This window comes from Nerophis ophidion, linkage group LG08 (genome assembly GCF_033978795.1).
Source record: "Nerophis ophidion isolate RoL-2023_Sa linkage group LG08, RoL_Noph_v1.0, whole genome shotgun sequence".
NCBI lineage: Eukaryota > Metazoa > Chordata > Actinopteri > Syngnathiformes > Syngnathidae > Nerophis > Nerophis ophidion.
Genome location: NC_084618.1, coordinates 16,844,435 through 16,915,828, shown reverse-complemented (window position 1 = coordinate 16,915,828; position 71,394 = coordinate 16,844,435). Strand labels below are relative to the sequence as shown.

Sequence of the window (71,394 nt, the reverse complement as noted above, 5' to 3'; positions counted from 1 at the left end):
GCAGTTGTGGACAAAGGGGTGTACCTCGCCCCATCCTTTCTTGTGAAAGACTGAGCATTTTTTGGGAAGCTGTTTTTATACCCAATCATGGCACCCACCTGTTCCCAATTAGCCTGCACACCTGTGGGATGTTCCAAATAAGTGTTTGATGAGCATTCCTCAACTTTATCAGTATTTATTGCCACCTTTCCCAACTTCTTTGTCACGTGTTGCTGGCATCAAATTCTAAAGTTAATGACTATTTGCAAAATAAAAAATGTTTATCAGTTTGAACATCAAATATGTTGTCTTTGTAGCATATTCAACTGAATATGGGTTGAAAAGGATTAGCAAATCATTGTATTCTGTTTATATTTACCTCTAACACAATTTCCCAACTCATATGGAAACGGGGTTTGTAAAATATGTCAAACGAAAGGGGGTGTGACATTCATATTTTGTCAATATTCACTCTTTTATCGTTCATATAAAACATGTAAAATTCCATCACCTTTTTAAGGCGGTTTGTCATAACGTTTTTAGCATTCAATCAGACATTATTGTGAGGTTTTGTATTAGTGTTCCTAAAAATAGATATACCGACCCCCAGACACACTTTTTTTACTCTAAATCTGGCCCCCCAAGTAAAATAATTGCCCAGACCTGTTGTAAACACCTTAAAGGCCTACTAAAACCCACAACTACCGACCACGCAGTCTGATAGTTTATATATCAATGATGAAATATTAACATTGCAACACATGCCAATACGGCCTTTTTAGTTTACTAAATTGCAATTTTAAATTTCCCCGGACTTTTTTCTTGAAAACGTTGCGTAATGATGACGTGTACGCGTGACGTCACGGGCTGTTATGAATACGAGCGCTGCGCACACACACAGCTAAAAGTCGTCTGCTTTAACGGCATATTTACACAGTATTTTGGACATCTTTGTTGCTGAATCTTTTGCAATGTGTTCAATTAATAATGGAGAAGTCAAAGTAGAAAGACCGAGTTGGGAAGCTTTAGCCTTTAGCCACACAAACACACGGTGATTCCTTGTTTAAAATTCACAGAGGTGAAACTTTACTATGGATCAAAGCGGACATGGATCCCGACTACATGTCAACCAGCAGGTTTCCGTGAGAAAATTGTGGTAATAAGTCGCCATTTACCGGATATCAGCTGAGCTTGTGCCGTCCATACAGCTGCTGTCGACTTCCCCGAGACGTGGACGTACACTTCCGACTATCAGGTACTGTTAAACTCACTAAAACACTAGCAACACAATAGAAAGATAAGGGATTTCCCAGAATTATCCTAGTAAATGTCTCTAAAAACATATGAATGTCTCAATGCAACGCGATTGCAATCAAGTTTTTTTTTTTCCCAGTTCGTCGCTATGAATATCCTCAAACACGAATCTTTCATCCTCGCTCAAATTAATGGGGAAATTGTCGTTTTCTCGGTCGGAATAGCTGTTTTTGTTGGAGCAGGGTATCTGCAGGTTTCAGCAAGTCAAATTTAAGACTTTTTAAGACCTTTTTAATGCCACCCTGAATGAAATTTAAGACCGAAAAAAATAATAAAAAATGATAAATGGGTTGTACTTGTATAGCGCTTTTCTACCTTCAAGGTACTCAAAGCGCTTTGACACTACTTCCACATTTACCCATTCACACACTGATGGAGGGAGCTGCCATGCAAGGCGCCCAACCAGCACCCATCAGGAGCAAGGGTGAAGTGTCTTGCTCAGGACACAACGGACGTAACGAGGTTGGTGCTAGGTGGGATTTGAACCAGGGACACTCGGGTTGCGCACGGCCACTCTCCCACCGCGCCACGCCGTCCCCATCTATAAATATAAGCGATGGTTGGGGATCCCACTGTACTATAACCTCAATGCCAATCAGTCAAGTTTTCTTTTTGTATGTTTATTAATAAACAAACTGATAAGCACCACTCTGCCAAAAAGCTTATCAAAAATCTTGAGAGATCCAAAAACTTTGACATCCAAAACAGACAAACCAACACCAATGCCAGTAAAAACATAATAACCGAGGTGAGGGTAAAAAATTGTTTACATACGGTCAATAATAGTGCAAAACAGTATTATAACATCAACAACAAAACACTGAACACACACTCAAATGAGCCTGAGTTGAGCTTCAGCTGGCTGTTCTCATTCACGAGTTCTGCCTCTATTTTTTTCAGCTCACTCATTTTTTCTTTGTATCTCTTGAAGAAATACAAAGAAAAAATGAATGAGCTGAAATTACTCACAAACAAAAAAAAAACGGCCCGACAATTTAAGACCATTGAGTACTGAATTTAAGACCATTTTAGGAATTTCTAATAAATGTAATACTTTTTAAGGCCTTAATTTTAGATACATGAATTTAAGACTTTTTAAGGATCTGCGGATACCCTGTGGAGGCTCCCATTAAAATCAATGTGAATATATGAGGAGCCATCAACATGTGACGTCATCGTCTGCGACTTCCGGTAGAGGCAGGGCTTTTCTCCAGTTTCAAACTTCATCGTGGATACCCTCCTCCATTCACATCCCATCTCCCCGGATTATAAACAACCTAATGTAAATAATCAAATGTACTTCTAATGTATATACTTGTTCTTATGCTATGTGAACTCACTATGTTCTCTGCTGGCTGTACATATTCTACTAAATAAGACCTACACTGTTTCAATGTCCACATTTCTCTGTTGATGCAATTGTTGATGACTGAAGTTCTGATATCAACCAAAGCGCCTCATCCCAACCCCCGGATTGTACATAATGTAAATAATTCAATGTATATACTATGATGATTAACTTGTGTGATGACTGTATTATGTTGATAGTATATATTTCTACCATGAATTGATTAACGTGGAGCCCGACTTAAACAAGTTGAAAAACTTATTGGGGTGTTACCATTCAGTGGTCAATTGTACGGAATATGTACTGAACTGTGCAATCTACTAATAAAAGTATCAATCAATCAATCAAAAAATTGTAATTGATATTACTTTTTTATTTGAATTTCTCAGTTCTTTTGTTTTGTGTTCATGTTTACAACTTTCTTCAATAACTACAGTTTTGTTATGTACCTTAAGTGTTTGTGTGTTTTGAGGCGACAAGCCAGGTTCAGTAGTTGTTTGCACCTTATTTGCATGACTTTTTTACTATTGATATTACTTCTGTAATAAATATTTTTTTTTTTTACTTAAATCGTTGTCCTGTGTTTTATTATTATCATAATCAATTAATAAAGGCAAAAGTACAACTGTGTTTTTCAAAAGTATCGATACCCCGAAGCCCCCCTCCCCCCATCAGATGACGACACTTCCGGTATCGGATCGGTATCGATGCCCAAATTTGCGATATCGCCCACCCCTAATAATTGCCTATCCGCGCATCTCTACTGTACATAAAACAAGAATGGTAAAGAATTCCACTTTCAAATCTTTAACAATTAGTTTCTTCAGTTCCCAAACGTTTATTGAGTGTTGTTAAAAGAAAATGTGATGTAACACAGTGGTGAACATGCCCTTTCCCAACTACTTTGGCACGTGTTGCAGCCATGAAATTCTAAGTCAGGGGTAGGGAACCTATGGCTCTCAAGCCAGATGTGGCTCTTTGGATGACTGCATCTGGCTCTCGGATAAATGTGAGCTGACACTGCTTAACAAGATAAGTAATGACTAATTCCACTTGAGGTGTTGGGACGGCATGGCGCAGTGGAGAGTGGCCGTGCGCAACCCGAGGGTCCCTGGTTCAAATCCCACCTAGTACCAACCTTGTCACATCCGTTGTGTCCTGAGCAAGACACTTCACCCTTGCTCCTGATGGGTGCTGGTTAGCGCCTTGCATGGCAGCTCCCTCCATCAGTGTGTGAATGTGTGTGTGAATGGGTAAATGTGGAAGTAGTGTCAAAGCGCTTTGAGTACCTTGAAGGTAGAAAAGCGCTATACAAGTACAACCCATTTATCATTTTATCATTTATAATCAAAATGTTAAAAATAACGTTAAAAATATTAAACATGCTCATGCATTTGAATTCATCCATCCTTTTTTCTACCGCACTTGTTCAAGAAATTGCATGATTTATTTATTATTGGGTTTTTTTAGGGTTTGCAACTCCTGGGGGTTCTTCAGACCACCAAGCACCGACGTGAAAGCCTTTTTCAGGGTTACGATATTTTATTCATTTTTCAATAAGTCTCTCAGTTGCTTTCCAGCAATTGTCTTTTTCTCTTTTGTTCTCGCTCGCACTCTGGCTCCAGCTCTAACCCTGTCTATCCTCCCGGCTGCTGCTTATAACAGAGCGACAGGTGATAAGATAACAAGGCCCAAGTGGGCCATGTACGCACCTGTCGCTGATTTCGAGACCGGTCCTAGCACACCCGCTTTGCTGCAGGCCCGCAGGCCACGCCCCCTCCACAGTTAGCTTCAGAATATCAACGTTATAACAAAGAATACGAGACCTATTATACTCTGGTAATGTTGGTCTTACTTAAAAATGCACGCGTTTAGTTGTGTTCAGTGTTGAAAAAAAAAATGATATGGCTCTTACGGGGCTTCACGGTGGCAGAGGGGTTAGTGCGTCTGCCTCACAATACGAAGTTCCTGCAGTCCTGGGTTCAAATCCAGGCTCAGGATCTTTCTGTGTGGAGTTTGCATGTTCTCCCCGTGAATGCGTGGGTTCCCTCCGGGTACTCCGGCTTCCTCCCACTTCCAAAGACATCCACCTGGGGATAGGTTGATTGGCAACACTAAAAATTGGCCCTAGTGTGTGAATGTGAGTGTGAATGTTGTCTGTCTATCTATCTGTGTTGGCCCTGCGATGAGGTGGCGACTTGTCCAGGGTGTACCCTGCCTTCCGCCCGATTGTAGCTGAGATAGGCGCCAGCGCCCCCCGCGACCCCGAAAGGGAATAAGCGATAGAAAATGGATGGAAAATGGATGGTGTTTAGTGGTGCAAGGTCAAATTTTGAAGCAAAATTAAAATTAAATCAAGTGGAAATTGATTGAGTATATGAAAGTAAATTCTTGGGAATCATAATTGATCATGAACTATGTTGGAAACCGCATATTTAATATATAAAGGGAAAAAATCCAAATCCATTGCTATTCTTTATAAAGTAAGACATGTCTGCATATGTTACATTATTTTTTTTTTCCATATTTAACATACTGTGTCAATAAGGGAATAAGCGGTAGAAAATGGATGGATGGCTCTAACGGAAATACATTTTAAAATATTTGGATTCTTGACTCTCAGCCAAAAAGGTTCCCAACCCCTGTTCTAAGTTAATTATTATTTGCAACAAAAAAAAAAAGTTTATGAGTTTGAGCATCAAATATGTTGTTTTTGTAGTGCATTCAATTGAATATGGGATGAAAATGATTTGCAAATTATTGTTATCCGTTTATTTTTTCACAGCTAACACATTTTCCCAACTCATATGGAAACGGGGTTTGATTATTATCGGGTAGCAGGTTATAGTTTGCTTTGTGTATGATTTGAGCAGTTTGCAAATTCGCTATTCACAAGGTTTATTTAAATAAAAATATAAAAGGAATAAATAAAGAAAAACTCCAGCTAGCTTAGCATTAGCATTAGCAGCGAATAAACCAACATACCCCATTGTTGTCGCTGGTGGCTGCCAGTCGTCTCTCCTCCGCGGCCGCCCTCTCTCGCTGTTCCTCCGGCAAAGGTTTCACTCCGACATGGTCCGACGTGCCGGCGGTGACGTGCGAGCTTCACCGGGGCGAGGGCGCCTGGCCCCGCATGTTGATGGCGACGACGAGGGTCGAGGGCACCGAGGCGGGGTTAGCTCCGCGGCTAATGAGGGAGCAACTCCGGGCGTACGCGAACTGACTGGACTGGTTTGGCCAGGAGTTCCACAAACTGAAGCAACTCTTCAGACTAAAGAAGACAAACAGGTTTTTGTTTTTTTGTGTTTTTTTTTTGTTTGTTTTTTGTGTGTGTGTGTGTGTGTGTGTGTGTGTATGAACTCGCTGCTAGCTAGCTTCATGAAAAGTAGCACCACATATTAATACGGGGGTGGCTTGGAAAAACACAACATTACAACCTTTTTTTTTGGTTTTAAAGCCACACCAAAAAATGTCAATTAATCCTTCAATTAAATCACGTCCGGGCTTGGAATGTCTAAATTCTGATTCGTTGATGTCGTCAATCTTTTTGAGCGGTCCTACTTTTTTTTTTTTTTTTTCCCCACCGCGGAGGCGTACACGCGTTACCGGAAGTCACGTGGTCACGGAAAGTGGCGTCAAACTCAAATAAAGAGTGGGTCAAAATTTCAAACATTAGGTTGAACAAATTAACCTTTTAAAAGGGATCCAAACAAGAATATTGAACAAGCAAGGCTTATATAACTTTATAGTGACATGGAAAGTCCATCCATCCATCCATTTCCTACCGCTTATTCCCTTTCGGGGTCGCGGGGGGCGCTGGCGCCTATCTCAGCTACAAATCGGGCGGAAGGCAGGGTACACCCTGGACAAGTCGCCACCTCATCACAGGGCCAACACAGATAGACAGACAACATTCACACTCACATTCACACACTAGGGACCATTTAGTGTTCAAGTTTCAAATTATCCATCCATCCATTTCCTACCGCTTGTCCCTTCTGGGGTCGCTGGAGCCAACCTCAGCTGCATTCGGGTGGAATGCAGTGTACACCCTGGACAAGTCACCACCTCATCACAGGGCCAACACAGATAGACAACATTCACACTCACATTCACACACTAGGGACCATTTAGTGTTGCCAATCAACCTTCCATCCATCCATTTTCTACCGCTTGTCCCTTTTGGGGTCGCGGGGGACGCGGGCGCCTATCTCAGCTACAATCGGGTAGAAGGCGGGGTACACCCTGGACAAGTCGCCACCTCATCGCAGGGCCAACACAGATAGACAGACAACATTCACACTCACATTCACACACTAGGGCCAATTTAGTGTTGCCAATCAACCTATCCCCAGGTGCATGTCTTTGGAAGTGGGAGGAAGCCGGAGTACCCGGAGGGAACCCACGCATTCACGGGGAGAACATGCAAACTCCACACAGAAAGATCCCGAGCCTCAATCAACCTATCAATAATAATTGAAAATTAAAGCTGCAAGAGGTGTTGGTCGGGTCCGCCTTTGGCCGCTGCCAAGCCCTGGTCTAAGTCAGACCTACATAGAGGTCTTTGTTTCATGTCTCTACGACATTCCTAACAGAAGTTACAAACAGTTTTGTCTGGGTTTTTTCCTAGTGGGCGCTGGAGCGCAATTTTGACTTTTGGGGTTTGGTTTTTCATTAGATGGCAATTTTCGCCAGTCCTGATGTGTGTGTAAAATTTGGTGAGTTTTGAAGCATGTTAAGGGGGTCAAATTACAGATCAGCGTTTCTGGATGTTGTTGATAAATGGCTTTCGCTTTGCATAGTAGAGCTTTAACTTGCACTTTGAAGCATTTTAAGGGGGGCAAATTACAGCTCAAAGAGGCAAAAATGACATTTTTTAGGAAACTTTGCGCAGGGGTTCTTTGAAGGCGTGTAAAATCAAAACCGGAGCAGTAATCAAAACTTTGTTGGATAGTTTTAATCAAAAAGGTTCAATTTGGCCGCTGCCAAGCCCTGGTCTAAGTCAGACCTACATAGAGGTATTTTTTTCATGTCTCTACGACATTCCTAACAGAAGTTACAAGAAGTTTTGTTTGTTTTTTTTCCTAGTGGGCGCCGGAGCGCAATTTTGACTTTTTGGGGTTTGGTTTTTTATTAGATGGCAATTTTCGCCAGTCCTGATGTGTGTGTAAAATTTGGTGAGTTTTGAAGCATGTTAAGGGGGTCAAATTACAGATGAGCGTTTCTGGATGTTGTTGATAAATGGCTTTCGCTTTGCATAGTAGAGCTTTGACTTGCACTTTGAAGCATTTTAAGGGGGTCGAATTACAGCTCAAAGAGGCAAAAATGACATTTTTTTGGAAACTTTGCGCAGGGGTTCTTTGAAGGCGCGTAAAATCCAAACCGGAGCAGTAATCAAAACTTTGTTGGATAGTTTTAATCAAAAAGGGTTCAATCTCTCTCCTGTGCGAGTTTGAAGCCGAAACGACAAACGCACTCCGAGGAGTTTACATTTGAAAAAGGTGACGGGTTTTTACAAAACTTTTATTTTGAAGGGGTAATTTTTAACTTCCTGTTGATTTTTGCCGAAGGATGTCGATTATCTAAATGTAGGTCTAAGTGAGACCTACATAGAAGTTTTTGTTTCATGTTTTTCCGGCATTCCCACTGGAAGTTACAAGGAGTTTTGTCTGTGTTCTCTTCCTCGAAGCAGTTTTTGCTGTGTTTTGATAAAAAATTGCGCAAGAGCGCAATTTGGAGGTTTTTTTTGTTTGTTTTTTTTCATTAGATCGCAATTTCTGCCAGTCCTGATGTGTGTGCCAAGTTTGGTGAGTTTTAAAGCATTTTAAGGGGGTCAAATTTCAGCTGAAATAGGCAAAAATAGCATTTTTTTGCGAAAATTTAGCTTTGAAGGGGTTTTTTCAAAATTTTTGTTGATTTTTGCCCTAGAAGGTAAAATTATGAAATCTAGGTCTAGGTTAGACCTTTGTGAAGTTACAAGCAGTCTGTTTGTCTTTCCTTCCTAGGGGGCTCTAGCGTGCAATTTTGATTTTTCTGGTTTGGCTGCCTAATAAGTTGGGAAGGCATGCCTTCATCAAGTACCACCATAACGACAGCATTATAATACAGTAGTGTAGTAGACCTAATCATCAACAAGTACCACTATAATGACAATATTTATAAAACAGTAGTGTAGTAGACCTAAGTATTCATCAAGTACCACCATAACGACAGCATTAAAATACAGTAGTGTAGTACACATAGGTGTTCATTAAGTACCACCATAATGACAATGTTATAATAAAGTAACGTAGTAGACCTAGGTATTCATTAAGTACCACCATAATGACAACATTAAAATACAGTAGTGTAGTAGACCTAAGTATTCATCAAGTACCACCATAATGACAACATTAAAATACAGTAGTGTAGTAGACCTAAGTATTCATCAAGTACCACCCTAACGACAACATTATATTACAGTAGCGTAGTAGGCCTAAGTATTCATTAAGTACCACCATAATGACAACATTAAAATACAGTAATGTAGTAGACATAAGTATTCATTAACTACCTCCATAATGACAACATTAAAATACAGTAGTGTAGTAGACCTAAGTATTCATTAAGTACCACCACAATGACAACATTAAAATACAGTAGTGTAGTAGACCTAAGTATTCATCAAGTACCACCCTAACGACAACATTAAAATACAGTAGTGTAGTAGACCTAAGTACTCAACAAGTACCACTATTATGACAATATTTGTAAAACAGTAGTGTAGTAGACCTAAGTATTCATTAAGTACCACCATAATGACAACATTAAAATACAGTATAGTGTAGCAGACCTAAGTACTCAACAAGTACCACTATAATGACAATATTTATAAAACAGTAGTGTAGTAGACCTAAGTATTCATCAAATACCACTATAATGACAACATTAAAATACAGTAGTGTAGTAGACCTAAGCATACATTAAGTACCACCGCAATAACAACATTAAAGTACAGCAGTGTACTTTAATTAACTACCTCCATACTAACATTAAAATACAGTAGTGTCGTAGACCTAAGTATTCATTAAGTACCACCATAATGACAACATTAAAATACAGTAGTGTAGTAGGCCTAGGTATTTATTAAATACCATTATAATGACAACATTAAAATACGGTAGTGTAGTAGACCTAAGTATTCATCAAGTACCATAATGACAACGTTAAAATACAGTAGTGTAGTAGACCTAAGTACTCAACAAGTACCACCATAATGAGAATATTTATAAAACAGTAGTGTAGTATACCTAAGTATTCATTAAAAACAAGGCAGAGGTTTTATTTAACAAGCATATTTTGATTTTCTAGCCACGGTAGCATTACACACAGTTTGAACAGTAACATTGTGTTTCAATATTTAATTATGTGATTTTGAAACTATTCATAGTCACACTGTTTTGGTCTTTCTAGAAGAGGAGCAGTTTTCACTGCCAGGCTCCGCCCACTATGAAGAGTTACAAATAATCACCGGCCAATGCAGCACTTCTGGGTGGATTCGTTTGTACCGATCATGATTCACATCGGAACTTGTGGAGTCGACTTATCGTCTCGTCTTTTTGTGTGGCGCTAGGCCACGCCCACATCGTATGACGTAGGCAAAGTTTGTTTGCAATTTATCATCGTAGTAGCTTTCACTTTAACTTTCGATTAAATATGTCCCCGAAAATGGCTAAAAAGATAGTAGTAATTATACGATAAAACGAAATGAAATTGTGAGATAAAAAGTCATAATTCTGAGAGACAATGTCAAAATTACGAGTTAGTCACATTAATGATGTTAATATAGTCAAAATTAAGAGAAAAAAAAGTCAAAATTGTGAGATAAAAAGTCATAATTATGAGAGACAAAGTCAGTAGTGTAGTACACTATGGGGCGGCATAGCTCGGTTGGTAGAGTGGCCGTGTCAGCAACTTGAGGGTTGCAGGTTCGATTCCCGCTTGTGCCATCCTAGTTACTGCCGTTGTGTCCTTGGGCAAGACACTTTACCCACCTGCTCCCAGTGCCACCCACACTGGTTTAAATGTAACTTAGATATTGGGTGTCACTATGTAAAGCGCTTTGAGTCACTTGAGAAAAGCGCTATATAAATATAATTCACTTCACTTATAATAATTCACATTAGTCACATTAATGATGTTAATATAGTCAAAATTAAGAGAAAAAAAGTCAAAATTGTGAGACAAAAAGTCATAATTATGAGACAAAGTCAAAATTATGAATTAGTCACATTAATGTTGATATAGTCAAAATTAAGAGAAAAAAAGTCAAAATCGTGAGATAAAAAGTCATAATTATGAGAGACAAAGTCAAAATTACGAATTAGTCCCATTAATGATGTTAATAGTCAAAATTAAGAGAAAAAAAGTCAAAATTGTGAGATGAAAAAGTCATAATTATGAGAGACAATGTCAAAATTACGAATTAGTCACATTAATAATGTAAATAGTCAAAATTAAGAGAGAAAAAAATCAAAATTGTGACATGAAAAAGTCATAATTATGAGAGACAATGTCAAAATTACGAGTTAGTCACATTAATGATGTTAATATAGTCAAAATGAAGAGAAAAAAAAAGTCAAACTTGTTCGTCCAAATTACGAGATTATATTCATACTCACAGTCAGCACAATGAGCAAAAAAGCAGCTCATAAACAAACCCAAAAAAAAGTAATAATTACGAGGTAAAAGAAAGGTTTAATTGTTGAGATAAAAAGTGATAATCCTTCAGTCATGTTTCAGTTACCCAGGTCACAGGACAATACCGGAACCTTTGTAAGGGGAACTTAAGGGCGGGGGACACAGGATATGATGACATCTGTTGTGTTTACAACCGGAAGTGGAAAAAGTAAGAGCGGGAACAAAAGATAATAAGTTTTTCCACTTGTATATTTAGAACTGGATTTCATTATTTCTACTTCTTATGGCATAGTTTCGATTTCACCTCATGAATACAACTTTATTTTTTTTTAATCATCCTGTAATGACTTTAACTCAAACAGTAATAACTTATTTTTTTAGTGGTGCAAACATGCTTCCGGAAGAAAAAACAGTGACTGGTCCAAAACACATTTTGCATATCAAATTTAATCGTTTTTTTTGTTTGTTTGTTTTTCCAAATTGAGACTTAACAGCCAAATGTCATTGAAAATGAAAAAAAAAAAGTGGAAGAGAATGTGTTTTTCCATCAACACTTTAATGGGGCAAATCCAAAATAAACTATCAGGTCAGCGTAAAACAAAAAAAATCTTGGGGGGCCAAACCCCAGCAGGGTGTAAACATTCTGACCTGCTGATTTTTGGTGCGATAAAAAAAAAAAGAATAAAAGAAAGCTAAATCACTGATAAGGCAACACTCCTCGTGTCAATAAAAACAGACGCTCTTTAGGGTTAAAATCCAGCAACAAAAGGAAGCTTGATGCCTTGCCAAAGAAGAAGAGAAAGATGATGTCATCCAAAAGGCAAACACACATGTCTTTATACAGATACAATTGAACAGACCGCTTGGTTATTTACAATAAGACTTCCAAATGATATTACAAAAAAAAAGGTGGAATGCCAAACAAAGAAAAAAAATTGCCCAAAAAAAAAAAAGTACTTCAAATTGAGTTAACTTTTTTTTTTTAAAGTAGTTGTGCAATATTTGTCTGCCGGTGAGTAAGACGAGCGTGGCAGTTTTCCCTGCGCTTTAGTCCAGATGTTGAAAATAGTTGTTTTGTTTTTTTAAATAAAGATGAGTTGACTGCCACTCGACGCTTCATAAACAAACATAAAAGGTCACTGCAACATTTCTTGGACGCTGCCCCCACCCCCCCTTGCCCCAAATGAAGCGGCAGAGGGGGGGAAAAAAAGAAGAAAAAAAAGCTCTTTGTACAAGTCAGCACTGTGACAAAAGAAAAGAGAAGAAAAGGACAATTTGTCTATTTTAATTGTGATGAAAGGGGAGGTGAGTGTAAAAGCATCACACACACACACACACATAAAGTGTGGACCGGTGACGGAGGAGGAGGGCTTTTTGTTTTGTTTTTCTCCGCTAACTCAGTGATAGCCTACATTTCACAGAATGACTCCACACCCTGAGAACTTCCTTGGACTAAAAGATGGCTCGGGAGAGGAAAACTGAAGATCACGTCTGGCGCGTGAACTCTTTGGCTCCTGCAAACAAAACCCGGCCATTTTGACGCTTTTCAGTCACCGTCTTGTTTTTTTTTTTTTTTTTAGACCAAACTATGATGTAGAGAAGATGCTAGGTCTCCTCAAAATGTGTTGGCGGAGAGAGAGAGGGGGGGGTAAGCTAACGATGACATTCCCGACCAGCGTCCTTAACGAGAGAATAACGTGTTGACGAGAAAGAGCGCGAGACGTAATGTGGCGTCCGCTCCAGGGTGTCGTCCACGTGATCAGTGGGTGTGGTAGCCCGCCGGCTGGTTGGCCAGCACGGTGCCGTTGACCCCCTGCCCGGGCTCCACCATGCCCCCGTTGCTCACGGCGCCGACGCCGGTCCATCCGGCGCCAGAAGGAAGAGGGCTGTGTGGGGGAGAGTCAAACAAAAACAAATAAATGTGAAAATTGTGCAAAACATACATACACATACATATTAAGATACATACACATATATATACAAACATAAATAAATATATATATATATATATATATATATATATATATATATATATATATACATACATACATACATACATACATTACATACATACATATATATATATACATACATAAATATATACACACACATACATATATATATATATACACGCACACACACACACAAATATATATACACACACACACACATATATACATACATACATACATACATATACTATGTATATATACACATACATATATAATTACATACTATGTATATATACACATACATATATAAATATATATATATATATATACACACACATATATAAATATATATACAAAATATATATATACATACATGTATAAATATATATACATACATACATATATAAATATATATACATACTATGTATATATACATATATATACACACATACATATATAAATATACATACATACATATACAGTATACATATATATGTATATATAAAAGTGTGTGTGTGTGTATATATATATATGTGTACATATGTCTATATATATATACACATATATACACACATATAAATATACATCGACATATATATATATATATATATATATAGACATATATATAGACATATATATATATATATATATAGACATATATATATATATATATATATATATAGACATATATATATATATACATATATATAGACATATATATATATATACATACACACATATATATACATAGACATATATATATACATACACACATATATATACATAGACATATATATATATACATAGACATATATATATATACATAGACATATATATATATATATATACATAGACATATATATATATACATAGACATATATATATATATATATATATACATAGACATATATATATATACATAGACATATATATATATATATATATACATAGACATACATATATATATATATATATATATATATGTATATATATATATATATATATATATATACATACACACACACACACACACACATATATATATATATATACTGTGAATCTTTGGGTGTCCCACGATTCGATTCAATATCGATTCTTGGGGTCACGTTTCGATCCAAAATCGATTTTTTTTTTTTAATTCAACACGATTCTCGATTCAAAAACGTTTTTTCACCGATTTAAAATGATTCTGTATTCATTCACTACATAGATTTCAGCAGGATCTACCCCAGTCTGCTGACATGCAAGCAGAGTAGTAGATTTTTGTAAAAAGCTTTTATAATTGTAAAGGACAATGTTTTATCAACTGATTGCAATAATGTAAATTTGTTTTAAATATTAAACGAACCAAAAATATGACATATTTTTTCTTTGTGAAAACATTGGACACAGTGTGTTGTCAAGCTTATGAGATGTGATGCAAGTGTAATCCACTGTGACAATATTGTCCTTTTTTTTTTATAAATGTCTAATTATAATGTCAATGAGGGATTTTTAATCACTGCTATGCTGAAATTATAGCTAATATTGATACTGTTGTTGATAATCATTTTTGTTTCACTACTTTTGGTTTGTTCTGTGTCATGTTTGTGTCTCCTCTCAATTGCTCTGTTTATTGCAGTTCTGAGTGTTGCTGGATCAGGTGTGGTTTTGGAAGTGGATTGCATTCTTATGGTATTGCTGTGTAGTGGTTTGTTGGATCGGCAAAAAAAATAAATAAATAAATAAAAATTCTTTTTTTTTTTAAACATGAGAATCGATTCTGAATCGCACGTGAGAATCGCGATTCGTATTCGAATCGATTTTTTCCCACACCCCTAATACACACACCAACAAATCGCTAATGCTAATTAGTGAGATTGTTATTAGTGAGAATATACCTATTTTAAGGTATTTTTGGGTTCATTGAGGTTAGCTAATTTGACTTGTTTTGGAAAGTCTTGACAAGCCGAATTTTCTTGTTCTATTAGCAGATCATTTTGCTTAGTTCCAATAAAATACCAGTAACTTCTGTATTTTTTTTCCCCGTCACCTTTTTCAAATCGAAACTCCTCCCAGTGCGTTTGTCGTTTCGGCTTCAAACTCGCACAGGAGAGAGATTAAACCCTTTTCATTAAAACTGTCCAACAAAGTTTTGATTACTGCTCCGGTTTGGATTTTACTAGCCTTCAAAAAAACCCTGTGCAAAGTTTCCAAAAAAATGTCTTTTTTGCCTCTTTAAACTGTAATTTGACCCCCTTAAAATGCTTCAAAGTGCAAGTTAAAGCTCTACTATGCAAAGCAAAAGCCATTTATCAACAACATCCAGAATCGCCGATCTGTAATTTCACCCCCTTAACATGCTTCAAAACTCACCAAATTTTACACACATATCAGGACTGGCAAAAACTGCCATCTAATAAAAAACCAAACCCCAAAAATCTAAATTGCGCTTAGCGCCCCCTTGGAAAAAACCCAGACAAAACTGCATGTAACTTCTGTTAGAAATGTCGTAGAGACATGAAATAAAAACCTCTATGTTGGTCTGACTTAGACCAGGGCTTGAGTAGCGGCGGCAGCGGCCAAAGGCGGACCCGACCAACGCTGCTTGCAGCTTTAATTTTTCCTTGTTTTTGAACACTGACTTTTTGCAGTACAACATCTACCAGTCGCCACCAGGTGGCAGTCTGGCACTCACTTGTAGCACTGATGATCCCAGGTCTGCCCGTAGACGCCGTAGCTGGGCACCTGCCAGCCGTTGGGCATGTACTGACCGATCTGCTGCGTGTTGCCGTACCACTGCCCCCACTGGCTGTAGGGCTGCGCTGCGAAGCTCACCGTGCTCTGCGGACACAAGCGGGACGGTTTCACGGCGGCGTGCGGCGGGCAAAAGACGCGGCGGCCCTGGTACGTACCTGCGGCATCTGTACCTGCTGTATGGAGCTGACCATGTCTGTGGTTTCTTTGCCCCAGTAGCACTTCACCACGTACTCTTCCACGGACGTGCCGTTTACAGACACGATAGCATGGGCGGCCGCCTCGTGGGAGTTGAACCTGCGCCCAAGGAACGGTCACCGGGTGGCAAATGACGTCCGATACCTCGCCGCTGCAGCTTACCTCACGAAGGAGTAGCCTTTGTCGGGGAAAACACGTATTTCCATGATTTGGCCGAAGGGTGAAAAAGTTTGTCTCATAATTTGCTCTGTGAAGGAGAAAACGGCAGCGTTACGTTTGAGTCCGAGTGAGTCTCACGGTGGCGGTCCGGGAGGGACTTACCTGTGAGACCTGCTGTCACTCCTCCGCAGTACACGGTGCAGTTGCTGGGACTGGACTGGTTCACCACCTCGTCGAAAGACAGCTGCTTCGTGTTGCTCGCTGCGAGGAGACACACAGCAAGGAATGAACACAAGACCATCCATCCATTTTCTACCGCTTGTCCCTATTTCAGCTGCATTCGGGCGGAATGCGGGGTACACCCTGGACCAGTGTTTTTCAACCACTAGGGCGAAGGACCCTATTGAAACTAAGGTTTTATTCTTTCTTTATTAGGGTCCGCAGGCCCATTGTCAAAGGACTCCACGAGTCCTTTGGCAATGGGCCAAGGACCCTATTGAAACTGGTGCGTTTTATTATTCTTTCTTTCTTTCCTTCTTTATTCCGCACCTATACGCTGTAATTTGACCCCCTTAACATGCTTCAAAACTCACCAAATTTGACACACACGTCGGTCTGGCATGCCTTCCCAACTTATTAGGCAGCCAAACCAGAAAAATCAAAATTGCGCGCTAGCGCCCCCAAGGAAAAAAAAAAAAAGACTGCTTGTAACTTCCGTTAGGAATGTCGTAGAGACATGAAACAAAAACCTCTATATAGGGCTGACTTGGACCTAGATTTCATAATTGTACCTTCCAGGGCAAAAATCAACAAAAATTTAGCAAAAACCCATTCAAAGCAAAATTTTCGCAAAAAATGCTATTTTTGCCTCTTCGAGCTGTAATTTGACCCCCTTAAAATGCTTCAAAACTCACCAAACTTGGCACACACATCAGGCCTGGCAAAAATTGCGATCTAATGAAAAAACCAAACCCCAAAATCAAGAGCAATTTTTTAATAAAACACAGAAAAAAATGCTCCTAGGAAGAAAACACAAACAAAATTGCTTGTAACTTCCAGTAGGAATGCCGAAAAGACATGAAAAAAAAAACTTCTGTGTAAGTCTCACTAAGACCTACATTTTAATAAATGACAGCCTGCAGAAAAAAATCAACATGAAGTTGGCAATTACCCCTTCAAAATAAAAGTTTTGTAAAAACCTGTCACCTTTTTTCAAACGTAAACTCCTCCGAGTGCGTTTGTCGTTTCGGCTTCAAACTAGCACAAGAGAGAGTTTGAACCCCTCTGATTAAAAGAGTTTTGATTACTGCTCCGGTTTTGATTTTATGACACTTCAAAGAACCCCTGCGCAAAGTTAAATAAAAAATGTCATTTTTGCCTCTTTGAGCTGTAATTTGAGCCATTTAAAATGCTTCTAAGTGCAAGTTAAAGCTCTACTATGCCAAGCGAAAGCCATTTATCAACAACATCTTGAAACGCCGATCTGTAATTTGACCCCCTTAACATGCTTCAAAACTCACCAAATTTTACACACACATCAGGGCTGGCGAAAATTGCCATCTAATAAAAAACCAAACCCTATAAATCAAAATTGTACTCTAGCGCCACCTAGGAAAAAACCCAGACAAAACTGCTTGTAACTTCTGTTAGGAATGTCGTAGAGACATAAAACAAAAACCTCTACGTAGGTCTGACACACATTTGAGGTCCTCTCCAAGGTTTCTCATAGTCAGCATTGTCACTGGCGTCCCACTGGGTGTGAGTTTCTCATAGTCAGCATTGTCACTGGCGTCCCACTGGGTGTGAGTTTTCCTTGCCCTTATGTGGGTTCTTCAGAGGATGTCGTAGTCGTAATGGTTTATACAGTCCTTTGAGACATTTGTGATTTAGGGCTATATAAATAAACATTGATTGATTGATTGAACAATGTCCCCACAAAGAAGGATAGCAACCTTTTGAATATTTTCTATTGCTATAACCAAGTAGATGCTGGGAATAGCGCTCAAGGAAGACATGAAACTGCTACAGGAAAATACCAAAGAAACAGGAGAAGTCAACAAAATAGGAGCGCAAGACAAGAAGTAAAACACTACACACAGGAAAACAGCAAAAAAAAAAGTCCAAATAAGTCAGGGTGTGATGTGACAGGTGACAAGAGCTATAGTGATGCATGCTTGGTTATGCTTTAAAGTCATATCCAACAATTGCGACAACGACTTTTTACTGTCAACTGAGTTTCATTTTTTAATGATTTCTGCTTGTGGTGTGCCTCCGGAATATTTCAAAGAAAAGAATGTGCCTTGGTTCAAAAAAGGTCAAAAAACTCTGCCCTGGACAAGGCGCCACCTCATCGTAGGGCCAACACAGATACCGTATTTCCTTGAATTATATGTTATCCGCATGCCTCGTTTTACCGCTGGATCAAACTGGTTTTGCAAAATTATTAGCGCATGCCTCAGTTTACCGCCGGGTCAAACTCGTCACGTCACGAGTGTGTAACACGGGTGGGAAATAAGCCATATTTCCTGTCATGGCATCCCCTCATATTGCCTGCGCCGTTTCCACGTTTAATCTCGCGAGTTTAACACAGGCGCTCACGTGACCCGCTGCAGCCAATGGCGCTCTATATAATCCAGCGGTCCAGATGGCTGCCAGGTCCGATGGCTAAGCCTGGGGACATTTGAAGCCGGTATGTTTTAAAGTTGTCGTTTGTCTGCATATCGTAAAAACAACAACTAATTGTAAACTTATAGGTGCAGACCATCAGGGCCGAGTTGCGATGAGAGAGTGTGGCGATGCTAAGATATTAAGCAGAGTTGGTAAGTGAATTTGTTTGCCAATAGTAGCTACTAGCCGTACCCATGTATTTTCTATGGGCGGTTAGCATCGGGTTTTAATCCCGTTTCCTCCAATGTTTCTGATCCGATTGAATTTATTTTTATGTAGAGTTTTTATTTCGGGTACTTACATACGGTGACTGAGTGTTGTGGCGTTTTAAGGCCATCTGCATTTTTTTATGCTACATATTAACTGTTCTGAAGGTTTGCATACTTATGTAATTGTTCCTTTAGTTCTACAAATAAAAGATCGTTTCTGTTAAGGGTTTAATTATTATTATTTATTTCTATTTCATGTGTGTTGTTTGGAAAGGTAAAATGTGTTTAAGTTGTTTAACCGTTGCTATGGCTTCGGTTGCTATGGTTTCCGGTGGCTATGGTTACGGGCAGTTCCGTTTCCGCCGGCACGCTTAAGTGTTGAAAGAGCTCCGGCATTAACAAGCAACGTAGTGTCGGTAATACCACACGGGAGATAGTTCACCACGATTGCAGTTCAGAGAAATAACCACAGTAAGCTTCCTATTTCAGTGTGTTATAAGTGACAGTTTTAAAGTTTAGGACGTTTGGGCACTCACGTTGCCAGTAGATGGGACGGGTGTGCTAACCGCAGCTCGCACGTGTGTTTGTTTGCTGCACAGTGACTTCACGAACGGCAGGTTTAGTCACGTGTTAGTTAAGTTTGTTAAAGAGACCCTCTCCCCTGGGACTGTTTACTATTTGGAGAGCGAGTGTGGAACATTATAAAGAGTTTAGTTGTGTGCTATCGTGACTAGATTGCTACGAGGGAAGTGGACAGCGCAAGTAGGGGAGGTAGCGTGTGAGTGGGGACAAGTGTATGAGTGTAATTAATGTGTTTATTATTGTCTGGTTATTGTATGTTTATGTAATGTATATAGTAAATTGTTCAACTATATGAGCCGTCCCCTCTCACTCTCTCTTAGACTTGATTTATTGGGTAAATAGTGAATAATTGGAGCATCCCCCCAAGGTAAAATACAGTCCTTTACAGGCTCCCGTACATTAACGTTTTATTTATTAAATGTGCTTTTCATGGTGGTATCCTTACATCACACTCAAATTTATAAGTGCAGGCCTAAATTTACCGCATGCCTTTGGTAAGCGCCGGAGTGAGAAGAGGTTTTAAAATTATTAGCGCATGCTTACTTTTACCGCATGCCTTTGGTAAGCGCCGGAGTGAGAAAAGGTTTCAAATTATTAGCACCCTGACGGCAATTCAAGGAAAATACGGTAGACAACATTCACACTCAGACCATAAAATACAAATATATTCTGAAAACAGCATGCTAACTTTTTTTTTAAAGCTCATTTTACAGTCGTACACAACAGTCAAAACTTGCTTACTGTTAGCAGCTCATGTTAACACAAATCGCTTATGTTAGCATGCTTACTTTTTCAAAAGGTAATTATGCAACCGTACACCTCAGTTATTAGTTGGTATATAAGTCATGCTAAGTTCTTTTTTCAGCCGAACATTTTAGTCATACGATAAATAAACTTTTAGCATGCTATCATGCTGATATTAACATGCTTTTTATTTTTTTTTATGTAGATAATATTTTGCAGCAATAGACTTCAGAGTCATATTACTTAGTAGACAAACTTTTTTAGCAATTTTTCAGTGGAACACCTTAGAAATAGATAACTTATTACTTGACATATGCTAACTGTGCGCATGCTTTAGTTAGCACGTTGACTTTTTTGGCAAATTATGCAGCCCGTACACCTCAGTCATAACTTGGTACTGACACATGCTAACTTTTTAAAATAGTTTTAGTCGTGCATCTCAGTCAAAACTTGGTATTTGACCAATGCTCATGTTAACACCAATTGCTTACATTTGGAAACTAACATGAACATGCTAACTTTTTTTTAACTAATTATGCAGCTGTAAACCTGAGTCATGACTTGGGTATTTAACTCATGCTAACTGTTAACATAAAAACACTTTTTTCAGCCAAACAACTTGGTATTTGACATATGCAAACTGTTAGCATACTGTCATGATAATATTAACGAGCTAACTTTTTTTTAGCTAATATTTTACAGCAGTACACTGCAGTCATATTGCTTAGTAGTTGACACATGCTAACTGTAAGACAAACTTTTTTTTTTTAAAGTATTTTTCAGTCAAACAATTTAAAATCATACACAACTTTGTATTCAACATATGCTAACTGTAAGCATGCAAATGTTAGCACATTTACTTTTTTGGCGAATTTTGCAGCTGTATACCTCAATCATAGCTTGGTACTTGACACACGCTAATGATTTTAACTAATTTTAAGGCCGTACGCCTCAGTCAAAACTTGGTATTTGACACAAGCTTACAGTTAGCATGCTCATGTTAACACAAATCGCTTATGTTAGCATGCTAACTATTTTTAAAGCTAATTATGCAGCTGTACACCTCAAAGTCTTGACTTGGTATTTAACTCATGCGAACTGTTAACATACAATTTTTTCAGCCAGACATTTTAGCCACAGAACTTGGTACTTGACATATGCAAACTGTTAACATGCTAACTTTTTTTTTTTTTTTGTGCAAATTTTGCAACAGTACACCTCAGAGTCATATTACTTAGTAGATTACACAAGCTTACGCTACGGCAATTCTATTTTTATCCAATTACCTTAGAACAGGGGTCACCAACGCGGCGCCCGCGGGCACCAGGTAGCCCGTAAGGACCAGATGAGTAGCCTGCTTGCCTGTTCTAAAAATAGCTCAAATAGCAGCACTTACCAGTGAACTGCCTCTATTTTTTTAAATTTGATTTATTTACTAGCAAGCTGGTCTCGCTCTGCTCGACATTTTTAATTCTAAGAGAAACAAAACTCAGAATTTGAAAATCCAAGAAAATATTTTAAAGACTTGGTCTTCACTTGTTTGAATAAATTCATTCATTTTTTTTTACTTTGCTTCTTATAACTTTCAGAAAGACAATTTTAGAGTAAAAATACAACCTTAAATTTTTGGGGGAGATTTTTAAACACATATACCTTTTTACCTTTTAAATTCTTTTCTCTTCTTTCCTGACAATTTAAATCAATGTTCAAGTAAATTTATTTTTTTATTGTAAAGAATAATAAATACATTTTAATTTAATTCTTCATTTTAGCTTCTGTTTTTTCGACCAAGAATATTTGTGAAATATTTCTTCAAACTTATTATGATTAAAATTCAAAAAAATTATTCTGGCAAATCTAGAAAATCTTTAGAATCAAATTTAAATCTTATTTCAAAGTCTTTTGAATTTCTTTTAAAAATGTTGTTCTGGAAAATCTAGAAGAAATAATGATTTGTTTTTGTTAGAAATATAGCTTGGTCCAATTTGTTATATATTCTAACAAAGTGCAGATTGGATTTTAACCTTTTTAAAACATGTCATCAAAATTGTAAAATTAATCTTAATCAGGAAAAATTACTAGTGATGTTCCAAAAATTATTTTTTAATTTTTTTTTTCAAAAAGATTCAAATTAGCTAGTTTTTCTCTTCATTTTTTTCGGTTGAATTTTGAATTTTAAAGAGTCGAAATTGAGGAAAAATTATGTTTCAAAATTTCATTATTTTTTTCGTGTTTTCTCCTCTTTTAAACTGTTGAATTTAGTGTTTTTTTCCATCTTTTATTCTCTAAAGAAAACCTTCCGTAAAAGGAAAACAAACGTACGACGGACAGAAATACTCATGTTTTTATATATATAGATTTATTTATTAAAGGTAAATTGAGCAAATTGGCTATTTCTGGCAATCTTTTTAAGTGTGTATCAAACTGGTAGCCCTTCGCATTAATCAGTACCCAAGAAGTAGCTCTTGCTTTCAAAAAGGTTGCTGACCCCTGCCTTGGAATCATATAACTTAGTACTTGACATAAGCTAACCATAAGCATGCCAACATTAACACGTTTACTTTTTTGGCAAATTTTGTAGCCGTACACCTCACAGTCCTGACTTGGTACTTGACACATAACGTTTTAGCTACTTTTACAGCCAAACACCTCAAAATCCAAAAACTTGATACATGCTAACATAAGCATGCTAACTTTTTTTGGGGTCAATTTTACAGCCCTACAACTCAGTCATACAACTTGCTACTTGATACATGCTGTTAGCATGGTAACTTTGTGTCAGGCATGCCTGCCGACTCGCCTAGGGGGTGCGAGGGCCCGTATTTATCTTCTTACTTTCATTGGTAGATTTGGGCGTGGGCTTCCGTGTGGCCCAGTTGGTCCTGATATGTCTTCCTCCCAGCCACTGGCCCCCCATCTGCTGGATGGCATTCCAGGCGTCCTGAACAACAGCGACATAGCATGTCAAGTCGGCAACTTTCCTGTCAGTTTTAAAACCTGGGACGCGCCGGCCGCACGCTCACCCATTTGTTGAAGAAGGACACGAAGCCGTAGCCTTTGGACTTGCCGGTGGCCACGTCTTTCACCACCCGACAATCCCTGTGGATGGACACAAAAACACCGTTACACAGCTGCGACTGTCGCCGAGAACATGACGTGTGGAAGCGCAATGTTTGCGGTCTTCCTCTGCGACAGTGACAAAGTCTTACACTATGGACGCCACGTTTGTTTACAATGAGCACCAAGGGAGTTTACATTATACTACAACTTTTTTATTGTATTATCGGTTATTGGAGATATTTTTAAACGTACTTGGATATATCATGATCGGCTAGAGGTCAAGAATATTTTAGTTGTCTTAATCCTTCTTCGTTGGGACATTGTCGATTGTCACGTCATGTTCGGATGTACATTGTGGACGCCGTCTTTGCTCCACAGTAAGTCTTTGCTGTCGTCCAGCATTCTGTTTGTGTTTACTTTCGTTCTGCATAGCCTTCCCTAAGCTTCTATGCCTTTTCTTAGGGACACTCACCTTTTGTTTATTTTTTATTTAAGCATTAGACACCTTTTTACCTGCACACTGCCTCCCGCTGTTTCCGACACCTACAAAGCAATTAGCTACCGGCTGCCACCTACTGACATGGAAGATTATTACGCAGTTACTCTGCCGAGCTCTAGACCAGTGTTTTTCAACCTTATTTCAGCCAAGGCACATTTTTTGCATTGAAAAAATGCGGAGGCACACCATCAGTAGAAATCACTAAAAACGAAACTCAACTTGACAGTAAAAAGTTGTGATCACAATTGTTGGATATGACTTTAAACCACAACCAAGCATGCATCGATATAGTTCTTGTCTCAAAGTAGGTGTACTGTCACCACCTGTCACGTCACACCCTGACTTATTTTCCCTTTTTTTGCAGTTTTCCTGTGTGTAGTGGCCTTTTCTCTCTTTTTTTGGTATTTTCCTGTAGCAGTTTGTCTTCTTTTGTGCAATATTTCCTGCATCTACTTTGTTTCAGCAACCAAGAATATTTCAGTTGTTTTTATCCTTCTTTGTGGGGACATTGTTGATTGTCACGTCATGTTTGGATATACATTGTGGACGCCCTCTTTGCTCCACAGTAAGTCTTTGCTGTCGTCCAGCATTCTGTTTTTGCTTGCTTTGTAGCCAGTTCAGTTTTACTTTTGTTCTGCATAGCCCTACCTAAGCTTCAATTACTTTTCTTAGGGACACTCACCTTTTGTTTATTTTTGATTTAAGCAATAGACACCTTTTTACCTGCACACTGCCTCCCGCTGTTTCCGACACCTACAAAGTAATTAGCTACCGGCTGCCACCTACTGATATGGAAGAGTATTACAAGGTTACTCTGCCGAGCTCAACAACAACACATCATTTGCAGACTATAATTAGTGGTTTGCAAAAAATATTTTTACCCCAAATAAGTGAAATTAGATCATCTCCCATGGCACACCAGACTGTATCTCACGGCACACAGTGGTTGAAAAACACTGGTGTAGACCACAAGTCTTTTACATTTAAAAAAATATATATATTATGACCCATTTAATGCGGCTTTACCCTGAAAATAGACCTGAATAGACCCGCTCATCTGCAGTGCGCCTTTTAGTCCGGTGCGAAAATATTGTAATACTAACTAATAATAAAATGTATTTTTAAATGTACGTACCGTATTTTTCGGATTATAAATCGCTCCGGAGTATACGTCGCACCGGCCGAAAATGCATAATAAAGAAGGAAAAAAACACGTATACGTCGCACTGGAGTATAAGTCGCATTTTTGGGGGAAATGTATTTGATAAAACCCAACACCAAGAATAGACATTTGAAAGGCAATTTAAAATAAATAAAGAATAGTGAACAACAGGCTGAGTAAGTATACGTTATATGAGGCATAAATAACCAACTGAGAAGGTGCCTGGTATGTTAACCTAACATATTATGGTAAGACTCATTCAAATAACTATAACATATTAAGTTAAAGTACCAATGGTTGTCACACACATATAGAACATGCTATACGTTTACCAAACAATCTGTCACTCCTAATCGATAAATCCTATGAAATCTTCTTCCTCGATGTCGCTTCTAAACAACTCTGCCAACTCCAAAGGTATGCCCCGCTTCCTCTTGTCGTTTTCTGCTGCATATTTCACTACATCCAGCTTGTAATCTGCAGTACATGATTTCCTTTTCGGTACCATTTTTGTTCGGCCATTCTCAGTTTTTATAAATTACCGCCAACGATGAAATTATCCATTTTAATAGCTACGGCAGTAACATATTGCAGTTAGCATCCCATGACCCACAATGCACTTCTGCCATGACCCTCCCCCACTGAATACTTATTGGTTGACGTGTGTGTGACGATTGCTAACATTTTCTTCGTCTCTTCCGCAAATGAGATAAATAATATTACCGTATTTCCTTGAATTTCCGCCGGGCATATAGTACGCGCCTGCCTAGAATTACTGCCGGGTCAAACTCGTTTCGCAAAATAATTACCGCATGCTTAGCATTACCGCCGGCTCAGGATTAATGCCGGGTCAAACTTGTTTCGCAAAATATTATTTTTATTAGTGCATGTCTAGACTTTCCGCCGGGTCAAACACGTCACGTCACGAGTGACACTTCACCTGTCATTTACAAAATGGAGGAGGCTGATTTCAATCATTTGAAATCGCATAAAGGTAACAAGATTAAGAGCTATTTAGTAGGATTTAAGGTCCAAGCTATTGAATATGCTAAAAAGAACAGTAAGCAGCTATGTTTTATTAATATAAAGTTAAAGTACCAATGATTGTCACACACACACACACTAGGTGTGGCGAAATGATTCTCTGCATTTGACCCATCACCCTTGATCACCCCCTGGGAGGTGAGGAGTACCATAGCTACGTGTGTCAAATATGAGTCATTAAATGACTCCCGCCTCCTGGTGGTAGAGGGCGCTAGTGATCCTTCTTGCGACTACTCGGCTGCAGAAGAAGTGACAACAAGCAGCAAGAGTGAGCAGCGATCGTTTATTTTTTCCTCTCACTTGCACTTTTAACATGGAGGATTACATATCTAAAATAAAACAGTTTTCTAAACTGGAATTTCAATCGAAACAGGAAGTAATAAAGCAAGATCTCCATCGAGACGGAGAGACTTTTAAAACTGAAGAAAAATAAGGAAGACTTCTATAAACAAGTTATCGATGCTTTTGAACAGACCGAGTTGCACATGGACTTCATTCATAAGTAAAGGTATGACCATAATGGTTTTTTAATTAAATGTGCTTTTCATGATGGTATCCTTACATCAACCTCAAATGTATAATAAGCGCAGGCCTAGATTTACCACATGCCTTTGGTAAGCGCCGGAGTGAGAAGAGGTTTTAAAATAATTATCGCATGCCTTTGGTAAGCGCCGGAGTGAGAAGAGGTTTTAAAATAATTAGCGCATGCCTTTGGTAAACCCCGGAGTGAGAAGAGGTTTTAAATTAATTAGCGCCCCGGCGGCAATTCAAGGAAATAAGGTATTTGATTTTTTTACGGTAATGTGTTAATAATTCCATACATAAGTCGCTCCGGAGTATATGTCGCACCCCCGGCCAAACTATGAAAAAAACTGCGACTTATAGTTCGAAAATACGGTATACATTTTTTAGCCTTTTTAAAGAAAATCAAACAGCAAATTATTGGATGACATCATGGTGACCACGCTCATAACCACAGGTAACTTGGCAGTTCCGTATTAATTAATCAGCAGGACACACTTACGATATCTTCCCAAAAGGACCGAATGCAGCTTTTATGTCGTCTGTGGTGATTTCAGGACTCAGGTCTCCGACAAAGACATGGAAGTGACCTACAAGACATTGTTGGTGAACAATCCGGGGGAAAAAAAAAAAACACACTGATGACGTGTTGTGTGTTTAATGACACGTACTGCTGGTGTCCTTTTTTTGGCTGGTCGGCGTCGTTGCCCAGTTGACTTTGACTTCCTGTGGAGAAACAACGTGCAGACAGCGCAGATGAGAGGTGGGCGAGGGGTTTGTGGCGTTGATTAGACCACTTGACACACACACACCAATTTTACTTTCTATTTGGTGATTTAAAAGATTTCTTTCAATGGTGGTGCCTTCTGTTCAGCCACTAATTTATCTGACTTTTTTTTTTTTTTACACTAAACACAGTAAATAAAATACAGAGGAGAATATATATTTTAATAAAAAGGGATAAAGGTTTCTCCTTCATGATTAAATCAGGAAAAATGTCAGTGAAAATTTGGATTAAAACTGAAGGAAGTAAGGTCCAAATAACAAGGGACTTACAAACAAGTGATTTTTACGAACTTGTTATACTCCTCAAATGGTCCTTCAATACCTGTTGAGGATAGAATATTTTCAACTGAATGGATCGTTCTAGAATTGGAACTCTTAATGTGGAAATAAAGTTATTAAAAGAAAGTAATAGAAGTAAAAAAAAACACACCAATAAAAGGGACAGAAAAGCATCATCACATGACATTTAACAGACGCCTTCGCCCGATGTAAATCCACAACACAACCCTTGAACTGACAATGATTCCATTTTGTTTGCTTCCGGAGACTCTTTCCGGGAAACCCCGCCCACCCAGCGTCGGTCACACTGGCCTCGCCCGGGAGATAGGACAGCTTACCTTACCCAGAATTTTCCGACCGTTCATAGCCGCAATGGTGGCCATGGCGTGTCTATGCTCATAGAATTCCACAAAGCAGTACGGGTCGTGACCTGCTGTCTGGGGTGGACGAGAAACAAACAAACAAACACATAAAAACATGTTAGCATGGTCGCCTGGAGGGCTGGGCGATTTAGCCTTTTTTTAATATCTTGATATTTTTAGGCCATATCTTGATGCACTATATATATATATATATACACACACACATATATATATATATATATATATATATATATATATATATGTCTGGATATTTTGCCTTAGCCTTAAATGAACACTTGATGCATATAATCCCAGCAGTATGATGATTCTATGTGCCTACATTAAAACATTCTTCTTCATACTGCATTAATACATGCTACTTTTAAACTTTCATGCAGAGAGGGAAATCACAACCAAAAGTGTATTTATTAAACAGTTATCAAGCAGGGGCACAAACATTCATGTCATTTCAAAAACAGAAAGTGCAAGATTGTCAGAGACATTTTAAAACAAGCCTTGAGTGCACTTTTGTGCATGATGTCACTAAGATGCAGAGGTGGGTAGAGTAGCCAGAAATTGTACTCAAGTAAGAGTACTGTTACTTTAGAGATTTATTACTCAAGTAAGGAGTAGTCACCCAAATATTTACTTAAGTAAAAAGTATGTTGTGAAAAAACTATTCAAGTACTGAGTAACTAATGAGTAACCGGTTTGTTTAATGATGACAGCAACAAGTAATGCACAAAAACATAAAAATAGCAATTAACAAATTCAGAGCCAGGAATATCTCTTAAGCAATAATATATATTAAATAATATATATTTGGTTGTACACTGTATTGAAAAAAAATTTCAAAATGAATTTTACCTTTGCAAGCTCAATATACTATTGGCTAAGTTTTATATTCATAAATGTAAGTTTCTCTTTACCCGACCTGTTTTTTGTGCCTTTAAAAAAGATTTAGAACTCTACATTGAAACACTCTACCTCTAACAACCAAAAAGCTGTGAAAACTATGATGCTGTGTTACAAATTTAAGTTATTTACTGAGATTGAGTGAGCCTATGGCTTTGCATTTTGTTGATTTTATATATATATATATATATATATATATATATATACACATACATATATATATATATATATTTTTTTTTGGCATTCTATTTTAGTTACTTTGAAATTACAACCCCCTGGCGCTGTTTTGTACGGTTTTTATACTGTTTTTGTATTTACTTTGATTATTATTTTCAACTGTTTGTAAATGTTGAAATTTACAAATAAAGGTTTAAAAAAAAAGTGCAGTTAATCATTTAACCACCTGGTTCTGTTCGATTGGTGAGTCAAACGTCACCAGTGACTGCATTTGATTGGTGAAACGGAGTCAAATGTCATCAGTGACTGCATTTGATTGGTGAAACGCAGGCATGTGATAGATCATACTTTGAAGGTCTGTCTGACAAACCAAACAAACAAAGCGTGCATTAACTGATCGATAAAAATCAGTAGCGAGTAGCGAGCTGAAAGCTAGATTAATGGAGCGGAGTAAAAGAAGCGTTTTTTCTCTATAAATATACTCAAGTAAAAGTAAAAGTATGTTGCATTAAAACTACCCTTAGAAGTAGAATTTATCCCAAAAGTTACTAAAGTAGATGTAACGGAGTAAATGTAGCGCGTTACTACCCACCTCTGGCGGGGCATCACAACGAAATTAGGCGTAATAATGGGTTAATTCCACGTATCGGTTGATATCGGTATCGGTAATTAAGAGTTGGACAATATCGGCAAAAATGCTATTATCGGACATCTCTAATTTAAACAGATTCTCACAATGTATTATGTGGTACAATATTTATAATGAACATTTTTTGTAGCAGGTTACAGGTCAGAAAAGCCTATTCTGGTTGCATGGAGATGGCCTAAAAACACATTTTAAAATATGTTTGTATAAAAAAGAAACTATATACATTTTTTCAAATTGATTTTGGAAAATTATGAATCGATTTAGAATTGGGATATATAAGTATGGTGATTCGGATGTGAATCTATTATTTTGTGAACTCCTGATAAATATAAAATACATCAATAATAAATAAAATCTATCCAACTTTTTTAAAACTTCCGATACCAATATTGGCGCATTGACCGATACCAATGTTTAAACCATATCAGCATGACCCATATTTAGTATTTTGTAGTGTGGAAATAACCGATAGTGTTTATAATATATAATAATAATGCAAGTAACCATTTAAAAGGATATACACTATTATTTCTCATTACTGTAGAATCGCTGACCCTTGTACTGTAATTGGAAGGTAAAAAACTTGGTAAAACTAAATAAAACAAAAAAATAAACGGACTAATTTCTTTAAGCTAAAATTGTACTTAAATATGGGACACATTAAAGTACATTTCTCCCAACTGGAAAAAATCTTTTGAGACTTCTTCCACTCGCGTCCTTGCACGCTACATCGCCACAACAAAGATGACGGAGAGAAGACGCTGACGAAGGTGAGCCACGTAAGTAAGACCGCCCACAAAACGGCGCACCCTGAAGGGACTGTCAGAAAGCGGCTTGAAGATTATCTGTAAAACATCATCTATGCCACATTTTGACCAAAGAACCACTATTACATGTTATGTAGACCACAAAGAAGTATTTTATTTTTCTAAAAAAATAATACTAATATGACCCCTTTAATGCGCCCTATAATCTGGTGCGCCTTTTGGAAGAAAATAGACCTAATTAGACCCGCTCAATGGCAGTGCGCCCTGTTGGGGACGGCGTGGCGCAGTGGGAGAGTGGCCGTGCACAACCCGAGGGTCACTGGTTCAAATCCCACCTAGAACCAACCTCGTCACGTCCGTTGTGTCCTGAGCAAGACACTTCACCCTTGCTCCTGATGGGTGCTGGTTGGCGCCTTGCATGGCAGCTCCCTCCATCAGTGTGTGAATGTTTGTGTGAATGGGTAAATGTGGAAGTAGTGTCAAAGCGCTTTGAGTACCTTGAAGGTAGAAAAGCGCTATACAAGTACAACCCATTTACCATTTATCTGGTGCACCTTTAGATGAAAATAGACCTGAATAGACGCGCTCATCAGCAGTGCGCTTTATAATCCGGTACATCGGGGCATGGTATTTGTTAGAATGACTGGATCTAAGTTATGTGTTTCAATGAGTTCCCGGCGAGCAGACAAAAGCTGTCTTTGATCCTACCAAGTTTCCACTGTGTAGGGTGGAAGCAACACGAAGGTGTTCTGATTCTTTGATGTATTGTAAACCCCAGGAAGATTTTGTCTTGACCCGAGATCTACAAAGCAGAGAGAAAGCAGAACGGCACCTCTTCTTCGAACTGTTTCACGACCTCTTCTTTGAACTGTTTTATGACCCTTTCTTGAAACTGTTTTGCAACCAAAGGCGGCGACTGTTTACGTCCCCCGTCCCTTTAGAAACAGCTGTTGCCATGTAAAAAGGGAAAGTCCACATTAAAGATGAGGCGGACGATCTTTCGTCAGGAGCGTAGGACGACACTGTACAAGCGTACAGTGTCTACACGTTTCTCCTCATTGAGCCAAATTTAATTCTGTCTCTTTTTAATTCCTTGCTTCTTGTCTTGTTTAATACATGTCATCAGTGTTTGAACCTGACAGTATTCATTGGAGGGGAGACCATTATTTGAAGAAATACAGTATTTACCGCCGCTCAAAAATCAAAATCTTGTCATTATAGCTCAATATCTGCCAGTAAGATTACTTTACGAGAAACATTTTTAATTTCAGAGGCTAATTAGAGTAAAAAATGCACAAATTGACTCACTGAACTCACATCCACAATCATTTTACAGCTCTTGCAGGGTCCGATCTGGCCAAACAGCTCCAGGATGAGGGCTTCTGTCACATCCCGCGACAGGTTCCCCACGTACCTGTGCACAAAGACGTCAAGTATTGGCCAAATAACCCCAACAAATAGGAGGTAGAAGATGTTCAACACTGGAAATGGCATAGTTAGTGGAACGAAATATATAAGACAAACATATCTTCGATTTTACTTGAGTTGATCTTCCTGCTCGTGTGGTTTAAACATAGCAACATGCTAATATAAACCAGGAAATAGTTAGCCTTCTGTTATGTAAAGCAGTGGTCCCCAACCACCGGTACGTGACGCATTTGCTACCAGACTGGAGAGAAACATTAATTTATAAAGGACTGCACTTTCTCCGACTTAACTTTGGCCTGTCCCACCAGACCAGGGGTGTCAAACTAGTTTTCAGTGAGGAGGGCCACGCCGCCGTCATGGCTGCCAATAGAGGGCCACTTGTAACAGTAAATAATTAACAAATTTGTCTATGAATTAAAATATTTTACGTTTAGAGTAAAAAAAAAAATATGCTGATTTCACCGCTGTTTTTTACAGAAAAAACTGGCAGCTTAGTTGCCAGTAAAATAAATGGTGTTTTTTATTATAATTTTTTACAACAAATCGAAATACGGTACCGCTGTTTATTTTTATTTTGGCAACTCAGATGCCAGTTTTTTACCATAATAAAGTGTGGTACCAAAAAAATCATCAACCATGGATTTTACAGTAAAAAAAACTGACATCTCAGTTGACAGAGTTTCACTCTAAAAAAAACAAACATTGGTCATTTTTCCCCCCAACTTACTGTGTGTATATATATATATATATATATATATATATATATATATATATATATTAGGGGTGGGCAAATGCGTTAATTATGAGTTAACTCATCAATCTATTAACGCCGACAATTATTTTATCGCACATTTGCGTATGTTGTTTACATGCTTTTATTTTGTTAACGCCTTTTCTTAACAAGATGGCGTCGCCCGGCGTCGAGGGGCTCTTGGTAAAGATGGAACATTTGGCAAAAATACCGGACAATTCTGCAAATTTCATGGCTGGCTTACAGCGTGGTCACTCCGGGATCACTAACGACCGCCAGACAATTCTGAATGTGGATAGATCGGGCCGTTTTGGACAGAATGACGCGTGCTTGCTAGACCGGCTAGCTAGCATGGGAATACTTTGCCGGCTACATCCAGCGGCCTGTGAAGCAGCGGAATACATGTGTTGTCTGTCTATTTATGAATAATGCAGACCAGGAGTGTTGGCTGAGTTCTTAACTTTTACTTTCAGTGCGTGCATATCACAACATACAAGATGCCGTCATGGCGACACAACCTATACCGGGCTACCGCGCATGCTCGTCACTCCTGTTGCATGCTGGGTAGGGTAGTTATTATATTCCCTGGCTCATAACATCATAATATAGTACCATGTACATGCGTTCAGTTTATCAAAGCACCAAGCAAACAATCGGAAAATTCCCATCATATCACTTCCTAGATATGGTCATAATTATTTTAAGTGCACTACGCAGAATAAACACAACATTATTAATATTGCTACTACCGATAATTTGATCAAAAATTCCCTAAAACAGCCCACTACCTATAATATAGGTTTTTTAAACATAAGATCCCTGATAAAAAAATTGTTTCTGCTGTTACCTCAGAAATTGCCTGTTCAGATGTTATGATTGTGGCTCAGAGATTTGTATGTAGATTATATTTATTTTCCATAACAAACAGGATAACTTAAATACCCTGGCAGTGGTAGTAATAAGCTTAAATGTTTGTATTTACATTTTTTGAGTTGATTTTCATAAAATATGCTATTTAACTGCTACTGTTTAACAAGTACTGATTTAAATTGTGTTTGCACAACAAATGTTTTGGCGCTTTTGTTCATGTGGGGGACTATTCCAATAAAGGTGCCCTACACACTACTTTTGAATTCATTATTGGGCTTTGCGTATACAATGCAGTTAATCGCGATTAATCAGAGAAATAGTGCAATTAACTTCGATTAAAATTTGTAATCGTTGCCCAGCCCTAATATATATATATATATATACATATATATATGTATGTATTATATGCTGTAAAAATACTCCCTTAATTTTACAGTAAACTGTATTGGTCATTTTTATAGCGTACAATTTGATGGATAACTTGCTTTGAATTCATAAGTTAAGCAGATGTTTAAGTATTTATTTGGATTTTGACCAACGAAGTTAGATCATATTGTCTCCCTGTAATGTTTGTCTGATGTTGAATGGGATTTTGCTGAAAATCTTAATTTCCCATCGGGAATCATTAAAGTACTTCTGATTCTAATAATGTTTCTTGCAATATTGGACACTATTTTTTCCCCCTGTCAAAATACAAAAATAACCTAATACCTTTAGTGAGAAAATAAGAAAGTAGAGAAAGAAAAAAATAAAGTATTTTATTGAAACATTATTTCCATGCTTTTGTCGGCCATATAAAATGACATGGAGGGCCAAATCTGGTCCGCGGGCCTTGAGTTTGACACCTGTGCACTAGACACACCAATGAGTTTGTTTATAGATGTACAATATAACTCCTCATAGGAAGTCGCCATTTGTTATAACTTTGTGACATGATACAATGCACATTAATGAACATAACTTCATAACCGTAAGTCTTTGCTGTGGTCCAGCATTCTGTTTTTGTTTACTTTGCGGCCAGTTCTGTTTTAATTTCGTTCCGCATAGCCTTCCCTAAGCTTCGATGCATTTTCTTAGGGGCACTCACCTTTTGTTTATTTGTTGTTTAAGCTTTCGATACCTTTTTACCTGCACACTGCCTCCCACTGTTCCCGACATCTACAAGGCAATGAGCTACCGGCTGCCACCTACTGATATGGAAGAGTATTACACGTAGGGCTGGGCGATATACACGATATATCGCGGGTTTGTCTCTGTGCGATATAGAAAATGACTATATCATAATATTCGAGTATACGTTTTCACGAAGTTGCTTTTAGCTGCGGGCATTACACTTCAGCCTCTTCTCACTCTTTCCTGTCTCTCCTCACAGACAAGCAGGCGCACATTCTTACATACGTCACATACTGTCACGTCATATACGTATACTCCCTCGCCCAACAGAGAGGTAGCAGACTGGGCTACGTTAGCTGCTAACGTAGCCGTACGAGTGGGAATACGAGAGAAAGAAGGCGCGGATCTGGTAACAAATAAAGGAAGACTTAATACCCAATAAAAACAGAAGGGGATCCATCTTCTGGCGGTGGTTCGGCTTCAAGTGGGAATATGTCGAACAGACAACCGTAATTTGTCAAGTGTGGGGAAAAAGCGTTGCTATAAAAATTAGCAATACTGCCAATATGCCATCTCTGGGTTGGGGAGGAGACCCTGCCCCAAGTGGAGGAGTTCAAGTACCTAGGAGTCTTGTTCACGAGTGAGGGAAGAGTGGATCGTGAGGTCGACAGGCGGATCGGTGCGGCGTCTTCAGTAATGCGGACGTTGTACCGATCCGTTGTGGTAAAGAAGGAGCTGAGCCGGAAGGCAAAGCTCTCAATTTACCGGTCGATCTACGTTCCCATCCTCACCTATGGTCATGAGCTGTGGGTCATGACCGAAAGGATAAGATCACGGGTACAAGCGGCCGAAATGAGTTTCCTCCGCCGTGTGGCGGGTCTCTCCCTGAGAGATAGGGTGAGAAGCTCTGTCATCTGGGAGGAACTCAAAGTAAAGCCACTGCTCCTCCACATCGAGAGGAGCCAGATGAGGTGGTTCGGGCATCTGGTCAGGATGCTACCCGAACGCCTCCCTAGGGAGGTGTTTAGGGCACGTCCAACCGGTAGGAGGCCACGGGGAAGACCCAGGACACGTTGGGAAGACTACGTCTCCCGGCTGGCCTGGGAACGCCTCGGGATCCCCCGGGAAGAGCTAGACAAAGTGGCTGGGGAGAGGAAAGTCTGGGTTTCCCTGCGTAGGCTGTTGCCCCCGCGACCCGACCTCGGATAAGTGGAAGATGATGGATGGATGGATGGATGCTAATATGTAGCATCGTTTTAAAAGTCACTCGCTAGAGAATTTCATAACGTTCGTCGTAACCCACCACATAGTGAAGGACGAATACTATTTGATTTTCTATCATGCAGCTCATTTTTATTTGACACTTAAAATGTCTCTGACAATCTTGCACTTTATGTTTTGGAAATGTCTTGAATGTTTGTGCCACTGCTTAATAACTTTAATTAATACACTTTTGGTCAATTGACTTAGTTGTGATTTCCCTCTCTGCATGAAAAGTTTAAAAGTAACATATGAATGCAGTATGAAGGAGAATGTTTTAATGCAGACACATAGAATCATCATACTGCTGTGATTATATGCATCAAGTGTTCATTCAAGGCCAAGGAAAAATATCGTAATATATATCGTATATTGCGATATGGCCTAAAGATATTGCGATATCAAAAAAAGGCCATATCGCCCAGCCCTAATTACACGGTTACTCTGCCAAGCTCAACAACAACAACACATAATTTGCAGACTTTAATTAGTGGTTTGCAAAAAATATTTTTAACCCAAATAGGTGAAATTAGATAATCTCCCACGGCACGCCAGACTGTGTCTTACAGCAGTGTTGTTCAACCTTTTTTGATCCAAGGCCCATTTTTTTCATTGAAAAAATGAAGAGGCACACCACCAGCAGAAAATATCCGATACTGACGCTAAAAAGTTGTCGCCGTAATTGTTGGTTATAGCTATAAACCCTAACCAAGCTTGCATCAATATAGCTCTTGTCTCAAAGTAGGCGTATTGTCACCACCTGTCACATCACACCCTGACTTATTTTGAGCTTTTTGGTGTCTTCCTGTGTCGATCGACAGGCGGATCGGTGCGGCGTAATGCGGACGTTGTATCGATCCGTTGTGGTGAAGAAGGAGCTGAGCCGGAAGGCAAAGCTCTCAACTTACCGGTCAATCGACGTTCCCATCCTCACCTATGGTCATGAGCTTTGGATCATGACCGAAAGGTTAAGATCACAGGCACAAGCGGCCAAAATGAGTTTCCTCCGCCGGGTGGCGGGGCTCTCCCTTAGAGATCAATCAATCAATGTTCATTTATATAGCCCTAAATCACTAGTGTCTCAAAGGTCTGCACAAACCACAACACAAACCATTACGACATCCTCGGTAGGCCCACATAAGGGCAAGGAAAACTCACACCCAGTGGGACGTCGGTGACAATGATGACCCAGTGGGACGTTGGTGACAATGAGGACTATGAGAACCTTGGAGAGGACCAGATATGTGGGCAACCCCCACCCCCTCTAGGGGACAGGGTGAAAAGCTCTGTCATCCGGGAGGAACTCAAAGTATATCCGCTTCTCCACCAAATCGAGAAGAGACAGATGAGGTGGTTCGGGGATCTGGTCAGGATGCCACCGGAACGCCTCCCGAGCGAGGTGTTTAGGGCACGTCCAACCGGTAGGAGGCCACAGGGAAGACTATGTCTCCCGGCTGGCCTGGGAACGCCTCGGGATCCCCCGGGAGGAGCTGGACGAAGTGGCTGGGGAGAGGGAAGTCTGGGCTTCCCTGCTTAGGCTGCTGCCCCCGTGACCCGACCTCGGATAAGCGGAAGAAGACGGATGTCCACAAAATATCTAGCTGTCAACACTGAATATTGCATTGTTGCATTTCTTTTGTTGAAGTACTATTCAATAAATATATCTATAAAGGATTTTTGAATTGTTGCTATGTTTGTCTTGGTTTAACTCTTATCTTACTGATAGGATGCAGTGCGTCTCCCATAACAATGTGACCTCGGACTACGTTAAGGTAACGTGTGGAGTTCCCCAGGGTTCGGTCCTTGGCCCTGCACTCTTCAGCATCTACATGCTGCCGCTAGGTGACATCATACGCAAATACGGTGTTAGCTTTCACTGCTATGCTGATGACACCCAACTCTACATGCCCCTAAAGCTGACCAACACGCTGGATTGTAGTCAGCTGGAGGAGTGTCTTAATGAAATTAAACAATGGATGTCCGCTAACTTTTTGCAACTCAACGCCAAAAAAACGGAAATGCTGATTATCGGTCCTGCTAGACACAGACCTCTATTTAATAATACAACTCTAACATTTGACAACCAAACAATTAAACAAGGCGACTCGGTAAAGAATCTGGGTATTATCTTCCACCCAACTCTCTCCTTTGAGTCACACATTAAAAGCGTTACTAAAACGGCCTTCTTTCATCTCCGTAATATCGCTAAAATTTGCTCCATTCTGTCCACCGAAGACGCTGAGATCATTATCCATGCGTTTGTTACGTCTCGCCTCGATTACTGTAACATATTATTTTCGTGTCTCCCCACGTCTAGCATTAAAAGATTACTCTAGCCCAGGGGTGCCCATTACGTCGATCGCGATCGACTGGTCGATCTCGGAGGGTGTGTCAGTCGATCTCAAGCCAGGCATTAAAAAATAGACATAAAAATGAGCAATCATCAATCATACCAAGACTTCACTTTCGTCAGTTGTTTGACATTCTCGGCACACGAGGATCTTGTGAGATGACGCTGGCTGCTGCGAGTTCATATTTAAGAGAAAAATCACTAACAGGGCGGATGCAGAGAAACACATTTTATTTCTAGAGACTCCGTACCTACTGTCAAAACTCTAAAGACCGACTGCACAGTTCCTGTCTTCACCATAAAAGACCTGTTTCATCCTGCCTGTGCTAACAAAATAAGAGTCTCAGAAAGCTAGCGTGCACAATCTAGCAAGCTACGGAGTTTGATGCCAATGTATTACTCCCCCGCCCTCAGCGACCACTTTCTCACTTGTTTGCCCACCCGCACACTCACCTGCTGCCAGACATTAAAGGGCCACACACATATGCTACTCTCATAACAAAGTGTTTAAAAACGAGTATGCAAGTTGGACAAATGAGATGCCAAATCCAACCACTTTCATGTGGTATTGGACAGAAAGGAGGACTTTTTTTTTTCCTCCATTTGAAAATGTGGACGTTATCAGCACCACTGTCTAATTCCAATCAATGCTAGTCATCAGAATCCAATACACCAACTTATATTCTTGTCTTCATGAAAGAAAGGAATCTATGTGTGTTAAACATGCTTGTATTATCATTAAACACCATTAACTTGTTAACAAAAATGTATTTTTCATAAATAAATAAATATAAATTATAAATAGGAATGAGGTAGATCTCCTTGACTTGGTCAATTGAAAAGTAGCTCGCCTGCAGAAAAAGTGTGAGCGCCCCTGCTCTAGCCTTTAAATAGACTCCCTTTTTAGACCAGTTGATCTACCGTTTCTTTTCTTTTTCTTCTATGTCCCACTCTCCCTTGTGGAAGGGGTCCGGTCCGATCCGGAGGCCATGTACTGCTTGCCCGTGTATCGGCTGGGGACATCTCTGCGCTGCTGATCCGCCTCCGCTTGGGATGGTTTCCTGCTGGCTCCGCTGTGAACAGGACTCTCGCTGTTGTGTTGGATCCGCTTTGGACTGGACTCTCGCGACTGTGTTGGATCCATTATAGATTGAACTTTCACAGTATCATGTTAGACCCGCTCGACATACATTGCTTTCCTCCTCTCCAAGGTTCTCATAGTCCTCATTGTCACCGACGTCCCACTGGGTGTGAGTTTTCCTTGCCCTTATGTGGGCCTACCGAGGATGTCGTAGTGGTTTGTGCAGCCCTTTGAGACACTAGTGATTTAGGGCTATATAAGTGATTGATTGATATGTTTAGAATATGTTAAAAAAATCTCAAGTACCCCCCATTTGAGAACCACTGCACTGGCCTACATTAAACCGGGTTGGGGACCACTGATGTAATAGATTTAGATGTAATATTTCCCCAGGAGAATGGGATTCAAAGAAGGACATTTATGGGCCTAAAACTCGATTTTCAGGGATTAATTGCTCGCAGGAGCCTTGTGCGAAAATGACTCATTTCCTTGTTTTGCTGCTCATTAGCCGCAATAGCTCACAAGTTGAATAAAAAAAAACGTGTGGCGTTGGCTCTTCCGTCTCGTTCTGCTCACTTTGATGACAACAAAGAGAATTATTGTTGGTGGAAAATGAAGGAAAAAACACTTTTTTTCCGAAATTAGCTTGCTAGCATTCGACACTTAGCTCGATGTGGCGAATTATAGCCGGATTGGAAATTCACTCGCTTCAACGTAGGAAATAGATAACGGAGATGTATTTAAAGTAAATAAAGGACATTAACTGTTTATTGTAAGTGTTTATAGTGCGAAAAGAAACACACTCACAGCGTTTTAGACTGGTCATCGTCCATCCTGGCCGAGTACGTGTCGCAACCGCGGGGAGCTAATCCACGAGCGTCGCGGGCACACACCGACCCCTCCGGTTCTTTTTGTGGCGTTTCTTTTGTTTGTTTAAATGTGGTGCAGTAGGAGCCGTGATGCCGCCGCCGCTGCCGCCGCTGCCGCCGCCGAGGGAAGCTCCTGAGCGAACAATGGAGAAATGGGCAGCCGACAAAGATGGCGGAGCGGCCGAGGCTGGTGTCAAAGCGCGCATGCGCGACCCTTGAGCAAGATAACAAACAAGAAAAAAAAAAAGAGGAACTTCTTGGACATGAATGAAGATTCGGAATTATGAAATGAAAAAAGTCAAAATGATGATATGAAAAGATATCAAATCTAAATTATGAGTTAAAAATGTATAATTATGAGGTTAAAAAAAGTCATAATTGTGAGATAATACATTTAAATTGTGAGTCGAGAGAGCCGAATAATGGTGAAACAAAGTCAAAATGATGAGATAAGAGTAGAAATTATTATATAAAATGTAAAAATTATGAAATACAAGTGAGATTTAAAAAATAAAAAAAGTCATGATTATGGGACAAAAATCGAAGTCGAAATAATGAAGTAAAAAGTCATAATTATGAGACAAAAAGTCCTGTTTATGAAATATAAAGTCGAATATATGAGATTGAAAGTCCAAATTCAAAAAGTCATGATTATGAGATATAAAATCTAAATCATGAGTTAAAAATATATAATTATGAGGTAAAAAAGTCATAATTGTGAGATAATACGTTTAAATTGTGAGTCGAGAGAGCCGAATAATGGTGAAATAAAGTCAAAATTATGAGATAAGAATCAAAAATTATGATATAAAATGTAAAAATTCTGAAATACAAGTGAGATTTTTAAAAAAAAGTTATAATTATGGGACAAAAATCGAAATCATGAGATAAAAAGTCGAAATAATGAAGTAAAAAGTCATAATTATGAGACAAAAAGTCCTGTTTATGAAATATAAAGTCAAATATATGAGATACAAAGTCATAATTTAAAAAGTCATGATTATGAGATATAAAATCTAGATGAGATATAAAATCTAAATTATGAGTTAAAAATGTATAATTATGAGGTGAAAAAGACATAATTTTGAGATAATACATTTAAATTGTGAGGCCAGAGCCGAATAAAGGTGAAACAAAGTCAAAATTATGAGTTAAGAGTCGAAATTATGATATAAAATGTAAAAATTCTGAAATACAAGAGAGATTAAAAAAAAAAAAGTTATAATTATGGGACAAAAATCGAAGTCGAAATAATGAAGTAAAAAGTCATAATTATGAGACAAAAAGTCCTGTTTATGAAATATAAAGTCGAATATATGAGATAGAAAGTCATAATTCAAAAAGTCATGATTATGAGATATAAAATCTAAATTATGAGTTAAAAATGTATAATTATGAGGTAAAAAAAAAAAGTAATAATTGTGAGATAATACATTTAAATTGTGAGTCGAGAGACCCGGATAATGGTGAAAAAAGTCCAAATTATGAGATAAGAGTCGAAATTATGATATAAAATGTAAAAATTCTGAAATACAAGTGAGATTTTAAAAAAAAGAGTCATAATTATGGGACAACAATCGAAATCATGAGATATAAAAAATCGAAATCATGAGATAAAAAGTCAAAATAATGAAGTAAAAGGTCATAATTATGAGATAAAAAGTCATGTTTATGAAATATAAAGTCGAATTTATGAAATAAAAAGTCATAATTTTGAGCTAAAAAGGGTCAACATTGTGAGAAGGAACATCGAAACAAATAAATAAAGCCATAATTATGAGATAAAAATCTAGATTTGGAGATAAATCATAATTGTGAGAATAAAACATTGAAATGATGAGCTAAGAATGTCGAAATGATCAAATTAAGTCATAATAATGAGATAAAGTTACAATTATGAAATAAAAAAGTCAAAATGATGATATAAAAAGTAATAATTATGAGATAGAAAATCGAGATGAGATGTTAAAATGTATAATTGAGGTAAAAAGTCATAATTGTGAGATCATTTCTTTTAAATTGTGAGGCAAGAAAACCGAAAATGGTGAAACAAAGTCAAAATTATGAGATAAGAGTCGAAATTATGATATAAAAGGTAAAAATTCTGAAATACAAGTGAGATTTAAAAAAAAAAGTCATAATTATGGGATGAAAATCGAAATCATGAGATATAAAAAATCGAAATCATGAGATAAAAAGTCGAAACAATGAAGCAAAAAGTCATAATTATGAGATAAAAAGTCTGTTTATGGAATATAAAGTCGAATATATGAGATAGAAAGTCCTAATTTAAAGTCATGATTATGAGATATAAAATCTAGATGATATATAAAATCTAAATTATGAGTTAAAAATGTATAATTATGAGGTGAAAAAGTCATAATTGTGAGATAATACGTTTGAATTGTGAGGCCAGAGCCGAATAAAGGTGAAATAAAGTCAAAATTATGAGATAAGAGTCGAAATTATGATATAAAATGTAAAAATTCCGAAATACAAGTGAGATTTAAAAAAAAAAAAAGTTATAATTATGGGACAACAATCGAAATCATGAGATATAAAAAATCGAAATCATGAGATAAAAAGTCAAAATAATGAAGTAAAAAGTCATAATTATGAGACAAAAAGTCCTGTTTATGAAATATAAAGTCGAATATGTGAGATAGAAAGTCATAATTTAAAAAGTCATGATTATGAGATATAAAATCTAGATGGGATATAAAATCTAAATTATGAGTTAAAAATGTATAATTATGAGGTGAAAAAGTCATAATTGTGAGATAATACATTTAAATTGTGAGTAGAGAGAGCCGAATAATGGTGAACTAAAGTCAAAATTATGAGATAAGAGTCGAAATTATGATATAAAATGTAAAAATTCTGAAATACAAGTGAGATTTAAAAAATAAAAAAAAGTCATAATTATGAGACAAAAAGTCCTGTTTATGAAATATAAAGTCGAATATGTGAGATAGAAAGTCGTAATTTAAAAAGTCATGATTATGAGATATAAAATCTAGATAAGATATAAAATCTAAATTATGAGTTAAAAATGTATAATTATGAGGTAAAAAAGTCATAATTGTGAGATAATACATTCAAATCGTGAGTCGAGAGAGCCGAATAATGGTGAAATAAAGTCAAAATTATGAGATAAGAGTCGAAATTATGATATAAAATGTAAAAATTCTGAAATACAAGTGAGATTTAAAAAAAAAAAAGTTATAATTATGGGACAAAAGTCGAAATCATGAGATAAAAAGTCGAAATAATGAAGTATATAGTCATAATTATGAGACAAAAAGTCCTGTTTATGAAATATAAAGTCGAATATATGAGATACAAAGTCATAATTTAAAAAGTCATGATTATGAGATATAAAATCAAAATTATGAGTTAAAAATTTATAATTATGAGGTGAAAAAGTCATAATTGTGAGATGATACGTTTAAATTGTGAGTCGAGAGAGCCGAATAATGGTGAAATAAAGTCAAAATTATGAAATAAGAGTCGAAATTATGATATAAAATGTAAAAATTCTGAAATACAAGTGAGATTTGAAAAAAAAAGTCATGATTATGGGACAACAATCGAAATCAGGAGATATAAAAAATCGAAATCATGAGATAAAAAGTCAAAATAATGAAGTAAAAAGTCATAATTATGAGATAAAAAGTCATGTTTATGAAATATAAAGTCGAATTCATGAAATAAAAAGTCATAATTTTGAGCTAAAAAGGGTCAACATTGTGAGAAGGAACATCGAAACAAATAAATAAAGCCATAATTATGAGATAAAAATCTAGATTTGGAGATAAATCATAATTGTGAGATTAAAACATTGAAATGATGAACTAAGAATGTCGAAATGATCAAATTAAGTCATAATAATGAGATAAAGTTACAATTATGAAATGAAAAAGTCAAAATGATGATATAAAAATTAATAATTATGAGATAGAAAATCGAGATGAGATGTTAAAATGTATAATTGAGGTAAAAAGTCATAATTGTGAGATCATTTCTTTTAAATTGGGAGGCAAGAAAACCGAAAACGGTGAAACAAAGTCAAAATTATGAGATAAGAGTCGAAATTATGATATAAAATGTAAAAATTCAGAAATACAAGAGAGATTTTTTTTAAAAAGTCATAATTATGGGATGAAAATCGAAATCATGAGATTTGAAAAATCGTAATCATGAGATAAAAAGTCGAAACAATGAAGCAAAAAGTCATAATTATGAGATAAAAAGTAATGTTTATGAAATATAAAGTCGAATAGAAAGTCATAATTTAAAAAGTCATGATTATGAGATATAAAATCTAGATGAGATATAAAATCTAAATTATGACTTAAAAATGTATAATTATGAGGTAAAAAAAAGTCATAATTGTGAGATATCCATCCATCCATCCATTTTCTACCGCTTATTCCCTTTCGGGGTCGCGGGGGGCGCTGGCGCCTATCTCAGCTACAATCGGGCGGAAGGCGGGGTACACCCTGGACAAGTCGCCACCTCATCGCAGGGCCAACACAGATAGACAGACAACATTCACACTCACATTCACACACTAGGGCCAATTTTAGTGTTGCCAATCAACCTATCCCCAGGTGCATGTTTTTGGAAGTGGGAGGAAGCCGGAGTACCCGGAGGGAACCCACGCATTCACGGGGAGAACATACAAACTCCACACAGAAGATCCCGAGGCTGGATTTGAACCCAGGACTGCAGGACCTTCGTATTGTGAGGCAGACTGTGAGTCGAGAGAGCCGAATAATGGTGAAATAAAGTCAAAATTATGAGATAAGAGTCAAAATTATGAGATAAAAAGTCAAAACGATGAAAGTCACAATTATGAGATAAAAAGTCATAATTATGGGATAAAAGTAAAAAATATGAGATTAACAAAAATCGAAATTGAGACAAATCGAAATTATGAAATAAAAAAATGTCAAAATTATGATATAAAACCTCATAATTATAAGATCCATCCATTTTCTACCGCTTATTCCCTTTTGACACTGATCATACAGGGAGCTGACTGCCACAATAAGACAGTCCGATACCCCATACTCTCTGAGCACTCCCCACAGGACTTCCCGAGGGACACGGTCGAATGCCTTCTCCAAGTCCACAAAGCACATGTAGACTGGTTGGGCAGACTCCCATGCACCCTCAAGAACCCTGCCGAGAGTATAGAGCTGGTCCACAGTTCCACGACCAGGACGAAAACCACACTGTTCCTCCCGAATCCGAGGTTCGACTATTCGACGAAGCCTCCTCTCCAGTACACCTGAATAAACCTTACCGGGAAGGCTGAGGAGTGTGATCCCACGATAGTTGGAACACACCCTCCGGTCCCCCTTCTTAAAGAGAGGGACCACCACCCCGGTCTGCCAATCCAGAGGTACCGCCCCCGATGTCCACGCGATGCTGCAGAGTCTTGTCAACCAAGACAGCCCCACAGCATCCAGAGCCTTAAGGAACTCCGGGCGGATCTCATCTACCCCCGGGGCCTTGCCGCCGAGGAGCTTTTTAACTACCTCAGCGACCTCAGCCCCAGAAATAGGAGAGTCCACCACAGATTCCCCAGGCACTGCTTCCTCAAAGGAAGACGTGTTGGTGGGATTGAGGAGGTCTTCGAAGTATTCCCTCCACCGATCCACAACATCCGCAGTTGAGGTCAGCAGAACACCATCCGCACCATACATGGTGTTGATAGTGCACTGGGCGTATGGTGGTCCAGAATCGCTTCGAAGCCGTCCGGAAGTCGTTTTCCACGGCTTCCCCGAACTCTTCCCATGTCCGAGTTTTTGCCTCCGCGACCGCTAAAGCTGCACACCGCTTGGCCCGTCGGTACCCGTCCACTGCCTCCGGAGTCCTATGAGCCAAAAGAACCCGATAGGACTCCTTCTTCAGCTTGACGGCATCCCTCACTGCTGGTGTCCACCAACGGGTTCTGGGATTACCGCCACGACAAGCACCAACAACCTTGCGGCCACAGCTCCAATCAGCCGCCTCGACAATAGAGGTTCGGAACATGGTCCACTCGGACTCAATGTCCCGCACCTCCCTCGTGACATGTTCAAAGTTCTCCCGGAAGTGTGAATTGAAACTCTCTGACAGGGTACCGGACTGTCTTATTGTGGCAGTCCGCTCCCTGTGCGATCAGTGCCAGAGCTTGGTCCGCATTGCCGGCAGTAAGTCGAACACATTTCCAGTGAGGGTTGGACTCCGCCAAGGCTGTCCTTTGTCACCGATTCTGTTTATAACTTTTATGGACAGAATTTCTAGGCGCAGTCAAGGCATTGAGGGGTTCCGGTTTGGTGGCCACGGGATTAGGTCTCTGCTTTTTGCAAATGATGTGGTCCTGATGGCTTCATCTGGCCGGGATCTTCTGCTCTCACTGGATCGGTTCGCAGCCGAGTGTGAAGCGACCGGAATGAGAATCAGCACCTCCAAGTCAGAGTCCATGGTTCTCGCCCGGAAAAGGGTGGAGTGCCATCTCCGGGTTGGGGAGGAGACCCTGCCCCAGGTGGAGGAGTTCAAGTACCTAGGAGTCTTGTTGACGAGTGAGGGAAGAGTGGATCGTGAGATCGACAGGCGGATCGGTGCGGCGTCTTCAGTAATGCGGACGTTGTATCGATCCGTTGTGGTGAAGAAGGAGCTGAGCCGGAAGGCAAAGCTCTCAATTTACCGGTCAATCTACGTTCCCATCCTCACCTATGGTCATGAGCTTTGGGTCATGACCGAAAGGATAAGATCACGAGTACAAGCGGCCGAAATGAGTTTCCTCCGCCGGGTGGCGGGGCTCTCCCTTAGAGATAGGGTGAGAAGCTCTGCCATCCGGGAGGAACTCAAAGTAAAGCTGCTGCTCCTTCACATCGAGAGGAGCCAGATGAGGTGGTTCGGGCATCTGGTCAGGATGCCACCCGAACGCCTCCCTAGGGAGGTGTTTAGGGCACGTCCAACTCGTAGGAGGCCACGGGGAAGACCCAGGACATGTTGGGAAGACTATGTCTCCCGGCTGGCCCGGGAACGCCTCGGGATCCCCGGGAAGAGCTAGACGAAGTGGCTGAAGATAGGGAAGTCTGGGTTTCCCTGCTTAGGCTGTTACCCCCCGCGACCCGACCTCGGATAAGCGGAAGATGATGGATGGATGGATGGATTATTCCCTTTTGGGGTGGCGGGGGGCGCTGGCGCCTATCTCAGCTACAATCGGGCGGAAGGCGGGGTACACCCTGGACAAGTCGCCACGTCATCGCAGGGCCAACACAGATAGACAGACAACATTCACACACTAGGGCCAATTTAGTGTTGCCAATCAACCTATCCCCAGGTGCATGTTTTTGGAAGTGGGAGGAAGCCGGAGTACCCGGAGGGAACCCACGCATTCACGGGGAGAACATGCAAACTCCACACAGAAAGATCCCGAGCCTGGATTTGAACCCAGGACTGCAGGAACTTCGTATTGTGAGGCAGACGCACTAACCCCTCTTCCGCCGATACATAATCTAAATCATGAGTTAAAAATGTATAATTACGAGGTAAAAAAAAGTCATAATTGTGAGATAATACATTTAAATTGTGAGTCGAGAAAGCCGAAATGGTGAAATAAAGTCAAAATTATATGAAAAAAAAAGTCAAAACGATGATATAAAATGTCATAATTATGGGATACAAAATCAATGGTGAAATAAAGTCGAAATTATGGCATAAAAAGTCAAAATGATGAAAGGCACAATTATGAGATAAAAAGTCATAATTATGGGATAAAAGTCAAAATTATGAGATCAGAACTCGAAATAATGAAGTAAAATGTCATAATTATGAGATAAAAAGTCATGTTTATGATATATAAAGTTGAATTTATGAGATTAAAAGCCATGATTTTGAGATAAAAGGGTAAACATTTTGAAAAGGAACGTTGGAACGCTTAATTAAAGCCATTATTATGAGAGAAAAATGTAGATTATGAGATCAATTATAATTGTGAGATTAAAACATCGAAATTATGGGCTAAGAAAACCGAAATTATAAAATTAAGTCATGACAATGACTTAATTCAAAGTCGATCAAAGTTAAAATTTTGAAATAAAAAACTTAAAATGATGATATAAAAAGTAATAATTATGTGATAGAAATTCGAGATGAGATATTAAAATGTATAATCACGAGGTAAAAAGTCATAATTGTGAGATAATTAGTTTTAAATTGGGAGGCGAGAAAGCCGAAATGGTGATATAAAGTCTAAATTATGAGATAAAAAGTCAAAATAATAAATTAAAAAGTCATAATTATGAGATAAAAAAGTCATAATTATGGGATGAAAATCAAAATAATGAGTTTAAAGATAATCGAAATTGAGACAAATCGGAATTATAAAATAAAAAGTCAAAATGATGATATAAAACGTCATAATTATGAGTTGAAAATGTGTAATTATGAGGTAAAAAAGTCCTAATTAAATGATAAATGATAAATGATAAAGGGGTTGTACTTGTATAGCGCTTTTCTACCTTCAAAGTACTCAAAGCGCTTTGACACTACTTCCACATTTACCCATTCACACACACATTCACACACTGATGGAGGGAGCTGCCATGCAAGGCGCCAACCAGCACCCATCAGGAGCAAGGGTGAAGTGTCTTGCTCAGGACACAACGGACGTGACGAGGTTGGTTCTAGGTGGGATTTGAACCAGTGACCCTCGGGTTGCACACGGCCACTCTCCCACTGCGCCACGCCGTCCCAATTGTGAGATAATACGTTTAAATTGTGAGGCCAGAAAGCCGAAATGGTGAAATAAAGTCTAAATTATGAGACGGGTCAAATTATGGGATAAAAAGTCAAAATAATAAAGTAAAAAGTCATAATTATGAGATTAAAAAATCAGAATTATGGGATGAAAATCAAAATAATGAGATTAAAAATAATCGAAATTGAGACAAATCGGAATTATGAAATAAAAAGTCAAAATGATGATATAAAAGGTCATAATTATGAGTTAAAATGTGTAATTATGAGGTAAGAAAGTCATAATTGTGAGATAATACATTTAAATTGTGAGGCAAGAAAGCCGAAATGGTGAAATAAAGTCTAAATTATGAGACGAGTCAAATTATGGGATAAAAAGTCGAAATAATAAAGTAAAATGTCATAATCATGAGATAAAAATCCTGTTTATGAAACATGAAGTCGAATTTATGATAAAAAGTCATCATTTTGAGATAAAAGGGTCAACATTGTGAGAAAGAAAGTCGAAACGCCTAAATAAAGCCATAATTAAATAAATAAATGATAAATGGGTTGTACTTGTATAGCGCTTTTCTACCTTCAAGGTACTCAAAGCGCTTTGACACTACTTCCACATTTACCCATTCACACACATTCACACACTGATGGAGGGAGCTGCCATGCAAGGCGCCAACCAGCACCCATCAGGAGCAAGAGTGAAGTGTCTTGCTCAGGACACAACGGACGTCGAAATTATGAGCTGGGAAAGTCGAATTGATCAAATTAAGTCATAATAATGAGATAAAAGTTTAAATTATAAAACAAAAACAGTCAAAATGATGATATAAAACCTCATAATTATGAGACAGAAAATCGAGATATTTTAAAATGTATAATTATGAGGTAAAAAGTCATAATTGTGAGGCAAAAAGTCAATTGTGAGATAGTTTTAAATTGTGAGGCAAGAAAGCTAAAACGGTGAAATAAAGTCGAAATTATGATATAAAAAGTCAAAATGATGAAATACAGTCACAATTATGAGATAAAAAGTCATAATTATGGGATAAAAGTAAAAATTATGAGATTGAAAAAAATCTAAATTATAAGACAAGTCGAAATTATGAAATAAAAGTCAAAATGATTATATAAAACCTCATAATTATGAGACAAAATCTAGATAAGATATAAAATCTAAATGATGAGTTAAAAATGTATAATTATGAGGTAAAAAAGTCATAATTGTGAGATAATACATTTAAATTGTGAGGCAAGAAAGCCGAAATGGTGAAATAAAGTCTAAATTATGAGATAAAAGTCGAAATTATGATATAAAAAGTCAAAATGATGAAATTGTCACAATTATGAGATAAAAAGTCATAATTATGGGATAAAAGTCAAAATTATGGGACCAGTCAAAATTATGAGATTAAAAAACATCGAAATTATGAGACAAATCGAAATGAATTAGAAAAGTCAAAATGATTTAAAACGTCATAATTATGAGATATAAAATCTAAATTAAGTTAAAAGTGTATAATTATGAGGTAAAAAAGTCATAATTGTGAGATTATTTCTTTTAAATTGTGAGGCAAGAAAGCTGAAACGATGAAATAAAGTCAAAATTATGAGATGAGTCGAAATTATGATACAAAAAGTCAAAATGATGAAATACAGTCACAATTATGAGATAAAAAGTCATAATTATGGGATAAAAGTAAAAATTATGAGATTGAAAAAAATCTAAATTATAAGACAAGTCGAAATTATGAAATAAAAGTCAAAATGATGATATAAAACCTCATAATTATGAGACAAAATCTAGATGAGGTATAAAATCTAAATGATGAGTTAAAAATGTATAATTATGAGGTAAAAAAGTCATAATTGTGAGATAATACATTTAAATTGTGAGGCAAGAAAGCCAAAATGGTGAAATAAAGTCTAAATTATGAGATAAAAGTCGAAATTATGATATAAAAAGTCAAAATGAGGAAATTGTCACAATTATGAGATAAAAAGTCATAATTATGGGATAAAAGTCAAAATTATGGGACCAGTCAAAATGAGATTTAAAAAAATCTAAATTATGAGACAAATCGAAATGAATTAGAAAAGTCAAAATGATTTAAAACGTCATAATTATGAGATATAAAATCTAAATTGAGTTAAAAGTGTATAATTATGAGGTAAAAAAAAGTCATAATTGTGAGATCATTTCTTTTAAATTGTGAGGCAAGAAAGCCGAAATGGTGATATAAAGTCAAAATTATGAGACGAATCAAATTATGGGATAAAAAGTCAAAATAATAAAGTAAAAAGTCATAATTATGAGATAAAAAAGTCATAATTATGGGATGAAAATCAAAATAATGAGATTAAAAATAATCGAAATTGAGACAAATCGGAATTATGAAATAAAGTCAAAATGATGATATAAAAGGTCATAATTATGAGTTAAAAATGTGTAATTATGAGGTAAAAAAGTCATAATTGTGAGATAATACATTTAAATTGTGAGGCAAGAAAGCCGAAATGGTGAAATAAAGTCTAAATTATGAGATAAAAGTCGAAATTATGATATAAAAAGTCAAAATGATGAAATTGTCACAATTATGAGATAAAAAGTCCAAATTATGGGACCAGTCAAAATTATGAGATTAAAAAAAATCGAAATTATGAGACAAATCAAAATGAATTAAAAAAGTCAAAATAATTTAAAACGTCATAATTATGAGATATAAAATCTAAATTGAGTTAAAAGTGTATAATGAGGTAAAAAAAGTCATAATTGTGAGATAATTTCTTTTAAATTGTGAGGCAAGAAAGCCGAAATGGTGAAATAAAGTATAAATTATGAGATAAAAGTCGAAATTATGATATAAAAAGTCAAAATGATGAAATTGTCACAATTATGAGATAAAAAGTCATAATTATGGGATAAAAGTCAAAATTATGAGATTAAAAAAAATCGAAATGAGACAAATCGAAATGAATCAAAAAAGTCAAAATGATTTAAAACGTCATAATTATGAGATATAAAATCTAAATTGAGTTAAAAGTGTATAATTATGAGGTAAAAAAGTCATAATTGTGAGATAATTTCTTTTAAATTGTGAGGCAAGAAAGACGAAATGGTGAAATAAAGTCGAAATTATGATATAAAAAGTCAGAATGATGAAATTGTCGCAATTATGAGATAAAAAGTCATAATTATGGGATAAAAGTAAAAATTATGAGATTGAAAAAAATCTAAATTATAAGACAAGTCGAAATTATAAAATAAAAGTCAAAATGATGATATAAAACCTCATAATTATGAGACAAAATCTAGATGAGATATCAAATCTAAATGATGAGTTAAAAATGTATTATTATGAGGTAAAAAAGTCACAATTGTGAGATAATACATTTAAATTGTGAGGCAAGAAAGCCGAAATGGTGAAATAAAGTCTAAATTACGATAAAAGTCGAAATTATGATATAAAAAGTCAAAATGATGAAATTGTCACAATTATGAGATAAAAAGTCCAAATTATGGGACCAGTCAAAATTACGAGATTAAAAAAAATCAAAATTATGAGACAAATCAAAATGAATTAAAAAAGTCAAAATGATTTAAAACGTCATAATTATGAGATATAAAATCTAAATTGAGTTAAAAGTGTATAATGAGGTAAAAAAGTCATAATTGTGAGATAATTTCTTTTAAATTGTGAGGCAAGAAAGCTGAAATGGTGAAATAAAGTCTAAATTATGAGATAAAAGTCGAAATTATGATATAAACAGTCAAAATGATGAAATTGTCATAATTATGAGATAAAAAGTCATAATTATGGGATAAAAGTCAAAATTATGGGACCAGTCAAAATTATGAGATTTAAAAAAATCGAAATTATGAGACAAATCGAAATGAATTAGAAAAGTCAAAATGATTTAGAACGTCATAATTATGAGATATAAAATCTAAATTGAGTTAAAAGTGTATAATCATGAGGTAAAAAAGTCATAATTGTGAGATCATTTCTTTTAAATTGTGAGGCAAGAAAGCCGAAATGGTGAAATAAAGTCTAAATTATGAGATAAAAGTCGAAATTATGATATAAAAAGTCAAAATGGTGAAATTGTCACAATTATGAGATAAAAAGTCATAATTATGGGATAAAAGTCAAAATTATGGGACCAGTCAAAATTATGAGATTAAAAAAAATCGAAATTGAGACGAATCGAAATGAATTAAAAAAGTCAAAATGATTTAAAACGTCGCAATTATGAGATATAAAATCTAAATTGAGTTAAAAGTGTATAATCATGAGGTAAAAAAGTCATAATTGTGAGATCATTTCTTTTAAATTGTGAGGCAAGAAAGCCGAAATGGTGAGATAAAGTCTAAATTATGAGATAAAAGTCGAAATTATGATATAAAAAGTCAAAATGATGAAATTGTCACAATTATGAGATAAAAAGTCATAATTATGGGATAAAAGTCAAAATTATGGGACCAGTCAAAATTATGAGATTAAAAAAATCGAAATTATGAGACAAATCGAAATGAATTAGAAAAGTCAAAATGATTTAAAACGTCATAATTATGAGATATAAAATCTAAATTGAGTTAAAAGTGTATAACTATGAGGTAAAAAAGTCATAATTGTGAGATCATTTCTTTTAAATTGTGAGGCAAGAAAGCAGAAACGATGAAATAAAGTCAAAATTATGAGATAAAAGTCGAAATTATGATACAAAAAGTCAAAATTATGAAATACAGTCACAATTATGAGATAAAAAGTCATAATTATGGGATAAAAGTAAAAATTATGAGATTGAAAAAAATCAAAATTATGAAATAAAAGTCAAAATGATGATATAAAACCTCAATTATGAGACAAAATCTAGATGAGATATAAAATCTAAATGATGAGTTAAAATGTATAATTAAGAGGTAAAAAAGTCATAATTGTGAGATAATACATTTAAATTGTGAGGCAAGAAAGCCGAAATGGTGAAATAAAGTCTAAATTATGAGATAAAAGTCAAAATTATGATATAAAAAGTCAAAATGATGAAATTGTCACAATTATGAGATAAAAAGTCAAAATTATGGGACCAGTCAAAATTATGAGATTTAAAAAAAAAATCGAAATTATGAGACAAATCGAAATGAATTAAAAAAGGCAAAATGTTTTAAAACGTCATAATTAAGAAATCTAAAATCTAAATTGAGTTAAAAGTGTATAATCATGAGGTAAAAAAGTCATAATTGTGAGATCATTTCTTTTAAATTGGGAGGCAAGAAAGCCGAAAATGGTGAAATAAAGTCAAAATGATTCCAAAATGTAATCCACATAAAAAAGGCACAAAAAAACTTGTTTCTATTGTGCTCCATTAAATATTCATTAGAGTGCCAGTGAAAGCACACAGAAACATACTTAAGTGCTACTAAAACATGATTTATTTTCATAAAACCAAAAAAAAAAAAACCCTGAAAGAAAAAAAGTGTCCCCGAAAAAGGTGTTTGTCCCGCTTAATGTTTTAGTTTTAGTTTTCTGGAGCTCATCTGAGCAGACAGTTGTGTTCGGTGAGCAGCTTCTCCAGCCTCTTGATCTTGCGCTTGTTCTTGGGCATGGTTTTGTCGTACATGCCGTTCTTCAGGAGGTGCTCCTTGCTGTGGTGCACCTGGGCGCCGTGCTGCAGCTGGAAGGAGCACAGGGCCTTCAGGGGCCTCAGCAGGACCTGCCAGGGGAAAAGAATGCAGACTCATTAGCATCCTCAGGCAAAATGTGGCTAATTAGGGACCCAATGTCCCTTTGGGACAGAGGACCCTATTCAATTTATAGCGTTTTATTCTTTCTTTATTATTATTCCGCAGCTTTGAGCTGTAATTTGACCCCCCTTAACATGTTTCAACACTCACCAAAGTTGACACACACATCAGGACTGGCGAACATTGCAAATTCATCAAAAAACCTAACCCTCAAAACTCAAAATTGCGCTCTAGCGCCCCCTGGGAAGAAAACACAGACAAAACTACTTATAACTTCCAGTAGGAATGTCGTAGCGACATGAAACAAAAACCTCTATGTAGGTCTCTCTTAGACGTACATTTCATGCAGTGACATCCTTTAGCACAAATCAACAGGAAGTTTGCAATTCCACCCTCAAAACAAAAGTTTTGTAAAAACACTCACCTTTGCCTCTTAGAGCTGTAATTTGACCCCCTTAACATGCTTCAAAACTCACCAAACTGGACACACACATCAGGACTGGTGAAAATTGCAACCTAACCCCGAAACTCAAAATTGCGCTCTAGCGCTCCCTGGGAAGAAAACACAGCCAAAACTGCCTGTAACTTCCAGTACGAATGTGGTAGCGACATGAAACAAAAACCTCTATGTAGGCCTCACTTAGACCTAGATTTCATACACTGACATTCTTTAGCACAAATCAACAGGAAGTTTGCAATTCCACCTTCAAAACAAAAGTTTTGTAAAAACACTCACCTTTGCCTCTTAGAGCTGTAATTTGACCCCCTTAACATGCTTCAAAACTCACCAAACTGGACACACACATCAGGACTGGTGAAAATTGCAACCTAACCCCGAAACTCAAAATTGCGCTCTAGCGCTCCCTGGGAAGAAAACACAGCCAAAACGGCCTGTAACTTCCAGTACGAATGTGGTAGCGACATGAAACAAAAACCTCTATGTAGGCCTCACTTAGACCTACATTTCATACACTGACATTCTTTAGCACAAATCAACAGGAAGTTTGCAATTCCACCTTCAAAACAAAAGTTTTGTAAAAACACTCACCTTTGCCTCTTAGAGCTGTAATTTGACCCCCTTAACATGCTTCAAAACTCACCAAACTGGACACACACATCAGGACTGGTGAAAATTGCAACCTAACCCCGAAACTCAAAATTGCGCTCTAGCGCCCCCTGGGAAGAAAACACAGACAAAACTACTTGTAACTTCCAGTAGGAATGTCATAGCGACATGAAACAAAAACTTCTATGTAGGTCTCACTTAGACCTACATTTCATACACTGACATCCTTTAGCACAAATCAACAGGAAGTGTGCAATTCCACCCTCAAAACAAAAGTTTTGTAAAAACACTCACCTTTGCCTCTTAGAGCTGTAATTCGACCCCCTTAACATGCTTCAAAACTCACCAAACTGGACACACACATCAGGACTGGTGAAAATTGCAAACTAACCCCGAAACTCAAAATTGCGCTCTAGCGCCCCCTAGGAAGAAAACACAGACAAAACTACTTGTAACTTCCAGTAGGAATGTCGTAGCGACATGAAACAAAAACTTCTATGTAGGTCTCACCTAGACCTACATTTCATACACTGACATCCTTTAGCAAAAATCAACAGGAAGTTTGCAATTCCACCTTCAAAACAAAAGTTTTGTAAAAACACTCACCTTTGCCTCTTAGAGCTGTAATTTGACCCCCTTAACATGCTTCAAAACTCACCAAACTGGACACACACATCAGGACTGGTGAAAATTGCAAACTAACCCCGAAACTCAAAATTGCGCTCTAGCGCCCCCTGGGAAGAAAACACAGACAAAACTACTTGTAACTTCCAGTAGGAATGTGGTAGCGACATGAAACAAAAACCTCTATGTAGGTCTCACTTAGACCTAGATTTCATACACTGAGATTCTTTAGCACAAATCAACAGGAAGTTTGCAATTCCACCTTCAAAACAAACGTTTTGTAAAAACACTCACCTTTGCCTCTTTGAGCTGTAATTTGACCCCCGTAACATGCTTCAAAACTCACCAAACTGGACACACACATCAGGACTGGCAAAAATTGCAATCTAATCAAAAAACCTAACCCCCAAACTCAAAATTGTGCTCTAGCGCCCCCTAGGAATAAAACACAGACAAAACTGCTCCTAGGAAGAAAACACAGAAAACTGCCTGTCGTAGAGACATGAAACAAAAATCTCTATGTAGGTCTCACTTAGACCTACATTTCATATATTGACAACCCCCAGCAAAAATCCACAGGAAGTTTGCAATTCCCCCTTCAAAACAAAAGTTTTGTAAAAAACGGTCACCTTTTTTCACACATGATCTCCTTTGAGCGCGTTTGTCGTGTCGGCTTCAAACTATCACAGTAGAGAGATTGAACCCTTCTGATTAAAAGTTGATTAATGAGTTTTAAGTACTGCTACGGTTTTGATTTTATCAGCCTTCAAAGAACTGCTGCGCTGAAAACCTTATAATTGTCCTGCCAGAGCGTGGCGGAAGTCTGTACAAAGAGTACAGCCCAGACGTTTCTCCTCAATGAGCTAAATTCAATTCCGTCTCTGTTTAATTCCTTGCTTCTTGTCTGTTTAATAGATGTCATCAGTACACTTGTCATTCACTTCAATTTCACTGAATATCGCTCAAAAATGAACATCTTTAAATGTATACTTTCACCGGAAAATACATTCAGATATATATCGAACATTGGGTTTAAGTAAAAATATACTGAGGTATACTTTTTAGTCCATATCGCCCAGCCATACCCCCTGCGGAGATAGCTCTGCTTGGTTCTTCTTACATCGTCCCAGAGCATGTGACAAGAACTGCTGTGATGTGATTTGTATTGTATGTGTCTTTTGGTCAAAGGTATATTCTCCAATTGGGTTCATTTTGTGATTGATGCTGTATTACTGCCTTTCCTAATGTTTAACCGAAACATTCCTGTTCACTATCAGTCTGAATTATGATAATAATAATAATAGTATATAAGTTATATAAGAGGGATGTGTGCTATGGCTATGAGTTGTTTTTCCCCTTGGTCTGGAACCCCTCTCCAGGGGCCCAAGCTTAGACAGATTTCCCCCCCCCCCATTGTTTTGTAAGGGGTGCCGGAAGTTGGCAGACCCGTCAGCGATCCTGTTCTGTCTCCCTGTAATGTTTGTCTGATCTTGAATGGGATTGTGCTGAAAATGTTAGTTTCCCCTCGGGGATTAATAAACTATTTCTGATTTTGATCACACAACATGTTTTCCCATGAGTTCAGGCTGCCTCGCGAGAGGACAAAGGCTGTCTTTGTTCTTATCAAGCAAAAGGCTTGTAAACCTCCGCTGTGTGCGATGGGATGTGACGTGGAGGTGTCGGTTTCTTTGATCTATTGGACAGCCTTGTCTTGACCCGAGATCTACAAAGCGGAGAGGGAGCGGGACCTGACACCGCTCCAGGCACGTTTTCTTTAAACTGTTTATGACCGAGTGCAGGAGCTCTTTATGACCCCCCCTTCCCTTAGAAACAGCTGCAGCCATGTAATCAGGAAATGGGCAAATAAACGAGGAGGCGTGGAGCTCCCTCCTCAGAGCGGTTGGGTGACGCTGTACGCCTTCTCACGAGCTAAATTGAATCCTGTCTCCGTTTGATTCCTTTGCTTCTTGTCTTTGTCTAATAGATGTCAACGGTGTTTGAACCTGACAATAACAATGGATTACATTTTGTATAGCGCTTTTCTCGACACTCAAAAGCGCTTCGCAGAGAAGTGAGAAGCCATCATTCGTTCACACCTGGTGGTGGTAAGCTACTTTCCTAGCCACAGCTGCCCTGGGGTAGACTGACGGAAGCGTGAATAGGATATAAATGGATACCTCTTGGAAGACGTCGTTGTGCTCCAGGATGGACAGAGCGACGGCAGCACACTCCAGCGTGGACAGACAGATGTTGGAGGGCTGAGTCCGTATCACGTACTGGCTGGACAGAGTCCTGCTGAGCTGCACCTGGTGGACACAATCAGTCCACACCCACGTTACGGGTTTTTCATTTGGCAGTGTATCCGGAATATATTCATTTTTTTTTGTGCTGGAGCTTATCCCAGCTGCACATGGGTGGAAGGCAATGGACAAGTCGCCCCCTCAACGCAGGGCCATCACAGATAGACTAAAACCAACAATTGTTTGTGTTAGCACTTATAATAACAATATCGCTAACACTTGGTTAACATTAAGGTAACGATATATAAATTGAATTTTTTATTAAGGGCTTTATGGGTGGAATAGAATACTTCCATTAGCTGCATTGTTAGACAGCTTGTACTTGCCGTGTTTTAAGAGTTAAAATGCTTAAAGAAAGAAAAAACGTATTCCTGTCCTACATAAGGACTATGAATGATATGCATCATTTTAAATGTAAAATTCCCCCAAAACAGACACAGTAGGCATTTTAGGCGTGTTTTGTAACGACACTCCGGGAGCCCGCTTTTATGTACAAAATGTACATCCAAGGGCGTAGAATTGGGTAGGGACGCTAGGGACACGTCCCTACCAATATCCAGCCGCTACTGTGTAGTCACTATCAATACAAGCGCTGCCCGTAATGTTTAGTCAATGATTATGGCACAGAAAGGGTTAAATTTCGGTCTCTGCTAGAAGTCCCGCCTCTAACCTAAATATCGCTCCTTGATTGGTTGCCGCGTTCATGCTAACTTACGTGTGATTGGCTGTCCCCGCTGTCCCACCCATCCAGACGTTAGCTCCAAATCAGCACTGCATCTCGTCTTTTCCTCCGCTTTTTTCCCAGATGAAAGTCAATGCTCAGGCCCCTCTACCATTCTTAACCCTCCCCGGAGGTGAAAGTTAACCTTAAACATGCGAATTCAACTACTTTAGTCCGTTTTTTAACATCGTAAAAACATCAGCTGTCTTTTTCTACGGACTGCAACAGTCCGTTGTCATGGATACATGACAACAACTTCCATTCATACCAGTCATACGTGCCTGAGGCAGAGTGATAGCCTACGCTGTGATATGGCTTTAGAATAGTGGCCGTGCTCAATATTTAAACCACGGTTAACAGCCAATCAGATCGCCGGATTTCACCTTTCCGTTTTATTTTTTTGAATTTTTTTTTGTTTCATGTAACTTATTTACAGTACAAAAGCAGCAATAGAAAGAAGTAGATGAAGGGAAAAATTGTGAGTGATTTAAACACAAGTTGGGGAAAAGATTATTATATTTCATTTATGTTTATTTACAATGTTTTATTGCACAAATGTATTTCTGATGTTGTTGATGGACAGTAGGCTATGTTCATTGACAGTTGCACTACAGCCCTACACTAAAGAGTAAAGATGAGAACTCTTCGAAGTTGTCTCCTTTGCTTTCATTTTAGTTGCTTTACCCCATAACAGGGGCGCTCACACTTTTTCTGCAGGCGAGCTACTTTTCAATTGACCAAGTCGAGGAGATCTACCTCATTCCTATTTATAATTTATATTTATTTATTTATGAAAGAGACATTTTTGTTAACAAGATAATGGTGTTTAATGATAATACAAGCATGTTTAACACATAGATTCCTTTCTTTCATGAAGACAAGAATATAAGTTGGTGTATTTGATTCTGATGACTTGCATTGATTGGAATTAGACAGTGGTGCTGATAACGTCCGCATTTTCAAATGGAGGAAAAAAAAAAGTTCTCCTTTCTGTCCAATACCACATGAAAGTGGTTGGATTTGGCATCTCATTTGTCCAGCCTGCATACTCGTTTTTAAACACTTTGTTATGAGAGTAGCATATGTGTGTGGCCCTTTAATGTCTGGCAGCAGGTGAGTGTGCGGGTGGGCAAGCAAGTGAGAAAGCGGTCGCTGAGGGCGGGGGAGTAATACATTGGCATCAAACTCCGTAGCTTGCTAGCTTGTGCACGCTAGCTTTCTGAGACTCTTATTTTGTTAGCACAGGCAGGATGAAACAGGTCTTTTATGGTGAAGACAGGAACTGTGCAGTCGGTCTTTAGAGTTTTGACAGTAGGTACGGAGTCTCTAGAAATAAAATGTGTTTCTCTGCGTCCGCCCTGTTAGTGATTTTTTTCTTAAATATGAGCTCGCAGCAGCCAGCGTCATCTCACAAGATCCTCGGGTGCCGAGAATGTCAAACAACTGACGAAAGTGAAGTCTCGGTATGATTGATGATTGCTCATTTTTATGTCTATTTTTTAATGCCTGGCTTGAGATCGACTGACACACCCTCCGAGATCGACCAGTCGATCGCGATCGACGTAATGGGCACCCCTGCCCTATAACATCTGCATGACGTGAAATTATGATTGCTAATGTAAAAAAATAAAAAGTTCACTTTCAGAGTGCTGCCTTGGAGCACTTTTGTGTCCCCACCAATCTCAAAATCAAACCTACTCCCTTGTGTACATCATTTTGGCAAAATCCTCACCCCAAAATCCCAATTGTTTCGGAAAGAATTTGAAGCAACGACAAATTTTTGTTATTCTACTTGGAAGAAAAAATAGTTTTGGTCGGACAGCGTGGCTCATACGTGGATATTGCACAAAATGTTGTAGTAACTGCTTAGTCTGCATTAATAGCGCTGGCGAGTTGGCTGCAAACAACAGTACGATGAGAGTACCGTGACTGACATTTAGCGCTTCACGTGACCTCTCAAATGCAGCATCTGCCAACTTGTGGAGGTAAAAAAAACAAACAAAAAAAAAAACGACAGCAGGAGGTTGCCTACAGCCACATCCAACTTTTTTTTGTATAGCTGTTTGCTATTGAATCCCCGGTGGTTATTAATATTTGCAGACAACGCAGCAGGTGAGTAAAATAGGCTGAACAGTTACGCTACAGACGTCCAAAGTGCAGCCTGGGTGTCATTTGAAGCTCGCCGGTTGAGTTAGTGAATTATATTTATATAGCGCTTGTCTCTAGTGACTCAAAGCGCTTTATATAGTGAAACCCAATATCTAAGTTACATTTAAACCAGTGTGGGTGGCACTGGGAGCAGGTGGGTAAAGTGTCTTGCCCAAGGACACAACGGCAGTGACTAGGATGGCGGAAGCGGGAATTGAACCTGCAACCCTCAAGTTGCTGGCACGGCCGCTCTACCAACCGAGCTATGAGTTGGTGGGAAATGTAAGAAAAAAGGTATAACAACGTCGACACAGTTCTACGTTTGAATATATAAAGTTTCTGTTTTCTGTATTTCTTTCACATAAATCAATAAATACAAAGTTGCCGCCCGCATTGTATGTCTTTTCATGTGGTGGATGAAGTATGAACCCCCCTGATCTGCAGTCCCACACACCTGCTTGGGGAGGTGCAACATGCTGTTTTTGAGGAAAATGTTCTTGGCCTGGCTCCAGGTGCCGTCGATGATGATGACGTTATGAGGCGCGGCGCCCTCTTCTTCGCCACGCTGCATCAGCTCCTCCAGGTTCTGGGACTGGGGGCCTGGGTACAGTATGAGAGTCCGGCCGTCCCGGCACACGTCGGCCAGCTCTGGGTTCCTGAGAACAGCAAAAAAAAAAAAAAAAAATAAAGTGTGAATAAATGAAAAAGGACATGAAAGTACAGTCTGCTTACTTGACGTCGTTGAAGCGCCGTCCGACAATGACGTTGCACTTCCCCGGTGGCAAACATGCAGCCAGGAGCGGCACCGTGCGTAGAACTCTGCTCTCCTGAAAGTTATATAGACACCACAGGAGTAGTAACTACTTTTGTTTTTGCGAATGGTAAAAAAAAAATAAGAAGCGGGCTTTTTATGGCGAGAAATTACGGCCAAAACCCCACAAAAACACAAAAAATGTTTTTACTCACGCCCGTTTCACATGTAAAAAACATCCATTTGTCCATTTTTACTACTTGTGTCAGGCTTGTCCGGGACAGTGTGGTCATGTTTTAGTTTTTCCTGTCTGTTTCCTGTCAGCGCTCTTTTTTTGTCTGTTTCCTGTTTTTTTTCCCCATGAGCGTTGTTTCCCCTCAGGTGCGGCTGATTGGCACCTGACCACACCTGCAGTCAATCAGCTCGCTCCTATTCGAACCTGTTTTGTCCTCCAGTCGAGTGCTGGATTATTGTCGATGTCACTTCCGTATTGTCGCTCCTGTCGTGTCGTGTCATTGCAGCGTAGCGGTAAGCTATAATTCGGTTTCTGTTTGTAGCTTACTGTGTTTAGTTCCCTGCTTCCGTTTTGTTTTCATTCTACAAGTAACGACTTCTGTTTTCTTGCTCGCTACCCGCTAGCTTCCACGCTAGGCCCCTTTTTGTTTTTGCTCGCTTCCATGATAAGCTTCTTTTATTTTCTAGCTCCCATGCTAGCTCTGTTAGTTGGTTATCCGCCTTGTGCGCGCCTTTTGTTGTACCCCTTTGGTTTGTTCTTGTTTTAGTATCTTTATTAAATCATGTTTTCTCACTCCATGCCTGCCTCCATCTCTGCATCTTGGGGTTCGTCACCAACTAACTCTGACACTTGTCCCTAATTTTATTCAATTAAAAAACAATTTGCAAGTAAAAAAAAATGTTCTTCAATTAAAAAATGTATTCTCTTTTTTTTTTTTTAAATATAATTTTCTTCAATTAAAAAAACTATTTGCAAGTATACAAACAATTTTTTGAAAGTTAAAAAAATAAATAAAACGTTTCCCATTTAAACACAAAAATGTTTTTACTCACGTCCAACGTTTCACATGTAAAAACCATCCATGTGTCCATTTTTACCACTTGTCCCTAATTGTATTCAATTAAAAAACAATTTGCAAGTAAAAAAAAAAGTTCTTCAATCAAAAAAATTATTCTCAATTAAAAAAAATAATATATATATATATATATATATATATATAATATATATATATATAATTTTCTTCAGTTGAAAAAACTATTTGCAAGTATTAAAAATATATTTCGAAAGTTAAAGAAATAAATAAAACGTTTCTCAAGTAAAAAAATGCTGTGTTGTATTTTCTTTTTACATTTGCAAATATTTTTTTCAATTAAAGAAAATTGCTTTTATACTTGCGAATGTTTTTTTAATATACAATTACTTTTTTGAAACCATTTTATCAATTGCAGAAATGTGTTTTTAAATTGGGAATAATTTTTTTAAAAATGCAGAAAATTGATTTTGTACTTGCAAATCGTTTTTAAATGGTAAAAGGGTTTATACTGGTATAGCGCTTTTCTACCTTCAAGGTACTCAAAGCGCTTTGACACTATTTCAACATTCACACACTGATGGCGGGAGCTGCCATGCAAGGCCCTAACCAGCACCCATCAAGAGCAAGGGTGAAGTGTCTTGCTCAAGGACACAACGGACGTGACTAAGTTGGTTGAAGGTGGGGATCGAACAAGGAACCCATTAGGTTGCCGGCACGGCAACTCTCCAAACTGCGCCACGCCGTACCCCCGTTTTTCGATTTAAAAAAAGTGTTTTTATACTTGTGAATCCTTATTTTTACTCCAAAACATTGTTCTCACACTTGCTAGTTGTTTTTTTAAATGAAGAAAATCAATTTTTATATAGATGGATGGACTTGTGAATTATTTACTTTAATTGCGGAATATTGTTTTTAAACTTGCAAAACTTTTTTTTAATTAAATAAAAAAAATGTGTAATATAGAATTGTTTATCTGCAGAAAACTGAGAGATAAGCTGTAAAAAATGAAAAGATGGTTGGATACATACTTTTGAATACTTGTTTTAATTGCAGACACTCGCTAATAATTTTTTTAAATTAATACAATTGTTTTTTTTACTCGCGAATGTTTTTTTTTTAATTTAAGAAAAGCTTTTTATTTTTTTACTTGTGAATCTTTAACTGCAAAACATTGTTTTCACATTTGCTAATTGTTTTTTTAAATGAAGAAAATCTATTTTTATATAGATGGATGGACTTGCAAATTATTTATTTTAATTGCGGAATATTGTTTTTAAACTTGGAAATCTTTTTTTTATTAAATAAAAAAATGTTATAATAGAGAATTGTTTGTTTATTTGCAGAAAATTGAGAGACAAGCTGTAAAAAATTAAAAGATGGTCGGATACATACTTGCGAATACTTGTTTTAATTGCAGACACTCGCTAATAATTTTTTTAAATTAATACAATTGTTTTTTTTTACTCGCGAATGTTTTTTTTATTTATTTAAGAAAAGCTTTTTATTTTTTTACTTGTGAATCTTTAACTGCAAAACATTGTTTTCACACTTGCTAGTTGTTTTTTTAAATGAAGAAAATCAATTTTTATATAGATGGATGGACTTGCAAATTATTTATTTTAATTGCGGAATATTGTTTTTAAACTTGCAAATCTTTTTTTTTATTAAATAAAAAAATGTGTAATAGAGAATTGTTTGTTTATCTGCAGAAAACTGAGAGACAAGCTGTAAAAAATGAAAAGATGGTCGGATACATACTTGTGAATACTTGTTTTAATTGCAGACACTCGCTAATAATTTTTTTAAATTAATACAATTGTTTTTGTACTCGCGAATGTTTTTTTTTAATTTAAGAAAAGCTTTTTATTTTTTTCTTGTGAATCTTTAACTGCAAAACATTGTTTTCACACTTGCTAATTGTTTTTTTAAATGAAGAAAATCTATTTTTATATAGATGGATGGACTTGCAAATTATTTATTTTAATTGCGGAATATTGTTTTTAAACCTGCAAATCTTTTTTTTATTAAATAGAAAAATGTTATAATAGAGAATTGTTTGTTTATCTTCAGAAAATTGAGAGACAAGCTGTAAAAAATTAAAAGATGGTCGGATACATACTTGTGAATACTTGTTTTAATTGCAGACACTCGCTAATAATTTTTTTGAATTAATAAAATTGTTTTTGTACTCGCGAATGTTTTTTTTTTATTTAAGAAAAGCTTATTTTTTTTACTTGTGAATCTTTATTTTAACTGCAAAACATTGTTTTCACACTTGCAAATTTTTTTTTTAAATGAAGAAAATATTTTTTTATATAGATGGATGGACTTGCGAATTATTTGTTTTAATTGCGGAATATTGTTTTTAAACTTGCAAATCTTTTTTTTATTAAATAAATGTTATAATAGAGACTCGTTTGTTTATCTGCAGAAAATTGAGAGACAAGCTGTAATAAATGAAAAGATGGTTGGATACATACTTGCGAATACTTGTTTTAATTGCAGAAACATGTTTTAATACTTGCTAATCATTTTTAAAAATGAATAAAATTGTTTTTGTACTCGCGAATGTTTTTTTTTTAATTTAAGAAAAGTGTTTTCTTTTTTTACTAGTGTATCGTTGGGCGTGAGTCAAATCATGTGTGTGTGTTGGTGGAGTTTGGCTTTGCTACACGTCTTAAATTTTTGGACAAACAGAAAAAAAGGCAAAAGTGGACTCACCTCTGCAGGATGCTGCACGATGTAGAAACATGTGGACACGTCCAGGGGTTGTGTCGGAAGGAAGGGGCAGAGACACACCTTCTGCGGGCGACTATGACAACACAGGAGGAAAATTGAAGACCTGTCATTGCCCCCATCTTGAAATGCATGGTCCCCCTCATTAAAGCAAGCACGTGTTAGGGAGGAAGCGGGAGGAAGGATATAAGGCGGCCCTGTGTTGCATATACACTACAGGGTTTCCCCCAGCGCTCTGTTGTTAAGGCGGTTCTATGCGGTGTGTGCGTGTGTGTGTTACGGACAGCAAAGCCCTGTCTGTCTGAGAGAAAGACAAGCATTTCTGACCTACAGTTAACAACTAAGTTATTTCACTTTACCTTTTTCTGTGTTGAAGCAGCAAAAAAGGACATTATGTTAAAAGAAGAGTTTCCTGAAGCTATCTCTGATAGTTGATATAATAATGTAAGTGCATCATAAAGCCTACATGAACTCCATGGTGTTCAGGGAGGAATAATCTCTCCTATTGCTATTGTACAATTTTTTTCAGCTATAGTTACAATAACAATTAGTAATGTAGCAGTCTAGTTTTGAATGGCAGGGTCCCTACTATGACATGTTGATAAAAATACAATGTAAAAATCTAATTCAGGCTTCCCAAATGCTGTAATAAATTAAGCATGATGAGTTGAGCATATGTCAGCATGTGGCCCCACTTTTAACTCTTTTTTTCAAACTCTTATTGCCAACGCATATTTACAGTAAGTTATTAATTTGACGTAGTAAGTCATTATTTTTGACTTGGTAAATTACCAAGTCAAAATATTGACTTACTAAGTCATAATAATGACATACTTAATATCTCAGGTAACTTGGACTGTTTTGTGTTTTGTTTTTAATTTACAGAAAAAATATTGAGATATATATCACATATTGCCATCCAGCATACGGAGCGGAAAACACAACCAAAAATTGTAGGCTTCTTCACGCGACGAAGCCAGCCTACTTCACCACAGTGAAGTACCATGAATTGATTTACGTGGACCCCGACTTCAATCTACTAATAAAAGTTTCAATCAAGCCATCACAGCTCAATTTATCTTGTTCCTTCCACGTGCTTACCATGAATTGATTAACGTGGACCCCAACTTAAACAAGTTGAAAAACTTATTCGGGTGTCACCATTTAGTGGTCAATTGAACGGAGTATGTACTGTACTGTGCAATCCACTAATAAAAGTTTCAATCAATCAATCAAGTCTGTAGTCTATTTGAAATTAATTTTAATCAGGAAAAATTACTAATGATGTTTCATAAATTATTTTTTAATTTTTTTCAAAAAGATTTGAATTAGCTAGTTTTTCTCTTCATTTTTTTCGGTTGAATTTAGAATTTTAAAGAGTCGAAATTGAGGATAAACTATGTTTCAAAATTTAATTTTCATTTTTTTCCTGTTTTCTCCTCTTTTAATTAAGTGTTTTTTTCATAATTTATTTTCGACAAAAAACCTTCCGTAAAAGGAAAAAAATGTACGACGGAATGACAGACAGAAATACCCATTTTTTATATATATATATATATATATATATATATATATATATATATATATATATACATATATCCATCCATCCATCCATCATCTTCCGCTTATCCGAGGTCGGGTCGCGGGGGCAACAGTCTAAGCAGGGAAACCCAGACTTCCCTCTCCCCAGCCACTTCGTCTAGCTCTTCCCGGGGGATCCCGAGGCGTTCCCAGGCCAGCCGGGAGACATAGTCTTCCCAACGTGTCCTGGGTCTTCCCCGTGGCCTCCTACCGGTAGGACGTGCCCTAAACACCTCCCTAGGGAGGCGTTCGGGTGGCATCCTGAGCAGATGCCCGAACCACCTCATCTGGCTCCTCTCCATGTGGAGGAGCAGCGGCTTTACTTTGAGTTCCTCCCGGATGGCAGAGCTTCTCACCCTATCTCTAAGGGAGGGACCCGCCACACGGCGGAGGAAACTCATTTCGGCCGCTTGTACCCGTGATCTTATCCTTTCGGTCATGACCCAAAGCTCATGACCATAGGTGAGGATGGCAACGTAGATCGACCGGTAAATTGAGAGCTTTGCCTTCGGGCTCACCTCCTTCTTTACCACAACGGATCGGTACAACGTCCGCATTACTGAAGACGCCGCACCGATCCGCCTGTCGATCTCACGATCCACTCTTCCCTCACTTGTGAACAAGACTCCTAGGTACTTGAACTCCTCCACTTGGGGCAGGGTCTCCTCCCCAACCCGGAGATGGCATTCCACCCTTTTCCAGGCGAGAACCATGGACTCGGACTTGGAGGTGCTGATTCTCATTCCGGTCGCTTCACACTCGGCTGCGAACCGATCCAGCGAGAGCTGAAGATCCCGGTCAGATGAAGCCATCAGGACCACATCATCTGCAAAAAGCAGAGACCTAATCCTGCGGTTACCAAACCGGAACCCCTCAACGCCTTGACTGCGCCTAGAAATTCTGTCCATAAAAGTTATGAACAGAATCGGTGACAAAGGACAGCCTTGGCGGAGTCCAACCCTCACTGGGAATGTGTTCGACTTACTGCCGGCAATGCGGACCAAGCTCTGGCACTGATCGTACAGGGAACGGACCGCCACAATACAACAGTCCGATACCCCGTACTCTCTGAGCACTCCCCACAGGACTTCCCGAGGGACACGGTCGAATGCCTTCTCCAAGTCCACAAAGCACATGTAGACAGGTTGGGCAAACTCCCATGCACCCTCAAGGACCCTGCCCAGAGTATAGAGCTGGTCCACAGTTCCACGACCAGGACGAAAACCACACTGTTCCTCCTGAATCCGAGGTTCTCCAGTACACCTGAATAAACTTTACCGGTTTATTCAGGTAAGGTATATATATAGATTTATTAAATAAAGGTAAATTGAGCAAATGGGCTATTTCTGGCAATTTATTTAAGTGTGTATCAAACTGGTAGCCCTTTCCATTAATCAGTACCCAAGAAGAAGCTCTTGCTTTCAAAAAGGTTGCTGACCGCTGGTGTTTATATTTTATCATTTATTTATTATCACTGTTAGTTATCTATTTCATTTATTTACATTTTCAAGTATATCTTATTCACCTAACCTAGCCTAGCCATAGCTTAGCTTAGCTTAGCTTCACGGCGGAGTCTGCTCACCGGCACCGCAGACACGTCGGTCTCCTCTCGCTAACCTCGACCGGAAGCGCCGCCAGGTCCCCGAAGGCGTCGTCCAAGTGTGCGTCGCAGGCGGGGCCGTCCGACTTGTGCGGGGGTTCAACTCTGAGCGAGGCGGAGGAAGAGGAACAAAGACCGGAGACTCGCTCCATTGCTAGCACATGCTAACAACAACAATTGCCAGTAGTAGCGAGCGAGGTAGCGAGGAGGTCGCGACATAAATTTAAAACATCTTTTTCCCACACATGTCTATATTTCATATTTCACCTTTTTTTAATCCTCGCGTGTATTCTTTTTACATTTTAAACCGTGACTGCGACCATTTAGCCATGTTAAAATATTTCCGGGTTACAATCACGTGACCGAGAGGCACTTCCGGGCCCTTTATTCTTCACATTTTTACTTTTTTTTTTTTAAACTTTTATTCATAAATTTCAACATTTACAAACAGACGAGAAACAATCATCAAAATAAAAACAGAAACAGGACAAAAATAGTACAAAATAAAACAAACCCCGTTTCCATACATCAGGTGTAGGGAACCTATGGCTCGCGAGCCAGATGTGGCTCTTTTGATGACCGCATCTGGCTCCCGGATAAATCTGAGCTGAGACTGTTGAAAATAATGTTCAAAATATAAAACATGCTCATGCATTTTTATCCATCCATCCTTTTTCTACCGCACTTGTTCTAAAAGTTGCAATAATGGTAAGAAGTGATTTATTTATTATCGGTTAGTTTAGAGTTTGCCCTCCTGGGGGGTTCTTCACACCACCAAACACCGACATGAGAGCCTGTTTCAGTGTTACAATATTTTTTTTATTTTTCAATAAGTCTCTCAGTTGCTTTCCAGCAATTGTCTTTTTACTCTTTTGTTCTCACTCGCACTCCGGCTCCAGCCCCAACGCCGTCCCTCCTCCTGGCTGGTGCTTATAAATTAGATTAAAAAAAGGCCCAGGTGGGCCGCCTATGCACCTGTCGCTGATTTCGAGGCTGGTCCTGGCAACACCCCGCTTCGCTGCAGGCCATGCCCCCTCCACAGTTAGCTTCAGAATAACAATGTTATTACAAAGAATAAGAGACCTATTATAATCTAGAAACGTTGGTCTTACTTAAAAATGCACGCGTTTAGTTGTGTTCAGTGTTGAAAAAAATATTATACGGCTCTTGCGGAAATACATTTTAAAATATTTGGATTCTTGGCTCTCTCAGACAAAAAGGTTCCCGACCCCTGCCATACATACTAGCCAACCTTGAGACCTCCGATTTCGGGAGTTGGGGAGTGGGGGGCGTGGTCGGGGGAGGGGCAGAGGCGTGGTCGGGGCGGGGGGCGAGTATTTCATATACCGTATTTCCTTGAATTGCCGCAGGGCATATAGTATGCACCTGCCTTGAATTACTGCCGGGTCAAACTCGATTCCCAAAATAATAAGCGCATGCTTAGTATTACCGCCTGGTCAAACTCGTGACGTCACGAGTGACACTTTCCCTGTCATCATTTTCAAAATGGAGGAGGCTGATTTCAATACCGGTAATTTGAAATTGCATAAGGGAAGAAGATTAAGAGCTATTCAGTAGAATTTAAGGTCCAAGCTTACATCCCACTCACATTTTTTACTGCATACCTTTGGTAAGTGCCGGAGTGAGAAGAGGTTTTAAAATACTTAGTGCATGCTTACTTTTACCGCATGCCTTTGGTAAGCGCAGGAATGAGAAGAGGTTTTAAATTAATTAGCGCCCCGGCGGCAATTCAATGAAATACGGTATATTTCTTATATGTATATATACATCCATCCATCCATCCATT

The 71,394-nt window shown here is 38.0% G+C and overlaps 3 protein-coding genes across 5 annotated transcripts in view; all 3 read right to left on the bottom strand.

Moving 5' to 3' along the window:
* The window catches only part of LOC133557426 (homer protein homolog 1-like), a 57,881-nt gene extending 51,687 nt beyond the window's left edge, over positions 1–6,194 (bottom strand). For both annotated transcript variants that reach the window (XR_009807766.1, XM_061907877.1), the window contains exon 1: positions 5,627–6,194. Coding sequence is in view for 1 of the 2 variants with exons in the window: in XM_061907877.1 (XP_061763861.1) it covers positions 5,627–5,631 (5 nt within the window). In the remaining variant the exon portion in view is untranslated. The remainder of the gene's footprint in view (positions 1–5,626) is intronic.
* Positions 6,195–11,747: 5,553 nt separating this feature from the next.
* Positions 11,748–40,717, bottom strand: LOC133557424 (cytotoxic granule associated RNA binding protein TIA1-like). 2 transcript variants are annotated; one of them, XM_061907874.1, is made up of 12 exons: positions 40,450–40,717; positions 32,107–32,203; positions 28,258–28,356; positions 27,526–27,580; positions 27,357–27,444; positions 23,591–23,666; positions 23,403–23,508; positions 16,528–16,626; positions 16,369–16,453; positions 16,167–16,305; positions 15,950–16,095; positions 11,748–13,206 (listed from the first exon to the last, which is right to left on the bottom strand). In XM_061907874.1, exons 1-12 carry the CDS (start codon positions 40,473–40,475, stop codon positions 13,080–13,082), a joined length of 1,143 nt encoding a protein of 380 aa, XP_061763858.1. In that variant the 5' UTR covers positions 40,476–40,717; the 3' UTR covers positions 11,748–13,079. The 2 variants fall into 2 exon arrangements, with proteins under 2 accessions (XP_061763858.1, XP_061763857.1); XM_061907873.1 differs by having other exon boundaries at positions 32,098–32,203; positions 40,450–40,716.
* A 13,959-nt stretch (positions 40,718–54,676) lies between these two features.
* dtwd2 (DTW domain containing 2) lies at positions 54,677–69,958 on the bottom strand. Its single transcript, XM_061907872.1, has 6 exons — positions 69,570–69,958; positions 66,392–66,482; positions 62,603–62,697; positions 62,325–62,526; positions 58,879–59,007; positions 54,677–54,980 (listed from the first exon to the last, which is right to left on the bottom strand). The coding sequence occupies exons 1-6, from the start codon at positions 69,737–69,739 to the stop codon at positions 54,801–54,803; spliced, it is 867 nt and encodes a 288-aa protein (XP_061763856.1). The 5' UTR covers positions 69,740–69,958; the 3' UTR covers positions 54,677–54,800.
* Between the last annotated feature and the right edge of the window lie 1,436 nt (positions 69,959–71,394).

Bases quoted from the DNA above. Each gene is read 5' to 3' on its own strand.
- LOC133557424 (XM_061907873.1), bottom strand. From the start codon at position 40,475: ATGGACGATGACCAGTCTAAAACGCT. The intron at 16,454-16,527 runs GTAAGTCCCTCC...TCTCCTTCACAG, and splicing joins AGTGACAGCAGGTCTCACAG to AGCAAATTATGAGACAAACT. The intron at 16,306-16,368 runs GTAAGCTGCAGC...CCTTGGGCGCAG, and splicing joins AAAGGCTACTCCTTCGTGAG to GTTCAACTCCCACGAGGCGG.
- dtwd2 (XM_061907872.1), bottom strand. From the start codon at position 69,739: ATGGAGCGAGTCTCCGGTCTTTGTTCCTCTTCCTCCGCCTCGCTCAGA. The intron at 62,527-62,602 runs GTAAGCAGACTG...TGCTGTTCTCAG, and splicing joins CGGCGCTTCAACGACGTCAA to GAACCCAGAGCTGGCCGACG. The intron at 59,008-62,324 runs GTGTGTGGGACT...TGTGTCCACCAG, and splicing joins TGTTGCACCTCCCCAAGCAG to GTGCAGCTCAGCAGGACTCT.